The 65,659-nt window shown below is 40.2% G+C and overlaps 3 protein-coding genes across 3 annotated transcripts; all 3 read left to right on the top strand.

Annotated features, from left to right (window-relative positions):
- The first annotated feature begins 5,030 nt into the window (after positions 1-5,030).
- Positions 5,031-8,262, top strand: LOC147862987 (putative serine/threonine-protein kinase PBL23). The gene is made up of 8 exons (XM_087321664.1): positions 5,031-5,337; positions 5,652-5,914; positions 6,010-6,142; positions 6,560-6,821; positions 6,947-7,079; positions 7,431-7,520; positions 7,607-7,730; positions 7,921-8,262. The coding sequence occupies exons 1-8, from the start codon at positions 5,052-5,054 to the stop codon at positions 7,968-7,970; spliced, it is 1,341 nt and encodes a 446-aa protein (XP_087177790.1). The 5' UTR covers positions 5,031-5,051; the 3' UTR covers positions 7,971-8,262.
- Positions 8,263-39,661: 31,399 nt separating this feature from the next.
- LOC147862986 (5'-3' exonuclease family protein) lies at positions 39,662-45,445 on the top strand. The gene is given in 14 exon segments (XM_087321721.1): positions 39,662-40,047; positions 41,412-41,531; positions 41,613-41,736; positions 41,809-41,946; positions 42,078-42,287; positions 42,368-42,544; positions 42,668-42,754; positions 42,855-42,948; positions 43,088-43,347; positions 43,749-43,788; positions 43,866-44,167; positions 44,253-44,322; positions 44,780-45,002; positions 45,094-45,445. Coding segments are annotated over 14 exon segments (2,148 nt in total). The 5' UTR covers positions 39,662-39,886; the 3' UTR covers positions 45,236-45,445.
- A 4,329-nt stretch (positions 45,446-49,774) lies between these two features.
- On the top strand, positions 49,775-53,803 carry LOC147862985 (coiled-coil protein (DUF572)). The gene is made up of 8 exons (XM_087321535.1): positions 49,775-49,852; positions 51,507-51,580; positions 51,729-51,791; positions 51,891-51,970; positions 52,110-52,218; positions 52,393-52,552; positions 52,701-52,864; positions 53,229-53,803. Exons 2-8 carry the CDS (start codon positions 51,578-51,580, stop codon positions 53,601-53,603), a joined length of 954 nt encoding a protein of 317 aa, XP_087177661.1. The 5' UTR covers positions 49,775-49,852; positions 51,507-51,577; the 3' UTR covers positions 53,604-53,803.
- Positions 53,804-65,659: the final 11,856 nt, after the last annotated feature.

The following is a 65,659-nucleotide window of genomic DNA, read 5'->3' as shown; positions in this document are numbered from 1 at the left end:
ATTGGGCTCGATCGAAGAGATGTGGAAAGCATGGTCGAATATGATTAAAGGCAGATCATTGTAATAAAGTGTGATACTCAGACTCGTGAACTTGTTTAGGGCAAAGTGTGCATAGCCGACCACTCTCATCACTTGTACCCCATCGCCCTATTTCACATCGCAATGCATGTGAGTTAAGTCGCATGGAAGCAATGGTTCGAATGGCAGATAACGGTATGGGCTCTAACATGTATGGATGTGTACGATTTCCCCGTTCCGTAAAGAATATGGTTTTGTAGTTAGGTGCAACATGTGTAGTATAATGTGTGAAGCGTGGGCCTCGACATTTGTCCCATGTCATGATACATTAGCGTTGCAAAAATGCCTCATTTATAGAGGAATCTAATGATGCATCATGAAGCAAGTGTCTCGCATCCCATCTACCAAACAATTTTTCTATATCTTGCATCCAACCGAAACACAAAATTTTGCTTTTATGCATCTTTTGGATATTTTTTCTTGCTTCCCACGCAATTCTAGGAAGACGATGTGAGGGACTTTTTTGAACCTTAAGCATGTATTCAACAACCCTTTCCATGGCCATGATCTCAATGGGAAGTGATCCTGTCTCAAGGAGGAGGGTGTAGGGCGTTTGTTTCTTAACTTGTAGAAACTTGGTAAGAAAATGCTTTTGGACATTTTCAAACTCTTTCCACATATATTTAGGGATGCTACCGCCCCATACTTCCACCCCATAGAGAAGAACCGGTGTCACCAAAGTGTCGAAAAGATATTTCTTGAGGACCCAACACTTAATATCTCCAAGATTGCATGTGTTCTCAAATGCATAGTATGCTCGCTTGCCCGCCTCTGAGCGGCGTGTAGCACATTCATTCCATCTATCATTTGAAGGAACTTCAAGGCCAAGATATTTGAAGCTTTCCACACATTCAAGTGGCTCATTATTGTACATAATGCATAGTTTATCTCTTTTTTAGCTCTTCACAAGCATAATCTTTGTTTTAGAGCAAGATTGAGAGAGAGAGAGAGAGAAAGATTGAGAGACAGAGATTCCAATTCTGAGACAGATTGAGAGCGAGTTTTTCAACCCTTAACTTCAATTTTTGAGGGACAAGATATATCACCAAAAGGATAACTAGTTTTTTTTTTTCTTAATTCAGTATGTATAGCTTGTTTGATCAACTGATTGATTGATTCCTTCCTCTTTTCTTTTTCTATATTTGAGTGTACATTGCTAGTAAGAGTGCACACACTCCATATTCGAGCAGTATATCGACCCGCACTCCTTGCAAAGCCGAAAGGCAAACCCTAAAAGCATGCTCAAGAGAATTGCAGATGCCATTGCACGCATCAAGAAAACCTTGGAAGATGAAGATATAATTACCTCCGAAATTGTTACATGTGCATTTTCCTTGTGTCACAAATATATTTCCAAGTGAAAAATGATAAAGCTTAGCTTTGGGAATTTATTTTTTAGTTATGGTATATGAATTGAATGTTATTGGCTGTGATGTCGTATGAAATTGTCAATTGCTCACAACTTTGGTTGTAAACCATATATAAGTGGTCTGAAGAGTGAGAATAAAATCTTCATTGAAATAGTTAATCCCCACAATATTATTGGGTTTTGAGCTTCTTCTATTGGCACCATTCACTTGTCTATGCAATGTCATAAGAACATGATCATGGAAAAACAAAACATTCATGAACAATATTCAATGAATGTTTGATGTTACATTAGTAGAGAACATTATGTGTCACTCATCCTGAAATGACTACAACAAGGTTCTACCATAAGCACATGATTATCGAAGACAAAATTCTATGGATAAAAGATTCTTCAAATGTACAAGGGAAATAATATTATTTAACTATAAACATTTTCAAGCACTAATCCTAGAATGGCTCAAATGGGGGTCTTGACTCCTCACCGATAAAGACTTTAAAAGACATATGTAACATGCATATGGTCATGCATCACTTCCCTTATGGCATCAACATGCTATTGACTTTTCATTTACCATGTCAACATCCATCATTTATCAATAAAATGATCACGTTGATAAATTTCAAACATAACACGGGAGCTTGACATCCTTAAGTGAATTTCAAACTTCTATCAATTTTTGTAATTTACACATGTATTATATTACAAAAGGTTAAAAGGGCTTCAATGTATGCATAGCAATGGGCACGGTTTCAACTCGAACCAAACCAAACCGTTAAGCCATGGCTTAACGGTTTATTGGTTCAAAGATAAATAAACCGTTTGGTTTGGTTTCAAATATTATGATCCAGTTCGGTTTTGAATTTCATGGTTTAGCGGTTTAACGGCTTTTTGGTTTCGGCTTATGTGGTTGGGTTTAAAGGTTTAAAAGTTTTGAAGGTTTAAAGGTTTATCGGTTTATAGGTTTGTTTGGTTTTGATTTATGATAAACCGATTTGGTTTGGTTCTAAATTTTTCATAAACGGTTTGTTTAAATGGCTTCATAAAATTTAAACAATTTGGTTTAGTTCTTAATATAAATAAATGGTTTGGTTTGGTTTCAAGGTCAAGAAACCGAACCGAACCCATTGTTGTGTATGCACATGGATTTCTTCCCTTGTGACCTACGCATGGTAGCCTTACTTTTAGTAGACAAGCACTTTTGTTTTAAGTTGTGAATATTAGGGTTTTTTATTGCTAGTTTTGATTCCGTAATATTAGGAGCACCTCTTTTACATACAATTCTTACATTTCTAAAGGACACAAAAATGTCTTTTCAATCATGTTCAATGTACTCTTAGAAATGACAAAATAGAAGTAATTTATGGAGGTTAATCGTAAATCCTTAAGTTTGTACCGAGGTAAACATTTGAAATATTTGGTTTTAATCTCATGGTTTTGTCGGGTTCTAGTAATGCGCATCATTTCCATCAGACACAAACAATCCAAGAATATGCAATCTCACGCAAAGTTGTAGAGTGCAAACTATGAATACCTTTACCATTTGTAGAGATCTAAGAATGCCATTAAAATCATCGATTTTGGGAATGTTGGTCAGGTATATGATATATAGTTTTATTGCTCCAATTATACATGAATAAACTTTTATCCAAATTGATAAGCCATGGAGACAATGATGTTTGATATTTCTCTATAACCCTACAAACATTCGTTAGCATAAAGGTTTTCGACATAAAATTATTTTTTGCTAGCGCAAAGTTGATGGCACTTTGGTCAACAAATATTACCCCACAATGTCCGATCCCCTTAGCATTAGAATAACTCAATTTTGTTTACACAAGTGGGTTCTACTCTAAGGGCATCATCTTCTTTATGTTATTTCAGAGTATATGTAATCTAAATGTGAAGTGGTTTATCTAAGCTCATTGCATTAATGTGATACATCAATTAACCGAACAACAAATGATTAGGTTTCTTTGTTTTGAAATGAAATGATTTTTAAATGTTCAAGGTATTGCTTATTCTCCAACAATGTTTGTATCCATATGCATGTACAAGTAAATACACATATGTACATGTGTGCATACCCATATACACAATTGGTAATGGTATGCCATTGTTTGGATTGGAGCAACGGAAGTATATGTATCTACCATAAATCTGCACTTTCATTGGGGCAATGGAAGTATATTTATATGTCATAGATGCGCATTTCCATTGGGGCAATGAAAGTATATGATGTATCTATCATATATGTCATATATGTACCGAATACTACACATGGATGTATATTCATGTAGTTTTGGAATGTGCTAGATGTTAAATATTATCCAACTTGTTGGCTCAACTACTTATGATTCACTCACACATTGCTACATCATTACTGGGAACTGAATGAGACATGAAGGCTATGAGGATTACTTTCACCATCTTGTGGAATGGGGATTTTTGTGAGGAAAATAAATGTTTTCCGTTAATGCAATCAAGTTTGATATATTATTAATAACTTATGCGAATTAAGTTATAGTGTATCCCCTACATGATAGGGCATTGGCCTGGTGTCCACAATACCAAAATATATCTTTAACATAAGTGGTATATATATATATATGTTACAGGGTGTTGAATATCTGGTCCTTTGTCTATTCAACTCAAGGTCTTGTGTTCGGGGAGAAGGACGCCATTTCGAATCGTTCTGAACTCTGGACATTAAGGTATTTGTGTGTGAATCGAACAAGTGCGACTGTGCGACTATGGAGATGAACACGAGACGACTACAACCGACTGGTTACATAAACGTTTACAAGAATGTAAAACTCAACACAGATGAATCAAGGCACAATATACGAATCAACGTATCAAGGCAAACAACTTCTATTATAAAACACAATTGATATAGAGAAGTTCGATTAGCATTTACACGCTTCCCATGGCCCTTTTTACAGGGCTCATGGACGGTTACCAATTGAGTGTGAACCGTTACTATTTATTAAATATTTTACTATTTTCTACTCTCTACTTCTTTATTGCTCAGCCCTACCTACTATTAGTTTGACTCTTAACCGTTTTCCGCCCCTTCCACACTTGGTCATCCCGAACCGGCCAACAATATATATACGCCATACACAACCAATGGAAAGGCCATAAGAGATAGGAGAATGGACACCAAGTGTCCAAGAAGGAGGTCCCACTATAGATTGAAATATCTGGTGGTGGAGGTCATATCAATCACGACGTAGACATGTCCTTACAATCCACCCTAGTAAAAACATAAAATCATCCGAACGAGATCCTCTTTGCTTTTTGGCATATTGAATTGTGCTAATGTCACATGCAAGGATGAGGGAACCTACATAGCAGACAGTAAAAATACCTAGGACGGTGAGAAAGCGAGATTTTACAGAGTGGGACAAAACAATCGTCGGGGTACAAGAAGGAAAGCTAACATTGCACACCAACAAGCCCAAAGAAAACAAAAAGAAAGAACACAAGACAAACTAATGCTTGCAATGGATGTATCATGTAGTATTTGATCTATGCCTTTATAATTAAGACTCAAGAGTTGATTGATCTTCTTTAAGTCTATGAGTAAAAACTAAAAAACATGTTGCATTTCCTATGCCTTGCTACAATTCTGGCTATGGCTGATGCCCCTAGTCCTGCTCATCATCTTACTGTTGCTAAGGATTTGCCCATTGCACCTGTTGTTGAGGAGCCACATGGGAGAAATGGTATTATCCTCATTGTTGCCCTCATTGCTGCTGTGGCTATGTCCTCTGTTCTCATTGTGGCCACTTACTACCTTCACATGATTCACAAACACCAAGAAAAGCCCTTTGGTGATGACGATGATGATAAGGATGATGATGAAGAAAATGGTGTCTGTCAAGGTAAACATTTCATTTATAATCAAATTCTCAAGAGCTTGTAATTTGAAAAACACATTTATCAATGCCGAAAATGGTATTATTACTCAATGTAAAATCTTTGAGCAATTAAATAGGGTTTAGCAGGGTTCTCATTGAAACACATCGATGAATGTATGTATATGTATTGTATATATATACTGTATCTGTCTATGTATGTGTTTTATGTACACTATGTGTATCTGTACCAATTTACATGTTAAGGTACAATGCTGAATAACTCTTAGGAGGATTCTCAATGTATGTGTCTAGATGTAAATATGTATATGCACATGCAGGTTTCCAGAAGAGTGCCACACAACACATGCTCCCTGCCATGCATGTCTCCTCTAATGAAGCTCAGGTTTTCACATACAAGCAATTGCAATTTGCAACTAGCAACTTCAGCCCCACAAATCTACTAAGTTCACCCCGAAGATGGTGGCAATCAGGTGCCATTTATAGAGGTATTCTTCCTAATGGCAACATTTCGATCATCAAACAACTGCTTGAAAGAGAGGGAGAAGGATGCAAGCAAATAGACCGAGAGTTCCGAATGGAGGTTCGATCCTCCTCTCTCATTGCCTATATGTTATGATGAGGACACAATGTTTGTCTCTTGACAGCTGTGGTTTTCTTTTTCTGCATTGAATGCAGGTTGATTTGTTGAGCCGAGTGCACTCACCCCACCTTCTCGAATTGATAGGTTATTGTGCGGATAAAGGCCATAGACTGCTTGTGTATGAATACATGGCAAATGGTAGCCTAGAACAACACCTTTACTCTGATGGTAAGACACTATATTATACCTGCTTGTCTGGATTGTATCCTCAGGTGTTTACATGGGTACCTTTATATGGCCATTTGCATGTGGATGACTTTGTCTACAGATTCAGTAACTAGGCTAGAGCTAAGTCTCCATGCATATGGATGCTTTTTTCCATGGAGTAAATCACAAGGCTTAGAGATAGGTCCATTTGCACATGAATGAATGCCTTTGTCATTGCACACACTATAGATAGCTGTGGATTAGTTTGATGTATATGCATATATATATGTAAATATACATAATACCATGGATTTTGGTCAGTCTACCTGAGTGAACTTTAGGAAAGTTGCATCTTTCCACAGAAGAACAATCTTTTATAGATGAAATTGCATGCACCATTTATAAGGGTGTTGATTGATAAAATGATGATAAATTTAGCATGTACAAATCAAAATCGACCCACTCTGGATTGGGGTACTCGACTGCGCATCGCATTAGATGCTGCTCGAGGCTTGGAATACCTTCACGAGTTTATTTATCCTCCGATAATCCACTGTGACTTCAAGTCGAGCAATGTTCTTCTTACCGAGGACTTTAATGCCAAAATTGCTGATTTTGGTTTGGCAAAGCTCGGATCAGACAAGATGAATGGTCAAGTCTTCACACGAGTGCTTGGAACACAAGGATATGTTGCACCAGAGTAGGTCTTACAAATAAAGCATGTCACCAAAAGATCTTAGTATTACATTATTTCATTCTATGTTTTGTGAGAGAAACCTTGCATTAAAGTAACTGATTTTTGGCCATATCTTTCTTCTTCCTTAGGTATGCTTTAACAGGACAATTGACAACTAAGTCAGATGTGTATAGCTTTGGCATAGTTCTTCTTGAACTCTTAACAGGACGCACTCCCGTGGACATGGAAAGGCCATCTGGAGAGGGTGTACTTCTATCTTGGGTATGTATACCTCTTTGGTTATATGGTAGCATGGAAATCTCTTTGTGTTTTTGTTTTTCTCATCAAGGAAAGCATCTAGTGGAATGGAGAATCCATCCAAAAAAAAGTGATGTGAAAACAAATTATCCATTCGTGCGTGCTTCTGGTAATTTGCTAGTAGTATCACATTCTTATTTTTTGGCTCTGGAAACTTTGAGAGAACTAGTCCACTATTTTCCAGTGTTTTTTTGTTCATGTCCATAGTTGTATGCATTGCATCATGAAATGAATGGAAAACACTAAAAGTTAAAAAAGTTAAAAAGCTCAAATGGAAAAAATAAGGTTGCTAAATGCTTCCATATTATTGTCTAGGCATTGCCTCTACTAACTAACAGACATAGGATACATGAGGTGGTAGATCCTGTGTTGAATGGCCAGTATCCTATGAAAGATCTCATTCAGGTATCTCAATGTTACAATTGGTGTTTTAAGTCCCATGTAAGCATTAAAAGAAAAGTTATTGATGATGATGATGCTGATGGTATTAGGTTGCTGCCATAGCTAAAATGTGTGTGCAATCAGAAGCCGACTACCGTCCACTCATGACGGATGTTGTCCAATCATTGGTACCCCTAGTGAAGAAGCAATGGAGCCACTCAAAGGGACATAGTGGTAACTTTTTTTGCCTACATGATTTGATCTTTGGTTGCGAGAGTTTGTTTCTTTGTTTCGTTGTACCTACTCACCAACACCCAGTATGAATTTGGATTGAGGATTGATTTTTTGTTCCCCACTATAATAAGACATCAATCTTGTTTTTTTTTTCATTAGTTGATTTTTGTTTCTCTTGGGTCTCGTGTAGGTAACTTGATGAAGGAAGCACCTTTAGTGAGAGCATCTTCTTTGCGATGATTATACTAGCCCATCTACGTCAAGAACTATACACACACGAACAAGAAAATATTCTTTGCCGGGTTGCCATTTCTCGAAGAAGCAAACGTCAAGTTCTGTTGCCACCATAAAACCATGTGTATTTTTTTCTATAAGATATCTAGATATAGTGTTTCATGTGCACTTTATCAGGAAACAATAATGGAAAATCTTATCATGTGTAACAAAAAATGAGGATAATCGTTAATTCAACTTTATGGTTCTCATGCTCAACAATTCAACTTATAGAATGTAAGTCTCAATTTCATGTGTATATTCATCTTACCCCGCATAATGGTTTATCATTACAGAGTAATGTGTGCATTTGGAGCACGATCAATTGATTCACTTGTCCATTGGCTATTTTAGGTTCTTAAGATTTGAATGATCCATTCCCTTATATGATCAATTGATTCACTTGTCCATTGCCTATTTTAGGTTCTTACGATTTGAATGATCCATTCCCTTATATGCATTTACTTGAGTCATTTTAAATGTCACTTTAACCAACTCTTTACTTGATTACTGCCTCATGACTTGCTATAGTTTTGAAAAAAGGCATGCAAAGTTACTACTTTTAATAGACAAATTAAGTTAACTAAAAAGAATGCCTAAATAACATTGTATATAAAAATTAGAGCCTGAATCCTAAATGGACAAATGCGCATCAACGGTTACAAGGAAGTTTTAAACCATCCCTTGGCAAAAAACCTCATAACTAATAGTAATTTCAATAATGACATCACCTTTCCAAACTTTAGTGGCCAAATTAGTAATAACATTGGAGCAAAAGTGACATGTGTTATTTTGTACGACTTATGCCCCTCTTTATGGTCATAGTACTAGAAAGGCTCAAAGTGGAAGCTTGTTTGTACTTACCATGGATTTAGATAGCATGGTGTTATAAAGGATGATGATGATATTGATGCTTTAAGCTCGTCGATAAAGGACAACGGGTATGATAATCATATGCCTATTATGGATTGTCGAAATAATGTATTATGGGGTACACATTGTCATGAACTCACACTTCATGAGGTGAAATTGGTGGAAATTTGGCGCCAATAGCTAGGCTTAGAGACAAAGAGCTCATTAGATCAACAAATAACGTGTGAATCTAACATTTGGAGATTTAGCTATGGCCTCTAGAATATTTTGGACATATTTACAAATTCAATAAAGGATTGGTCTTAAAGTAAGAAAACCAATCCTTTCAGAATTTCATTCGAAAATTTGACGCTTTTACAGTGGGTTACAAGGGGTGTGCAAAAAACGTTATCATAGGAAAAGGAAAATACCCAAAAATGATGAATGAGTGGGTTTGTGCAAGTTATCTCGTGTGAACTTTTACTTTTATCGTTTTTGGAGTTTTGTTGAGTTTTTTTTCAATCCTTGTTATTAAGAGAATTTTTACACTATATTTTAAGCGGATAAGTGACGACCTAGTGAATATGGTTCTATGCAACATAATAGATTAAATGAATATATGTGTATGTTTGTCTTATGTCGTGAGTATGAAATAAGGGAGAGACACAACGAGAGTTTTTTTCTAGTGACTATTAATTTGTTGTGCCATGGCTCCATTTAGCATCTTCAATGGTTATCATCTTAGAGTAAACATTGAGTTACATAACTTTGATTATGGATGTGGGAGAGACATGGACTAGATTAACAACGTGAAATTGCTTCTTTTGCATTATACACATGGAAGATAATACTCATCATTCCACATAATGTTTGATTGCTTGTGAATTTGGGGTCACATTTCTCAAATTTGGCAAGTTTGTTGTGTGGATGTTTGCACAATTAACACAGTTCGATCTGATATTAGAGATGGAGACGATTTTCCTTTTTCTAAGACATTGGGAATTGCATCATAATTAGGGTATGCTCAATGTTTTTGTACTCGATGGTAGGCTTGGAGTCAAAGCATATTTACAAGAGTTGAAGGGAGTATTGGTGTGACGATTTTGTTTATTGCAACAAGTGGTGATTCTTTCATTGGTGGAGTGTTTGTCTTGCTTATTGGTGATTCAACGTCTTGCTAGCCAATTATAGTAAATTCACACGTGTTTATTAATATAGTTGCGTATTTTCATCCACATTTGACCATATATATTATTGTTATCTTCAGAGGTCAAATATGACCAATGAGACAACAAAATAACATTATCACGTAGTGCACTTGAAGGCAAGTAATGACCATGGATGTTCAAGAACATTATTAATGAATGCCTCAATGGCGAGTGCATGTTGCGACTATGAGAGAACTTCATGCAAGGATTGTGAATGGTTGAATATGTGCTTGGAAAGCATAATCAAATGTGATACAAGGTAAGGCCTTGTATCAGATCGTCATACTCATAGTCGTGAACTTATTTAGGGCAAAGCATGCATAGTCGACTACTCTCATTACCTATGCTCCAATGCCTTGTCTCACTCACATCCTTGTGAGTTTTTGAGCTAAGCCACATGGAAGTAAAGGTTCGAACCACAAGCAATGGGATGGGCTCTAACATGTATTTTTGTGTAGAGTTTTCCTATTTAGCAAATAATATGATTTTAATGTAGAGAGAGAAAGAGGAGTATGACTGAATGCAATAGATGTTTTATCGTCTATGATAGAGCCAAATTTGACCTTCCTAAGAAGGTGGGATTTTACTCTATAGTAAAAACTCTCTATGTGAAATCAATGCATGCATATACATTCTCACCCTGTTCTTGGTGGACATTTGGGTTTGACACATATTATCATGCTTGTCTAACAAATTACCTTATATAATGAACATACAATAAGTAAATGATATTAATCCTCCCGTAGTTTTTCAATTCATATATCCAGTTTTTGGGTGATGATGCCATGATGCTACCTCAAGAGTCAACATCTAACTTTGTGAACAAGTCCCAATAAGTGTTAAGGCTATCTAAGAGCTAAAGCTTGTGGGCGTAGTGACATGTGATTGGATATGTTTGGGTGTTTTTACCTTGAATTAGGGTCAAATTTGAGGGTTAATATTTGCAATCTAATATTCTAATTTTGAAATTTTAGCATATTGCAACTTCATTCTTAGTGCCTCTCGTGATCTATTCTCAATGATAACATACTTCATAGCGTCACCCAAGAGCTCCAACAGAGCTTTCTTAAACCATTTCATAATGTCAAGCACATGTCAGATGAAAAGATTTTGATCTTATTAGTTTTTTCGCACATTGCATCCTATGCTTCAATATTTTTGGGGCAATGTTTGTGGTTTACTTGTATGCTCTTTGCATGGCTAGTACCTCTATGGGCCGAACACCTATTTCTAAAATCATGATAGGATACGTTGTTGAGGATTTACCCCTAATTATTTATGTAAGGACACTTTGGATTTTCTCTATTTCACTGCATGCACCGAGTGACACTTTACACTTCCACTCCATAAAACAACACTTGGACCGCCATAACATGTAATAACATCAATCTTACTTCACAACCTCAAGAATCACTTTGATTGCATTGATTCTCAAGCATACGATAACTATTCAAACAGTGTGAAGTCTAGACTCATGGCATACATTCTACCTATTTGTTAATGGGACATTAATACCAAGATATTTGAAGCTTTACACCAATTGCACTAGTTTTCCCTTGCATGTAAGAGTGGGGTAGTGTCTTTGTTGTATCACCTTTATTGCCATCATTAATGTTTTATCCAATTTAACGATTAGCCTACTTATTTCACATATTGTGTCCAATACATCAAGTAATTGTTGCATATTATCCAAAGTATATGAGAGAGAAAGTACATCAAAAGTTAAGATATTGTTTTAACAAACATGGGAATATTATAATGATAATGTATTCAAATGCTAACAAAATCTCTATACAAAAGAGAGGGCCTCTTATACATAGAGTTTCTACAAAAGTACAAATTGAAGTTATAAAAAATCTAATAATGCTAGGAGAGTTACTGGAACATCACAAATTCAATACAAAGCAATCTCTTATCCACTTTCCACAAATTCAATGCAAAGCAATCTCTTATCCACTTTCAACAAATTCAATGGAAAGCAATCTCTTATCCACAAAGTCTATAGTGGTGTTCAAAACACACACACACACACACACACACATCGATATGGTGATGGCAAACGAGAGGAGTGGAGCGGATGAGCCACAACCAACTAAACTAGGCTTGGGAAAAGCTGAATGGAACGACGAATCGAAGACAATCGATTCAGATAATGTGGACGATTCAAACGAGCCGAATTAGGAGAACGCGAAACGAGTGAGAGGGCAGACGAAGACGATACCGAAGCGAGAGAGCCGACGGATTGAGGGGTGCTAGAGCCAAAGAGGCAGGACGAAGGTCAACGAGGGCCAAAGAAGTAGACAATCCAACCAGACAAGTCAAGGTGCACGGGCCAGGAGAAGAGTTGGCAGGAGCCGGAGCGAAGAACCACTAGAGCAGACAGAGCAAGCTCCCAAGTTGAGCTTGAGGGGGAGTGTTGAGTGACAAGCTCAACATGAAGCTGCATCGGCCGAAGAAGCCGAAAGCCAAATTGGCTTGTAGGATCGACTGAGAACCGAAAAAGGGCCATAGGGCCGGATCATATACTAGAGAGGTAGGAGAATAACAATATAGGAACATTTTGTTACTAGCCATAGCTAATGTCAAGATAACGAAAATTGTCTCTTTAAAAGTAACATGCTAAAGGAGAGAATACATTTGATGAAGAAATCATGGAAGTTTATTTCGTCAAATTTTAATCCGTAGTTCTTATTTTAGTGAGGTTCTTGCTTTCATAATGTTTAGATGGTGTGGTTGGCTCTCACATTTTTTCTTATTATAAAAAGATATATTGTCATTAGTATAAACAATTTACAATATTTTAAAAACTCTATGTGATCGGTGGGGGAAACAACCATTGCAGCGGCTGAAAATGCCAATAAGGAGTGCCGTAATTGGATGTCATGAATGGAGTAGTTGTCCACATAATAAGAAACTCACTCCGTTGAGCAATTTTAGCCTCAGAATCTCCAACTATACCATCCCATTGACCCTTGTGAAAGATTGCTTGCGGAAGCGTTAGAAAGAACAATGCACAGAGAGAGAGACAGAGAGTACGTGGGAGAGACAGAGAGTGAGAGAGCAGAACACACTATTTTTCAAGATTATATGAATACTCTGTGCTCTGTATCTACAATGCGCTAATCAGCGCTATTTATACAAGTCCACACGGGACTGTTAGAAGTACGGTGTACTTCAATGCTCACACGAGCATCTGACACTAACTACGAGACTATAACTGCCTAGTAGTCTAACCTATATTAGGCTTCCGGTTACGGATTGGATCCAGCATACCGGCTCCTCTTGCTTACCGGTCCTTACTGCTTACCGGCTCGGTTGCTCACCGGCATACCGATTCCTCTCGCTTACCGGCTCAGGCTTATTCAGCCGATCCGGCTCCGGCTGAGCTTGCAGCTCAACAACCCTTCAAAGTATGAACTATGTTTAACCAAATGTTTGAAACCACTTCACCCGGTGGTGTTTTAAGTTGATGGAAAATGAGAGAGCACTGAGCCTTCCAAATGTGATATACAATGGTACTACTCAGTATCTCCCATATTGGTTGAACTCCCTTCCTTACTCCTGAAAATTGTAATGACAACAGTGGTAATGTATGAACACTTCCATATTTAGTGTAAAACTCACGTTAATCTACCATACTAGCAATCTCCAGTTAAGTCCAAGTTTGCTGCTCAACACTCCCCCTCAAGCTCAACCTGAGGTAGGGTCGTAGTGTCAACCTCTGTGGCAGCCGGTTCTTCCAACCGACTTCTCCTAGCGTCGCTTCACCTTGCTCGTGCTCCTTGTCTGGTCCAGTTCCGTTTGCCGCGACCCCTTTGGTTCTGCGCGCCTCGACCTTCGGCATGTCTGCTCAATAGGCCCATCTCAGCTCCTTCACTGCTATGACTCCGGCGGTTGCCAATCCGTCGGTTCCACCGCGATGGCATTGACTTTCGCTGCGTCCGTGTCTCCTTGGCCTTTCATTGATCTGACTCATCCAGATCCGTCTGTTGATCCGAATCGGCTGTCTCCGACTCGCTCCAACTCTTGTCCGAATTGGTATCCTCCGATTCGATTTTCGGCTTCAGGCCTCTCACCACATCGGACCACGTCCGGGTCTTGGCCTTCTCCGTGCTTCCCTTGGCTTCTTCAGCCGGTTCACCGACTTGTTCGGATGTGTCGACTTCCTTCATCGACTCGGCTTCATTTTTCTTCTTGTCTCCACCTCTACCGGTTCTTCTCTTACCTATGGGTTCAACAGTTTTGTCTTTGCCCGTTTCGGTAGTGTCTTTGCCCTTGCGTCTCCCCCTCAAGTGTGGCACATCAAGATGTTGAACACCAAGCATTTCGGCAAAGTGCTGCAACTTGTCCAACCCGAGCGGCTTGATGAAGATGTCGGCAACTTGCCGATCCGTGTGAACATACCGTAGTTCAACTTCACTGCTCAGGACCCGCTCATGCACGAAGTGATAATGCACTTTTATGTGCTTTGTGCGAGCATGGAACACAGGGTTCTTGGCCAGCTGCATGTTGTTGAGGTTATCGCAGTAGATCAGGATCGGGGTCGGTACCTCGATCCGCAGGTCTTGCAGTAGTCGCTGAAGCCAAATGGCTTCGTAGGTGGCAATGGTCGCGCCTCGGTATTCAGCAGTGCTAGATAGAGCCACTGTTGGCTGCTTTTTGCTGCTCCACGCAACAACCGCGTTCCCAAGAGAAAACATAAAGCCGGAGGTTGAGCGACAATCTATTGCGTCGCCAGCCCAGTCGGCATCTGTGTAGCCGACAAGCTTGTCGGTTATACCTTGCTGGTATAAGAGCCCCTGGTCCTTAGTGTCGCTTACATACCTCAGTATTCGTTGCGCGCACTGAAGGTGCTCCACAGTCGGCTTCTGCATGAATTGGCTTACCACTCCGACCAGATAGCTAATGTCGGGTCGGGTGATGGTCAAGTAGATCAGGCTTCCAACTATTTGGCGGAACTGTTTCTCATCGCAGGCTGGTCCGGAGTTGGGACAAATCTTCTAATTCCGGTCTAGGGGTGTGGAGACAGGTCGACATTCCGTCATGCCGAACTTGTACAGCATATTCAACACATAATGGCGTTGAGAAAGCAATATGTCGTCGGGGGGTGCGGATCACCTCGATCCCCAAAAAATAATGAAGGTCCCCCAAGTCCTTCATATCAAATGCGTCCGACAACTGGGACTTGACGCGGTTGATTTCCGGAAGACCTATGCCGGTGATGACTAAATCATCAACATAGAGCAAGATACACACCGGACCGTTTGAGCCTTGACGGATGAACAGGGAAGAGTTCGACTTAGAGGCAACAAACCCCATCTTTCGCAACCGGTGCGTGATCTTAATATTCCAAGCATGGGGGGCTTGCTTCAAGCCGTACAATGACTTCCTCAACCGGCATACCGCCGACTTGTTCATCTCTAACTGAAATCTGGGGGGCTGAGTCATAAAGACTTCTTCTTCAAGATCTCCTTGAAGGAAGGCATTCTTCACATCCATCTGATGAAGATGCCACCCCCTTGCCGCAGCAACCGCCAGTACCACACGAATTGTCGTCATCTTCGCTACAGGGGCGAAGGTCTCGTCGTAGTCGATTTCGTTGGTCTGCGCATATCCCTTCGCCACTAATTGGGCCTTGTACCGGTTAACTGTACCGTCATCATTGTACTTTACCTTGTACACCCACTTGCATCCGATCGGTTTACAGTGACGGGGAGCGTCAACCAGGTCCCAAGTTCCGTTGGCATCAAGTGCCCGCATTTCATCCTCCATATCGGCACGCCAATTTGCGTCCTTTGCTAGTTCTGCGTAGCTCTCCGGCTCACGCACTTCCGCGACCTTGGTCATGTACGCATAATGATGCACCATGTACTCATTATACCCGTACCGTTTAACGGGATCCTTCTGGCGGGTGGACCGGCGTAACTCACCGTTATCCGGTATGAGACCCTTCTTGGCCGGTTCGGTCTTCGTTCCCGAAGATCTGCCTATGTCCTTGTCGAAGTCAGATACGCACCGATCCGACTCATCATTGCCGGTCTCGAATTCTGGCATCTTTTGCTTCCCTTTCTCTTTGCGTGTGAACCGTCTCCTCGGTTCCTTGCGTGGGGAGAGCACGACAGAGTCTCCACTACTCGCCATCTCATCATCCCACTGGTTGGACTGATCCAGTCTCTCATTCGGTCCGCTTAACCGAAACGATTCCGGACTCTCATCTTGAGTCCCGGCTTCATCTTTCTCTACCTGGGCCAGTTCGGGCTCACTAGCCCCATCCTCCGACATCGGGTCGGGATCGGAAGTCGGAGTCGGTAAGGAATACCACGATGCCGATTCATCAAACTCGACATCTCGGCTGACTGGGACTTGCTTCGTCCAGGGGTTATAACACTTATACCCCTTTTGCTCTTGAGCATAGCCAACTAGGATGCATTTTTCCGATTTTGCATCTAGCTTTCTCCGCTTCTCATCCAGCACATGTACATAGGCTATGCTGCCGAATATACGGAGGTGTCTCAAATTCAGCTTGTGAGCTGACACCTTGTCCCCGATCCGGTTCTGGATGTAAACGACCGTTTGGACCGCCTCCGCCCAGTAGAACTTGGGCATGCTCTTTTCCTCCAGCATTGCCCTAGCCGCGTCAATCAACGACCGATTCTTCCTTTCGGCCACACCGTTCTGTTGCGGTGTGTATTTGCAGCTGAATTCTCGCCGAATTCCTTCTTGTTGCAGATAGCTGTTGAATTGGCCGGAAAAGTACTCTTTTCCGCCATCCGACCGTAGGCATTTGATCTTCCTCTCCGATTCCCGTTCCACCATCTTCTGGAGGCTCCGGAAACAATCGAAGACTTCGCTCTTCCACTCAATGAGGTAGATCCACGTATGCCGCGTGTAGTCGTCGATGAAGGAGACGAAATATCGACTCCCGCCAATGCTAACATTTTGTGCCGGTCCCCACACATCCGAATGGATAAGATCGAGCTTGTTACGGCTTCGATTTCTTTCAGTGGGGAATGGAAGCCGGTGTTGCTTCCCGAGTTGGTAGGCTTCACAAATCTGGGCTCTCCGGCCGCTAAACTTTGGCAAACCGAAAACGACTTGTTCCGTTTGCAGGTCTTGAAGCCTCTGGTAGTTGACATGGTCGATGCGCTTGTGCCACAGGTCAATATCCGACTCGACCTTCTGTCCTTTGGCGAACAGTACGGTGCTGACATCATTGGTGTTGAGGATAAAGATCCTCCCATCTCTGCGCCCTTGCGCAATAACTTGCTCTCATCCTCAATGAAGCACCCGAGGTGCGTAAACTGCACCTGCATCCCCTGGTCGACGATTTGTCCAACCGACACCAGGTTCTTCGTGATCGTCGGAACATGTAATACATTCATAAGCTTCCCCCTCTGTCCGACGTGGCTCAAAGGGACTTCTCCGACGTGCACAATTGGGTGGGGAGTGTCGTCTCTGGTTTCGACAACTCCCGGTTGATCCGACTTCTCCAAAAAGGAGAACCACTCCCCGTAGCTCGTCATGTGGTTCGATGCGCCGGAGTCAACGTACCACACTTCCTCCGATTTGGAAGTGGTCTTCTTCATTGAGTTTGCCTTGTGCTTCATCACCAAGGATGGCCCCTTACCGTTCTTGGATCCTCCCGATCCGTTTGTGTAGTGCGAGCTTTGCCGGCCTTCCTTACCGGTCTTGCCGGATCCGGATTTGTCCGAATCGGCACGCTTTCTCCAGCACTCGCTTTCCCTGTGGCCCTTTTTGCCACAGTACCAGCATTCTGTAGCGGGTTTGTCTGTTGTCCAGAGGACAGAAATGTAAAATTAGGAAATTAGCATACGTTGAGTCCGAGTATCACGGGCCACCGACGGCTCGGTTGTGTATTAGGGGAAAAGTTATTTAAATGAGGACCAGTACCTCAGAGAGAGAGAGAGAAGAAAAATATAGGCGGAAGCACTAGATTAATCCCTCGTAACTACATAAACTTGTAAGGTCACCGGCCATAGGCCGTGTTCTGTAATCTTTTCTGTCATAGTAATATATCTGATTTGTGCCCATTTTGCTCCATGAGTCTGTGCTTTGATCCATACCTATGAGTTCAACTCCGCCCACGTCTATCAAGACCTCGCTAGTGTTTTCTCTCTGAGCCCTGTCTCTCTCTCGACGCCTCTGTTACGAGCCTTCACGTACCACGCCCTTGAAGACCGATAGCCGCAGATCTATCGAAGGTGTTCACCCAAAAGAACGGGTAACACAATTTGGCACGCCCGGTTACAGCTGTGAGTGCACAGAGAACTTCGTTGAAGGTAACCACCAGCCGCCGTTACGGCGTCCTCTCGCACCACGAGGTCTCGGCCACCCGCCCGATGCCCTGAGCCAGTCGAAGGAACTTCTGACTCGGCGGTCACTGACCAATCCTTTCCCGATCAATCAGAGGCTTGTCCAATGCAATCCTCGCCACCGGACACTCGATCGCGAGTTGATTCACCACCAAAACCCCCGTCGACCCCTCCGGAGGTCAATCAACCGGAACTAAACCCTTTTCCGGTGCTACCAGAAGACCCACAGTACGACATCATGCCGTACCCATACCCACGATACACTGACGGACCAGACACGGAGTCACACATCTGTGCCTTCATATCCACGTGGCAGGCTAACCACTCCATGCACTGCCTCACGCCGGCCGAAATCGATGCCTCAAAGATTGCCGAGTTCACACTCTCCCTCGATGGACCGGCCGCACGATGGTACTCTCGCCTCGAAATAGGAGAGGCCACCACTTTCCAAATCGTGTGCACAAAGTTCCTTGAACTTTTTCATCGCGAGGTGCCTAAACGGGAACTACTCCGACAATTCTTCTCTATATGCCAGGAACCGCACGAAACGGTCCCGCAGTTCACGATCCGGTTCCAGGATCTCTACAGACAAGTGGCCGATGATGTCTCGGCACAACATATACCGGACACTTTCCTATCCAGTTTACGAGAGCCTCTACGAACGACTCTCGCACTTACAAATTTCGCCAACCATACTATTGAACAAGTCATAGCGCGCGTTCTCGCCCTCAATCGGAACCAGCACGGCACGGCCTTCTCGATGACATCCTTGCAAAACGCTCTTCCCTAAGAGGACAATCGCTTTCGCCAAGCCCTCCAATGCACGGCGTGTTCAGGATCAGGGCACCTGGCCCTCGAATGTCCCCACCGACCACAGTGTTTGATTTGTCAGTCTCGAGCTCACACGGTCGAGCAGTTCGAATATAATATGCTGAACCGCACAACAGCGGCACCGGTCCGCCAGATCGAGCCACGAAATACATACTCTCGACAAGACGAGCGATATATCTACCAAGACCAAGATAACGACCGACTGCGATCCCCGGATCGACGGCGCAGAGACGACGACTACCGACGTGATGACCGCCGTGATCATTATCGGGATGACCGACACGACGATTATGCTCGATATGATGACGATCGCGATGACCGGTATGACCGACGGAACTCACGCATTGATCGGCGAAACGGCAACCGCAACACACGCAACAATAGAAGACCTAATGACAACCGCCGACGGGACGCTCCTCAAAATGACTAGCACAACTCCAACGCACCTCGGAACAACCCACCACCACACGAGACCGAGAATCAACAACAACAGCTTCCACACACAGACCGAGCGAACACCAGCAGCTCGGCCAACGTGACATGTTTTAAATGTAATCAACCAGGCCACTACGCCATGCAATGTCCGACAACCAACCGTGGCAAGGCACCCGCGGTGAACAGTATCATGGCCGATGTTCAAACGGTCACTACCCGGAGTAAAGCGCAGACTACTCAGTGGCAAATCCAGGATGAAGTACGTCAGGCAGCAAAAGAATGGATCGACACGGCCAATAAAAATAATGTCGTACGCATGCAAACTGACATGAGAGACGGGCCCAGTGAAGTACCACAAACCTCGGCACCATCCACGTCGGAGGAGGACGACCAGCTATGGGATGTTCTTACCAACTCCCGCATCTCGCTGCCCCTACATAAACTACTACCACTCATGCCGAGATTTCGGGACACCATGGCGGCACTCCAGGCCAATACTAAGCCCGTGACGCCACCGTTACACCTCACCGAAGCAAGAACCGGTCCACCACTCATGGATTCTGAGAACCCAGCCGTGCGAATCATCATTAAGGGACAAGACCTGCACGGATGCATCATCGACGGCGGATCCGGCGTAAACGTTATTAGCGAGTTAACGTGTCTCAACCTCGGCCTGAATCAATTGGAACCATGCCCCTTTTGGCTTCGGATGGCCGACACACGCTCCGTTCGCCCCATTGGTTTAATCCGCCATCTCGACTTCACACTCGGAGGCCACATGTTCACGATCTCGGCCGTCGTGCTGAGACTGGAGACACAAGGCGCCTACCCACTGTTACTAGGTCGACCATGGTTGCGTACAACGAATATCAAGCAACATTGGCAACACAACATGATCTCGTTCCGAAGAGGCAAGACAAAAGTCTGCATCATCACTGAAGAACGAGTCCCCGTCGCCCTCAACACTTCACTGTTATACGTGGAAGGGGTCCATATGCTTGACGGGTTGGCCGATGAGGAGGTCGATGACTTCCTAGATGATCATCCCATGATCATCCCTCTCTTCGAAATCAATGCCTTACCAACCATTGAGCCATCTAAAGACGAGGAAGTCACGGAGGAGTCACCACCCCAAGAGGAACCAGATGCAACCACAACTGCCGAGCTACGTCATGCTCGGGAGGCTTTCGAACGCGAACTCGCCATTTCACAACGAGTGAAAGCATCAACCCTGGAAACAATAAACCTCGGTTCAGACGAGAATCCTCGTACGTTACAAATTGCCAATAATCTACCAACCGGAGAACGGGCATGCCTCATAAAATTACTCATCGACTACCAGGATGTTTTCGCTTGGTCTTACACCGATATGAAGGGGCTGGATCCTCAATACTACCAACATCAAATTCACATTTTACCCGACACTCGGCTGGTTCAGCAGAGGCGCTATAGGATGAACCCCAACTACGTCGCTAAAGTCAAAGAGGAAATTGACAAACTACTCCAAGTGGGCTTCATTCGCCCTGTTAAACGGGCTACATGCTTGAGCCTGATCGTAGTGGTCCCAAAGAAGAACGGAAAAATCCGCGTCTGCGTCGACTATCGGAAGCTTAACCCGGCAACAGTCACCGACGGTTTCCTTCTCCCATTCACGGATAGCGTCCTCGACACGGTAGCCGGCCACGAATGCTACAGTTTCCTCGACAGGTTCAACGGCTATAACCAGATAAGAATGCACCCGGAGGATCAGGAGAAAACCGCTTTCGTCACAGAATGGGGTGTTTTTGTAGCAGAAGTTATGATGTTCGGTCTAAAAACGGCGCCGGCTACATTCCAGCGCATCATCACCGAAATCTTTCATGACTACATCCCGGCGTTCATGCAAGTCTTTCTCGACGATTTCGCCGTGTATGGCCATCGACGAAAACACATGACCCAGTTACGACTCTGCCTGGACCGATGTCGCCAAGCTCGATTGAGTTTAAACCCGGCGAAATGCGCGTTCCTAGTCACCAACGGCAACCTTCTCGGCCACATTGTCAGTCAAGAAGGCATCGCTATGGACCCGGATAAAGTAAAGGCAATCCTGAATGCCACCGCACCGTCGAACGCTAAGGCACTAAGCCGTTTTTTGGGACAGATTTGGTGGCACAGCCGAATGATACGACACCTGGCCGATTTCGCGACACCTTTACACACGGCAGTCCATCGCCTTCCTTTCCAATGGACGTCAATCGAGGACATGGCCTATCAGACCCTAAAACGAATGTTGTCACATGCCCCGGTGGTCCAGTCCCCGGTTTGGTCCAAACCGTTTCCTGTCTTCGTAGATGCTTCGAACATCGCCATCGGAAGTGCCCTGATGCAATGCACACCCCCGAATTGGTATAGGCCCGTGTACTATGCCAGCCGACGGCTCTCGACCGCGGAAAAGAATTACTCCACCACCGAGCGGGAGGCCCTCGGTATGATTTATAGCATCAATAAATTTCGGCATTACCTCTTGGGCCGAAAATTTACCTTTCACGTGGATCACTCGGCCCTTCTTTACTTGGTCAATAAACAAGCCCTCACCGGACGGTTGGCTCAGTGGATGCTCCTACTACAAGAGTTTGATTTCCACATTCAGCATCGACCCGGGGTACAACATGCCGTCGCCGACTACTTGAGCCGTCTTGAGTCAGGAGAACCGGCGAAAACAACGTACGACGAGCTACCGGACGCCAGCCTATTTAACCTGACCACGATACCAGACGATAACGGAGATAACCCATTTTCTCACTACCGGTGTACCTCCCGAGCACATGACCCTTGACGCGAGAAAACGCCTAGCAGTGCGTAGCCGGAATTTTTGCCTCGTCTCGGACATTCTCTACCACAAAGGCTCGGACGGCATATAGCATCGAGCGATTCGGCAATTCGAGAAGAACGCCGTTCTTCAGGAAGCCCACCATGGAGTAGCTGGGGGGCACTACGTCGGGGATTCCACGGCAAGGAAAGTTTGGCAAAGTGGATTGTGGTGGCCGACAACGAAGAAAGACGCTCACGAGTTTTGCCGGCAGTGCGATTTGTGCGAACGACTGGGGCAACCAATGGAACAGTCACGGATGCCACACCAGCCGATTCTTCCGTTGGACCCATTTCAAAAATGGGGTTTGGATTTTGTAGGCCCTTTCAAACCACCCGCGGCCCGAACAGGGAATAGGTATATTATCGTTGCCATAGATTACTGCACCAAATGGATTGAGGCTAAGGCACTCCGAGATAACACGGCGGCATCCACGGCTAAATTCGTGTACGAGCATCTCTAGTGCCGTTACGGATGCCCAATCGAGCTCGTTAGTGATCAAGGTGGGCACTTCATCAATCATATAATACGTGAGCTTACACACCACTATGCGGTGGTGCACAAGAAAAGCACACCATACTACCCGCAGGCGAACGGCTTGGCGGAATCGACCAATAAAATCCTCCAAACCATACTGAAGAAGATCGTCAATGAAAACAGGAGCGATTGGGATGACAAACTCCACAGCGCGCTATGGGCGTATCGTACGACTTTCAAAACAAGCATCCAATCAACCCCCTTTCGAATGGCGTTCGGGTTAGAAGCCGTAATGCCTGTCGAGTTCCAAGTCCCGAGCCTCCGAGTTCAAGTCAAAGCACGGCTCCCCGAGGCCCAATCCGAGCAATACCGGCTGGAACAACTCCTCGAACTCGGCGAAGAGAGGATAAAGAGTATGGCCTAGCTCGAACAACGGCAACGGCAATGCAAGGCTTTCGTGGATCGACATCGACACGGGCTGGAGAAGGAGCTCACCATCGGCAAACCAGTTCTTCTTTTTCAAACACGACTCGGGTCAATGCCAGGAAAATTAAGATTTCGGTGGACCGGTCCATTCTGGATTATCGACGAGTTCAACGGGACGTTCCAGCTTGGCACACTCGCCGGCGACACTGTCAAAAGCTGGGCCAATGGTTTCCGACTTCGACCATATCGAGGGACTACACCAACCAACCTGTTTACCGAGCCACACGACACAAACGAGTTTCAGGAGGCCACCACGGAGGAGGCCACATGTCCCCCTGAATAAGGACTCACCCACCTTCTTGAGATTAATAAAAATAGTAGTAGGTAGGATTAACCATAGTTTAGCCACCGATTAGCTACACCTACACCACCCACCTAGGCACCCACAATTTTAGGAGCACCCCTCGCCACCACTCATTTAGTCCCTATTTAAGCACATGCAAAGCACTAGAGGCACCCCACTCACCTTCGGGACACGTGGCGCTAGTCACTTATTATGGCACCCACGACTCAGAATCTTCAGGATTCGCTTCAGGCACAAAACCCTAGGAGTAAGTTACTAAAACCGTTTCCAAAACGCAGCACAAACACAGAAGTTCATTATCACTCCCCATCTCCATCACTCTCAAGCTCAGAAACCCCGTCTCGCCCTCATCGCGCTAAACGCTCTTGCTCTCAAGCCCTCTTTCGCTCTCATAACCCCTCTGCTGGACTTCCCCTTCCTGTTGTTCCTCTTGTGTCTCGCCCTCGCCTCATCACTCTTCGTCACGCTTCCACACAGTCGAACCTCGTCTCCATCTCCACCATGCCTCTTACCGCTTCAACAGAAACCCGCGCATGGCTCCAGGAACGAGGACTGGGCGGTTACCTGAAGATCATCGATGCCCCTGCGCACCTAGATGCCCAAGGTGTGGCTAAACGTATAACTCCCAAAGCCATCACCAACAACGTGCTTCGGGTTGTTTTGGACTTGCAACGGGGAGGGAACCATGAGGTCGACATACCCCCGGCATCAAAGATGAAGGCGTACTTCGGTGAGTACTCAGCCTCAGGGAAGGCATATCGCACGTATGGCGGTCCCAACAAAGCTTTCGGGGAGATTGCTCGTATATTAATGGAGTATGCGTTCGTGCATACGAACCCAACGAGCATGCCGGAGAACAAGGCAGCCATCATCATCAGCGCGTATGAAGGAAACAGAATCGATTGGGGAATCATCACAGGCGAGGGACTCCGCGCCGCCTTAGCTTCATTTCAGTCCGGTAAGAAGATGTTGTCTGTTCTTACCCACTTTTTGATGGTTCTATACCCACCCTCTTCTCTTCCTTCCCCTCGCACACTCACGTCCCCACCACCACCACGAAGGCAGAGAGAGAAATTCGTTGCCATCAGCCACGAAGCATGGGAGGAGCCCACATCGCCTTCACCTCCTGTCGCCGACCAAAACCCCGCATCTACACCACCACCCACCCAACCCCAACAAAAAAGGGCAGTTTCCGAGATCTGCCAAGAATGGGAGGAGGAGGTAGCCGCGGAAGACAACACGGCCGATAATGTCACCATTCGACAGCCAACGTCGCGCCCCTCGGTAACTTCCCTAGGGCCTAGCCCATGCCCCAACACACAACAGGTTGTACCACCACGACCCCAGAAAAGGAAGCAGGTGGAGGAAACGACACTACCGGCCCTGGAACCCCAAACACAGCCAAGCAAGAGAAGACGACTCAACCGCGAGTCCTCGGAAGAACAAAAAGAGCCACAACAGGAGCAAGCCTTAGTTGTCAGATAGAGCAACCTGGCCATCATCCCTGAGGAGGCATCGCTGAACCAGGGAAAGATCGAGCATGGGCAGACAACGCAGATCTCGGACGATGAAGTCCTCGGGTATAAGGACCTCCCCGCGGAGGCTTACGAATTTAGTGCACTCCTACGCCTCGGTACGACATTCGAGTTGGTCGACTTCCTCGCCAGAGCCCAAGTCGTGGCAGCCGCTCGAATGGCGGAGGAGCACGCCGAAACAAAAATGATTCAACGCGTGCTAATAGGTGAAATTGAGCCCCAGGAGGACAGGGCTTTACAAAAAATCGGGAGAAAGAAGCAGGCAAAACAGGCCGCTCTCCTCATGGAGGTCCCCGAGTTGAACACGGCCCTTATCGAGGCATATCGGGACCTGGATCGCACTACGCGGGCAGCCAAAGACATGGCCCGAAAGATAAAAATAGCCTAAAAACAGGCTAAGATGGCTACAAAATTATGGCACGCTGCGAACCAGAAGCTGGCAGTCTGGGAGCAAAACCGGCCGGAACAACAACTCTTGAGCCTTCCGGTCACGACCACCGAGGCCCTCCCAGCGCCTCCACGCATAACAATGATGGATGAAAGCACCATCACCAACTCAATCCTAACGGTGCAGGCCAGTACACAAACGGACTCGTTACAAATGGTTGATGTCTGCACAACCGAGGCGGCCACGCCCATGGAAAAGACCGAGATACCACCCCCTCGTGCACCCAAGGAGGTGGCAACCCAGATAGAACCCCCGCTCCGGGATTACCGCGCGGAGCTTAAAGAAGAACAACGACGAACCGAGAGACACGAACAACGGCATCAAGAGGCGATGGCTCGCCTAAAAGAAGAAGCTTCCAAGCAGATGGCCGAGATTAGAGCCCAGGCCGACCAAAGGATACACGAGCAGAAGGAAGCACTGGGCCGGGTACAAGCGCAAGCCGCGGGCAAAGAAGCCGAACTCAAAAGCAAGCTGGAGGAATATGCAACCACAGTGGTGAAGAAAGAGAAGGAGGTTCTAGACCTACAGGCCGCGCTCGACAATGCGAAAGACTGGAACCATCGGCAGGAGGAAAGAAATCGCCAACGGGAGGAGAGGATGATCGCGGAGAATGCCGAGCTGCAGAGTCAGCGTACGACCCTTAAAGAAATGGCTGACGAGTTTTTCATCAAATGCAAGCTACTTTCGGAGCAAAAAGACGAATTATCGGATTCCTACTTCGCCCTACAAGAAGAGAGAATCGTCGAACGGGAACAAATCCGGGCCACGTGTCAAAAAGAACGGGAGCAAGCCACCGAAGAACTCGCCAAGCGTTACGAGCAGGCTCTCCAGCTCGTAACCGCGGATGCAAAGAACACTCAAGCCATCTATGAGCTAAGAGCACAGAAGATTCAGGCCGAGGTTGACGGCTTAAAACAGGAATTAGCAGCCATCCAAGCACAGCCCGGCATGGATGAGACACGCATCAGAATACTGATCAAGAAACAGCGCCAGCACCTTACCACAAAGGTCGAGGAAACATTAAGTCGCGCAGGAGATGAATGGGCAGCCCAAGCTGCCGAATTGCATATTTTACGCGCCGACGCCGAGAACCAACGGAAGGAGGGCCGCGGCTTCTACAAAATGGACGAAGCCAGCATACAAAACCTCCGTGCAGATTTAACCGAGGATTACCAGTCCTTGGCAAAATCTCACACCGCGGCAATCGAGCAAATAATGGAGGACTTCAATGACGGTCAGATGTTGTTTCGCCTGGAAGCAGAAGCCTTCGAACGAGAACGACTCGCTGCCATCCCCACCAGCCCTCCAACGACCATAGAGCAGAAGGAAGAACCTTCCAGCAAGGAGATCACGGACATGGCACAGGAGGAATTTGCCCCAGCCAACAGACATCCCATGGACGCCCACACGGTACCAGATCCTGTCGAAGTAGAGGTCAGCGCCCACGAACCCACACCCCCACCAGAAGAATCGGTCGCACCTGAGGCGGACGTCCGAGAAGATATGACACCCCCGGACCAAACTCAACCCCCGCACCGACAGTCCAACCAGACCACCCTGCCACCACCCCGGACCCCGAAAACATCCTCGACATCTTAAAAGAGGAATGAAACGAGGATCACGCCTAAAAGGCAATTTTTGTAATATTGTTAGTATTTTGTAAGTCGTGGGTCCAACGGACAAGGTCCTGTCCCACGGGCGTGCCAGGTGTTGTCCAGAGGAAAGAAATGTAAAATTAGGAAATTAGCAAACGCTGAGTCCGAGTATCACGGGCCACCGACGGCTCGGCTGTGTATTAGGGGAAAAGTTATTTAAACGAGGACCAGTACCTCAGAGAGAGAGAGAGAAGAAAAATATAGGCGGAAGCACTAGCTTAGTCCCTCGTAACTACATAAACTTGTAAGGTCACCGGCCATAGGCCGTGTTCTGTAATCTTTTCTGTCATAGTAATATATCTGATTTGTGCCCATTTTGCTCCATGAGTCTGTGCTTTGATCCATACCTATGAGTTCAACTCCACCCACGTCTATCAAGACCTCGCTAGTGTTTTCTCTCTGAGCCCTATCTCTCTCTCGACGCCTCTGTTACGAGCCTTCATGTACCACGCCCTTGAAGACCGATAGCCGCAGATCTATCGAAGGTGTTCACCCAAAGGAACGGGTAACATTGTATTGCCGGCCTCCGGCACCACCTTGACTCCCCCTACTTGTGGAAGTCTCGGAACTGTTGTCGACACGCTCACTATGCCTTCGTTCCTGCTCTTGCCGGCCTCCTCCATTGCGTGTCGACCTGCCTCTTCCACCACGCCCGCAGGACCGATCCACTCCCGTGTACAACATCCGGCGGTCTGGGGATGCACTGGTAGATGCACCGGCGTGGTTCTCCTCTACAAGGAGCATCGACTGTAAGTCGAAAAATGTGGGCGTATTCTGCCTTATACAAACCGCAGTCCGGAAAGCTCCGAACATGGATGCCAGGTCTCCAAGACAGACCTGCACCATCTCGTCTTCCTCTACAGTGACGTTAATAGAGGCAAGCGAGTCACAGATCCCTTTGATCCGGTCTGTGTAATCTGCCACCAACATGTTCTTCTGTCGAACATTGCTCAACTCCTGTCTGAGTTGCAGCTTCTGGGCGGTGGTGCTTGCGGCAAAGACCTTTTTCAAGTTTCCCCAAGCATCCTTCGGTGTCTTGCGTCACGGATATGGCTAAGCAGTTGGTCACCGACATTGGACGTGAAGCAGTACATCACCCTGCTTGCCGCCTGTTCCCACACTGGGAAGTCCTTGTGTGTTGTCTTCGGTGCTGAGTCGTTCACTCCGTCGACATAACTCCGGTAACCATGCCCAAGTAGGTACTGGTGCATCTTGTATGACCAAGATGCGTAGTTGGTTCTGTCGAGCTTCTCCACCGGGAGCGACGTAGCCATACCTCTGTCCATTTCTCCTTTTGTGTCTGTTTTCCGATCTGTTAGGGTTTCCTTCACAAGCGTAGATGTCTGCAGCAGAGGTTCTCAACCCACGCGCTCTGATACCATGTGAAAGATTGCTTGCGGAAGTGTTAGAAAGAACAATACACAGAGAGAGAGAGAGAGAGAGAGAGTACGCGGGAGAGACAGAGAGTGAGAGAGCAAAACACACTATTTTTCAAGATTATATGAATACTCTGTGCTCTGTATCTACAACGCGCTCATCAGCGCTATTTATACAAGTCCACACGGAACTGTTAGAAGTACGGTGTACTTCAATGCTCACACGAGCATCTGACGCTAACTACGAGACTATAATTGCCTAGTAGTCTAACCTATATTAGGCTTTCAGTTACAGATTGGATCCAGCATACCGGCTCCTCTTGCTTACCGGTCCTTACTACTTACCGGCTCGGTTGCTCACCGGCATACCGATTCCTCTCGCTTACCGGCTCAGGCTTATTCAGCCGATCCGGCTCCGGTTGAGTTTGCTGCTCAACAACCCTTCAAAGTATGAACTATGTTTAACCAAATGTTTGAAACCACTTCACCCGATGGTGTTTTAAGTTGATGGAAAATGAGAGAGCACTGAGCCTTCCAAATGTGATATACAATGGTACTACTCAATATCTCCCATATTGGTTGAACTCCCTTCCTTACTCCTGAAAACTGTAATGACAACAGTGGTAATGTATGAACACTTCCATATTTAGTGTAAAACTCACGTTAATCTACCATACTAGCAATCTCCAGTTAAGTCCAAGTTTGGACATAAGGAAGTCCATTATTATGTACATTTATTGAAATTAAACCCCCTCTTGGTCATTAACATTTGTGCCACAAAAACAAGTGTACTTGATATGGTAATTAGATGAATCATCGATGTGGTGATGGCAAAGTATGTTTATAGTGAAAGGGGGAGGATAACAATATAAGAACATTTTGTTTGTAATTAATGCCAACATGAATATAAGGGTTCAAATCGTCTTGTCAACATAGAACATGTTAAAGGAGTGAATATTGATCATGAAGAACTCCTTGGAAGTTTATATATTCTAATCCCATGTCCTAGTTCATATTTTATTAACTTTGCTACTTTAATCATGTCCGGATGGTGTATTGGTTATTTCTCTAGTCTAACACACTAGAGGTCGTCAATTCCACTTAGCGTTTAGACATATATAAGTAGACTTGCTAAAATTTAGCTGCGTCCTTCGAAGTTGAGATCAACATTTTTGCAGCAAAAAAAGTGTACTCAATATGGTATTTCAATGGATCATCGATATGGTGATGGCAAAGCATGTATCCAATCAAGGGAGGATAATAATAATATAGGAAAATTTTGTTAATTGCCCTAAGTGGCAATATGAAGATAAGAGAACTTTTCTCCTGAAAAGGAACATGTAAACTAAGAGAGCTTATCTGATGAAGAATTCATGGAAACTTATTCTTCAAACCTCATTTCATAGTTCCTAGTTTTTAAATTTTCATCATATCCACTTTAGTCTCACAGAGTAGAAGTCTTTGGTTAAGTACACGTTTGAACTACGTAAGTAAACTTACAAAAAATTATGCCCCGTTTAGAACACTTATGTTATTTAATTAATGGAAGTGTATCTCTTCAAATCTCATTTCCAAGTTCCCGTTTTATTGACATTCCTCGTTTCATCATGTCCCGATAGTGTAGTTGGTTATCACACTAGTCTGACACACAAGGTCTCTTATTCGAGTCGGGTTTGGATATACATTAGTACAATTACTAAATTTTAGCCACCTCCTTGTCATGAACATTTTGTAGTTTCAATATTATAAATTATCCTTTCATCATGTCCATGTGGTGTAGTAGATTACAAACATTCTGTGAATTTTAATAATATTTTTTAATACCTAGATACACGAGTATTCTAAATATTCTTCAAAATCCAAGTTGGGAGCTAACAGTTGTAGGATCATGACAAACCATTGCTTTTCTTCTTGTTTGTTCCGTGGGATGAACCTTCGTTGGACACCAAACCTTCTGAAACAACAATCACTCCCTAGATTTTATACATGCATGTCAATGAACTAGTAGGGTTCAAATATTGAAATAATACCAAAGTTAACGATCCATCAATTGGTAAAGTTGCTCCTATGCTTAACCAAACAACAACCGCAATACCGATCGGCGATAACAAAAACTATTGTAGCTACTAGACATCGAAATGGATTTTGAAATTTATTAACATTCTCAACGAAGAGGACTATTAACAAACACGCATGTCCGATTGCCGTCAAAAGTACACCTAATAATGTATTTGAAAGTATAAGGAGTATTTGGAACACATGGAAAAAATACCACTTGTGTGATATTTCTGAGAGGAGTTGCAAAAGGGTTTGCCAGTTCACCAATCATCGAGGGTTCTAGAATTGGTAAACCCACGGTACAAGAAATTGCTCCTAGGTCCTTAAAGCATGCCATGTTGAATCCCTAATTATCCAGATGCTTACATCTGACAGAATCCCTCAAGTGTTTTGGTCCTTAATGTTCTTGTACTCCTTTTTATCACGTGGAGATGGTGTAGTTGGTTATCACACTAGTTTGACGCACTAGAGGCCTTTGGTTAGTCTGGGTTTGGACAAACGTAAGTACAATTGAAATTTAACATTGTCCTTGGGGAATAATATTTGGCGGAATCATCAATATGGTGACGGGAAAGCATATATACAAATTACAATAGATGGGGAAGGATAACAATACAATGTTAGGCAATCTGAATATATGGGAAATCGTCTCTTCAAAATGAACAAGTTGAAGGAGACAACACATATGACCAAGAATTGATTGGATTTTATCTTTGCACTATTTATTTCCTAAATCCTATTTTGTTGGGGTTCCGCATTTCATCATGTCTAGATCATGTCGTTGGTTATCACGATGGTCTTACACACTAGAGGTCTTCGGGTTCGAGTATGGGTTTGGACATATGTAAACAAACTTATTGTAATTTAGCCCTGTCGTTGATATCAACATTTGTGCAGTAGAAACAAGTGGACTTGATATGGTATTGCATTGAATCATCGAAACAGTGATGGAAAAGCATATATGCTACTGAGGACAGAGGATAACAATATAGGAACATTTTGTTAGTAGTCATAAGCAGTGTTGGGCAAAGTCCCAGGAACAGTGTTAGCGTTCCGGTTGGGTTGGGACTTTTGCCGGCCAAGGTGGGGGACAGCCGGAGTTGATTCCGGCCAAGTTTTCCTACCAACCGGAATCTAGCCGGTTCATATTTTTTGAACCGGCTATTTATATAGTTTATGTAAAAAATAAAGGTAAAAAAAAAAATTATATATATTTTTCATGTTTTTCCCCTTTTTTTGTTTTACTTTCCCCCCTCTTTTTGTTTTTCTCCCTCTCTGTCGTCGTCTGATTTCCTGCTACTCCCTCCTCGTTGCTCACTGCTCCCTCCTCATTGCTCGTTGTCGTTCCTCCTTCCTACTTCCTAGTTGTTCGTTAACAACTGCTTGTTATTCATTGTTCATTCACTGCTCACTGCTCACTGCCCACAGCTCGTTGCTTCTACCTCGTTGATTGTCGGCGGCCTCTCATCACTCAAAAATTGCCGCTCGTCACTCAGAAATTGCCGCTCGTCACTCGCTGATTGCCGCTCGTCACTCGTCGGCGATCACCCATCATTCGTCACTCAACTCTCACCACTCGACGATTCATTGATTTTAGATGTCTCCACCAACACATTGATTGAATGGATGAGAAGGAATTGAGCCAATACATAAGTGTTGTCTTTATGCGCCAAGTAAGAGACTTTAAATCTCCCACCAATTCATTCTAATTGTTGCTTATTTAAACATTGAAATTGATCCAATGTATAAACATGGTGATGTCGTGATAAACCACTTGCTTTTCAATGGATACCAAGCCAAGCCTTGTGCAATGAGTTTCATGTTTGGTTCATTATATATTCAAAGATTTTAGATCATGTAAATTTACAACTACTCCTAAAGCATTGTTGTATAAAAGCGATCCATGTTAACCTTTAACAAAAAATTGGAGTCGCATAATTTAGGGATTTTGGTGGTAAAGTAAGGGATCATGCATTATTTTGGCATTTGCATCCCGCTTCACCTTATTGATGTGGTTATAAGGTTGGACGATGTCATATTGCAATTTGTATGTGTTTTATGTTTCCATTGACATGTCTTGTAGTAGTTTTGGCAAACTAAAATGAAATAGGAGAAATTTTGATAAGAGGTATATTACAATATCAACGAAAGTAGAACCTATCATAAATATGACCTTGTGCATAATTTCTATTTCACTATTACTTGATTATACTATATCTTTTGAAATATTTTTCTCGAAAGAAGATCAACCGAAGACTTTGTATAGAGGAAAAGAAACATACATTTACATCTATTGCGCATTTGTGGCACCATAATGAAATAAAACACATTTCTGAAATGTTAAGCTCCCTCATTATACAAAAACCTCGTTGGTTTGGTATCTTCGTTTGAATGAATTGTAAGAATAGTGATGATGATATACTAAACATCCATTAGAGACCATCAATTGTTACAAAATGTCTCTTGAACATTGTAAGGCAAAGATGTGGGATCATTGCAAAGTATGTGCATTGGAGAAGAAGATTACATCTTCATGCTTCTTTTTAGTGGGTGAACATGAACTTGTGAAGATGTACATACATTTACATCTATTGCGCATTTGTGGCAACATAATGAAATAAAACACATTTCTGAAATGTTAAGCTCCCTCATTATACAAAAACCTCGTTGGTTTGGTATCTTCGTTTGAATGAATTGTAAGAATAGTGATGATGATATACTAAACATCCATTAGAGACCATCAATTGTTACAAAATGTCTCTTAAACATTGTAAGGCAAAGATGTGGGATCATAGCAAAGTATGTGCATTGGAGAAGAGGATTACATCTTCATGCTTCTTTTTAGTGGGTGAACATGAACTTGTGAAGATGTACATACATTTACATCTATTGCGCATTTGTGGCAACATAATGAAATAAAACACATTTCTGAAATGTTAAGCTCCCTCATTATACAAAAACCTCGTTGGTTTGGTATCTTCGTTTGAATGAATTGTAAGAATAGTGATGATGATATACTAAACATCCATTAGAGACCATCAATTGTTACAAAATGTCTCTTAAACATTGTAAGGCAAAGATGTGGGATCATAGCAAAGTATGTGCATTGGAGAAGAGGATTACATCTTCATGCTTCTTTTTAGTGGGTGAACATGAACTTGTGAAGATGTAATGGAACTAGGTGTGGAAAGAGATTTGCTCTTCTTCATCATCATCATCATCAAGGGGCTACTATGATAAACAAATTAACGAATCTGAAATACTATTTACTTATTACAATATAACTAGATGAACCAACAAATTTGAGATGAGAATCATCATGTAATTCAAACACATGTAGTGGACGATAGTTGAAAATTGGGAGGGAATTATGTACAACAAATTATCTTAGCACAAGAAAAGCATAGAAAGATGATGGGAATAAACAAGAATAAATCACGAGGCATGTATATTCTATTACTACCTCGCATTCGTATTGTCATCTTGTTTGTGATCTCTAAAGTGTATCTCAAAATCTTTCCTACTAGATGCATTTTGTGGGAAAACGAATTTCTTGACATATTTGAAATGATTTTAGCTATGATTTCCTTCTTTTTGACATATTTCTTGTTTGGAAATTTACATTAGTAGCATGTGATTCTATGTGTTGAATATGATGTCTTTCTTGGCCGTTGCAAATCAATTTTTGTCCATTACTCCCATTTGTAAATCAATTCTAATTTATATCTTAAGTTTTTGTGATCTCTAAAGTGTATCTCAAAATCTCAGTGTTCTAAACTAGAGCTTATTTAATGTGGGTAAGCTAATGTGAGCCATCCTCTTTCTTCTTTATTTTCTGATAGATTGGAAGGTTCATAGTGGAAAATTGATCCTTTATTGCCTCGGAAACTTCAAATATCCCAGGTATCTTAATTTGTTTTTTCTTTTTGGAAACATGGATTGTGTATGTAGGTTTCGCCTTCTTGTAAATAGAAACCATATATTATGTTAGTCAAACATTCTCTGCATTATTGTTACAGACTTACAGTATGTCCCAAAACAAGAATATGAAAGGCAAAGGAAAGCAAATTAGCCTCTTTACAATGCCCGGCTTTAGGAAAAACTTGCCATCTAAAGAAGATGTGTCTCTAGAAGAGCCTATAAAGGACCATCAACACTCCGAAGAATTACTTCATGAGATGAATTGAATTAGTAAGGCCAGACTAAAATTTCAAGAAGATTGGCTTACTAAATTTAAGTGGCTTCAAGAGGATTTAGAAACTGGTCTTTTATGGTGTAGTTATTGTACGAGTGATCCTCATAGTAAGTCTTCATTTGGCAAAACAAGTGCCAAAAACTTTAAGACTTCCGCATTAGAAGAACATGCAAGAAGTGTGGCCCATCGAGAGGCCATTTTGTTACAAGAACGTGACAAGAATGGTCTTGAAAAATGTGCATAAAAAAAAAAGCAAGTGTGGATGTAGCAATTGAAAAATTGTTTAAATGTGCATATTTTATAGCTAAAGAGGATTTAGCATTTAGAAAATTGGAAAGCCTCTTACGATTGTTAAGAGAATGTGGTGTGGAAGGCCTTCCACGAATGTATAATGATAATAAGGCTTGTGCAAGCTTTATCTTGCACATTAGCAAGGCTCTTGAAGTTGAGATCTATGATAGGTTGAGGAAAAGTCCTTGGTTTGGGCTTATGGTAGATGAAGCTACCGATGTAAGCGTAACCAAGAACTTGATTCTTTATGCTACATTTGTGGAAGGAAGGCAAGTAAGAACCTCTTATTTGGGGTTACTTGAAGTAGAGGATGGTACATCAAACACAATAACAGAAAGCATTTTAGCATTATTAAAAAAGTGGAACTTAGATGTTAGAAAAATGATGGGATTCGGAAGTGATGGAGCATCTGTTATGGTAGGTATGTCTACAGGTGTTGCTACAAGATTGAAGTCATATAACTCATTTATGACTTCCTTACATTGTTGTGCACATCAAACAAACTTGTGTGTGCAAGAGGCTTCAAAGAACATTGAAGTCAAAGAAACATGTAAGTAGTTAGATGCCCTTGTGAATCGGGTGGCTGCACATTTCTCGAGGAGTTCACTACGCCAAGGTGAATTAACTAAGATGCAAGATGCACTAGAATACACACATTTGCATATTCTTGGGATTGTGAAAACACGATGGCTTAGTCGGCATGGTGCTATCATGAGGGTATGTGATGTGTATGAACCCTTGATGAAGACTTTACAATCGCAAAGTGATGCATACAATGTATTCGTAAGTTTAAGAAACTTCAAAGTAGTGTATATGCTTCACTTTCTTGCAGATGTACTTAAGATCATGTCAACGTTAAGTTTGGAATTCCAAAAGGAATATGTGGATGTGACATGCATTGGAGGTTTGGCTATGATAGCCATTGGGGAGATCAAAGAACAATTTCTCCATCATGTTATGATGGATCTAAATGGTTTTGAGAAGGATAGCTATAGTTATCCAATTATTCCAGAATATGGTAGAGAAAAAGGAATGCTTTCAGTTTTAAGAGATGCTATTAAAGGTAATATGTATAAAAGTATCCTCATGGATAGATGTATTGATGGTGAGGACTTGATTGAAGCCATACAATTCCAAACTTTGTTTTCTAAGGCATTAATAGAGACAATAAAAAAGAGGCTTCAAGATCTGGTAACTCTTTGCGCATTGAAAATGTTATCACCAATGAACATGTCTGCCGGATCTACAAGCATTTTAGCATGAAAAACTATGGGTCTTAATGAGTTGAAAACACTTGGAAATTTTTATGGCATTCAAAAAATGGTAGATGGGAGAGCGTTTTCTCCCATAATTGATAATGATAAATTGTATGATGAATATGCAATTTTCAAAAGGCAAGCTACCACGGAATGGCTTGGAAGAGATTTCTTAGATGTTTGGGGTATGATAAATTGTAATGATGTGTGGAAAGAAAAGCTACCCGAACTTCTAAAGATTGCATTGATAGGTTTAATCCAATGTTCTTCTACAGCAGCGTGTGAGAGAGGCTTTAGTCGCCTAAATCTAATAAAAAATAAGTTTAGAAATAGGTTGAAAAACAATGTGATTGATGCATTGATACGAATCTCTATTGAAGGACCTGAACTAGAAGAACATGACTTCAATGCTAGCATTTTGTTGTGGCGAGAAAGCAAGGCATATCGTCATATTTTTACAAGAACTTCTCATGAGCATGATGATGAGATCGAGGACTTCATAGAAGATATAGATTAAAACTTTATAAATGTGATCGATTTTGTTTTGGAACTTTCTATATATTACATCTAATTTGATCTAATATGTTGTTAATGCTACTTTACAAAGGTTTGAAAAGTGAAATATGTTTATAAAGTTAGAATTTTTTTTGGAAAATATATATCTTTAGTTTTTGGGTTCCAAAATTTTGTAATTGATTTGATTTGGTATTGCATTAGATTTTTTTTGGTTATGCGGCCAAAAAAAATTTCAACATGTTCCGGTTGACATTGTTGTTGGTAGGAACGTGGCCGGCCAAAATTTTAAAATTCCGGTTAGGTTCATGAGAAGCAGGAAAATTTCCGGTAGGGGCTACAAACTTTGCCCAACACTGGTCGTAAGTGACATTGTGAAGATAAGGGAAATTGTCTCCCTAAAAGGAACATATTAAAGAAGAGAACACCTTTGATGAAGAACTCATGGATGTTTATCTCACTAATTTGATTCCATGTTCCAATCTTATTGATGTTCCTCCTTTCATTGTGTCCAGATGGTGTATTTCATCATCACACTAGTCTTACACACTATATATCTCTAGCATGAGTCTAAATTTGGACATACGTAAGTACATTTATTAAATTTTAGCCCCTCCTTGTCATGAACATTTGTGCGACACAAACAAGTGTACTCCATACGATATTTCAATGAACCATCGATATAGTTATGGCAAAGCATATATGCAATGAAGCCAAGAAGATAACAATTTATTAAAATTTAGCCCCTCCTTGTCATGAACATTTGTGCGACACAAACAAGTGTACTCCATATGATATTTCAATGAACCATCGATATGGTGATGGCAAAGCATATATGCAATGAAGGCAAGATGATAACAATTTAAGAACAAAATTACAATTAAGGGGGGAGGAAATTGTCTTGTCAAAAGAGAACAAAAATAAGTGGACTTGGTATGATATTTCGTTTGAATCAGTGATATGGTGATTGGAAAGCACATTGGCTAAAGAGCAAGGTGGATACACAATATACGAATATTTTGTTAGTAGCCTTATGTGGCAATGTGAAGACAATGGAAATTGTCTCCACAAAAGGGACATGTTGAAGGACAGAACACGTATGATATTTAATTCATGGAACTATATCTCTTCAAATCTCATTTCCTAATATGAATATTATAGATGTTCCTTGTTTCATCATGTCACGTGGTCTAGCTGGTTATCACTCTAGTCTTACACTACAAGTCTCTGGTTTGAGTCTTAAATTGGACATATGTAAACTTACTAAAATTTAGCCCCATCCTTGAGATCAACATTTGTGCAATACCATTCATTGAATCATTGAAATTGTGATGGAAAAACATATATATACTAATGAGGAAGGAGGATAACAATATAGGAACAATTTGTTAGTAGCCATAAGTGGCAATGTGAAGATAAGAGAAATCTTCTCCTCAAAAAGAACATGTTAAAGGAGAGAACACATTTGATGAAGAATTCATGGATGTTTACCTATTCAAATTTCATTTCCAAGTTCCTTTTTTATTGAAGACCCTCTTTTCATCACATCAAGATAGTGTAATTGGTTATCACACTAGTCTCACACAGTAGATGTACACGATTGGTTATCCCACTAGTCTCACACATTAGAGTTTTGCAGTTCTAGTCCGCAAGGAGCTTGTGTTTATACACAATGTGGTGTTAAGCTTGTTACATGGACATAAGTAATACCCAATGCATTTGCATGGCATACAAAGTGTTACAATTTGAATGGACAATCATCCTTCTACAATTGGTCATCAATTATTTTCAAATAACAAAGTCGAGTCGGAAGCAATCTCGAAGTGACCCCTAGTCATTATGTATTCATATGCCTTAGTAGGATCCACACCTTAATGAGCAGATGATGCTTGCTGATTCGAACAATCGAAGAAAGGGGGTGTGGTTAGTCTCAAGTGGAGTGTAGGTAGAACCCTTGAGCTATCTATCGAAGAAAGGGGGTAACAATTGGCGACGGTTTGGTTCGGTTTGACAAGGTTAAAACCGAACCGTTTATTTTTTTTGAAACCTGAATCGAACCGAACTACGAAACCGTTAAACTTTTTCAAACTGTTAAACCATTAAACCATCAAAACCATCAAAACCACAATTTTGTGGTTTGGTTTCGGTTTTCAACTTAGGTCAATTAAATTATTATTTTTAATTATAATATTTCATTATTTTTAAATTTTAAAGATGTTCCTAAAATGTGAGAATAAGGTCTAAAAATGAAAAGATTGTTTAAAAACAAAATTTAAAACTTTTTTAAAATATAAAAATAAATAAACCGATTTAACTGCGGTTTCTGACTGTTGAAACCGAACCGAACCGTTTTTAAAAACCTGAACCTGAACCGAATCGAACCGATTGTTTGGGCGGGGGGGGGGGGGGGGGGGGTTTAACAAAACCTTGAGGTGGGAAGGCGTTCAAAAGCCATTTTGTCCGGACAAAAAGTGTGAAACCAGTTGAACCAGATGAAGATGCGAATGAAAAGCTTCTTCTCAAAGAGCGGGAAATGGCGACGACGTGCGCAGCAGAGGAGGAGGAGAAGAAGAAGAAGAAGAAGAAGAAGAAGACGAGCAAATCGCAGAATGAAGCAGTGAAATAATACATACCCTAATAACAATGGTTTCCCTATAGAAATTCCATCAGAGACATCAGAAACAACCCTGTTCAGTTCTCTTCTTCTTCTTCTTCACTGAACAACCAAAAAGCTCTATCTGATGGATTGAACGACGCAAACCCTGGGGGCAGAGCTAGAGTTATGGGCATTCAAGGCCTTCTTCCTCTGCTTAAATCAACCACTACGCCTGTTCACATAAAAGAATATTCAGGGATGGTGGCTGCCGTGGATACGTATAGTTGGCTTCACAAAGGCGCCATTTCATGTAGTAAGGAGCTCTGCCATGGTCTCCCAACATCAAGGTATTATGTCGGACAGACATATTTTTCTTCTTTGTGTATAAAATGTGGGCTAAGGATTAGTGGCAACACCATGCCCGGCCAGACATCCATCCTTAGATGGCATGTTTGCATTGGTCGCATGAAAAAGTGAGGTCGATAGGTTCTTGTTTTTCTATGTATATGATATGGGTTTCTCATTGTTTCCATGCTGATGCAACGGGTTCTCATGAATTTTAATTGATTGCAAGTAATGTGGGTTGGATAGTTTCTTGGTTTTCTTTGCATATAATGGTATATGACATCCATGCTGATGCGCTGGGCTCTCATTTGCTGCAACCTGCGAGAGAAAGAGAATGGGTAGGGATGATATGGTGGATTCTCTCATTGGTTGCTATGGGTTAGGCACATATGTAGTTTGCAATTTAGGAAAAGTCATTGTTTGGATTCAATTTTCTGGTGAGCAATCATACCAATGTGGTGTCCTCATTGTTGCTAGAACTGGATCATATAGGTTGTATGTAATATTTGCTAAGGCATAATTTGGATTCAATACGGGATGAACAGTTGTGTAGATGTGGTGCGTTCTCATTGGTAGCGAGAAAAGTGAGATGGATATGGCTGATGTGGCAGGCTCTCCTTGATTGGAAGAATAGTGGGGCAGATGCATTGTATAAAATGCAAGTTATGGCTTGGTTTGGCTTGTCTAATATGCATGATGACATGGTGGGGTCAAATGGTTCGAAGAAAACCTGGCTGAATAGTTCTTGGTTTTCTTTGAATACAACTTGTTTCCTGTCCATGCTGCCGTGGGGACAGTTAGGGGCGATGTAGCAGGTTACTATTGGTTGCAAGAAAAGTGGAATGGATAGGTTATTGTTTTTCTTTGTAAGTAATGTAGGCTAACACCTAACACCTGATATAGTGGTTTCTCATTTGTTGCAAGAAAAGTGGGATGGACAGCTTCTTGTTTTTTAAATTATAAAATGTAGGCTATGTGCATGGTTTACATTTAATATCGGACTGATGTGCATCTGATTTGGCGAGTTCTCATTGGTTGCAAGGAAAATGGGATGCATAGGTTCTTATTGATCCTCAAAAAATGTCCAATAGATTATTTTGCTCTGCACACCATATATATTTTTGGTTTATCACCACATTTATGAACCTATTATCATAAGAAAGATATCCAGTGGTGGTTATTTTTTGTTTGGACACTATCAAAATCTTTGCGAATGTGTGGATTCCTCATGTGCGGAGAGAGTATAATATAGGCTAGTAGTTTTGTGCATCTATTAGATTCATTTTCCCAAACTTTCCTCACGACCAAGATAGATACTTTGGAAGTCAACTTTGAAAAAAATCTCTCTTATGGCTCCATTTTGCAGGTTTATTGATTACTGTATGCGGAGAGTCGATCTTCTGCGCCAGCATGGTGTGAAACCCCTGCTTGTTTTTGATGGAGGCCATTTGCCTATGAAGGAGAATCAAGAAAATAAGCGTGCCAGGTAAGTTTTTTGACACTAGTGCATCATGACAACTTGCATGCGAATATCTTATTTTACATAGAAAATCGATGTAAATTCCAGATATCGGAAACTTAACCTGGAAAAAGCTTTAGAGCATGAACGATCTGGAAATAATGCAGCTGCATATGATTGCTATCAAAAAGCTGTTGACATTACTCCACAAATAGCCTTTGAGCTTGTGAAGGTAGCTAAGCAGCATCTCTTGTGTGATTTTCAGCTGGAAATCTTTTGTATGATGTTACATCGGCATGTGTAGGTTTTGCAACGAGAGCAGGTGCCATATATTGTAGCACCATATGAAGCAGATGCGCAGTTGGCCTTTTTATCTATTCAAGGTCATGCCGATGTTGTTATTACTGAGGATTCTGACACGATTCCATTTGGATGCAGGAAGGTGAGAGAATAAACCATATTTAGGTGGCCATACATGCATGCATGGTTGAATAGATATTTACTCAATGGATTCAAATATCAAACATGATTTCGGTGTTCATAAAATGGCTGAACTGATTTGCTGAAATACAGGTTTTGTTTAAAATGGACAAGTTTGGACAAGGTGTGGAGTTTCAATATGATGATCTTGTGAATAACAGAGACTTGAACTTTACGAACTTTACAAAGCAGATGGTAATGGAGATGTGCATTCTGAGTGGTTGTGATTATTTGCCATCATTACCAGGAATGGGAGTGAAAAGAGCTCATGGCTTGATAAGGAGGTTTGGAAATTACCATAAGGTATCAATCATTCTATTCACCAATTCTTGCTAGTTGTAAACACATCACTTTCTTTATTAACTCATGTTTACCTTCTTTAGGTTATCAAACACATCCAGTACAATGGGGTAACTGTTCCCCCTTCATACGAGGAAATGTTTACGAGAGCAATCCTAACTTTTCAACATCACTGGGTATATGATCCAATCCTGGAGGATATTGTACATTTGACGCCACTTCCATCAGGCTCTATATTGAATATCGATTTTCTTGGCCCATATCCTTGTGGTCTTTGAAATTCATGTTCTTGTTGAATATTAAAATTTTACATTTGGCTGATGTCAAACATGAGACTGCATCAAGGAAGTTTGGAATTTTCTTTAACTAGCTGATGTGTCACAACTATATCTCGAGAACATGGGCAAGCCATTGCTAGAGGTGAAGTTGATCCTATCACTGGAGCACCTTTTGAGGTGCAATAATTTCGAGTTTATCATGGTCTTGATGTCTTTTTATTTCTGTTCCTTCCCTGAAAGGATTCTTATAAGTTTGAGATTTGGTAATGCTTGTGAAAATCGACGTGAACAGAGTTCAGTGCCTGCAACAGCTACTTATTCAACCACAGGTAGAAAGAGACAATTAGATCTACCTATCCAAAAAAATTTGTTGACAAACTACTTCTGTATCCTCAATTCATGAATGGTGAAGATCGATATCATCTATTTGCATATGTTAAAAGCTCCATGCTTTATGTAGTGAAAATGTTGGATCAATTCGGTGTTTTTTACTTTTCTTACAAAATTTCCTTGACTTACTATAAGTGTCACCATCTACGGAAGCAAAACGCCAGTTTAAATTGCCAAGAAATGTTGCGAATGTCATCGAGAGTGGGATTAACATGATGAGTGGTGAAGTAAAAGATGTGGGATTAGGCAACATGATTATAACCCAACCTCGTTTGGACTTTCCACTGCTGGAAACTCCAGCTAATGCTGCTGCTTCTCAAAATCGCAGATCTTTTGATTTCTCAATATCAGTAGAGGAAGAGGATCAAGTGCTAAATTTCCTCAATTCTAAGTTGGTAAGAAAAGGAAACATTTCTTTAACTTTATATATTTTTATTGATAAGGGAATTGTTATTTCAGCTCAGGTCTTAGATTTATTTAATATTGTGAAAAAAGCACCAAAATAACCCCTAACTTGCTGGTTACTTGCCAAAATACTCCTAATTACAGAAGGATATTTGTAGTCAATTTCGGAAACTTCGGGGCTTTTTGGTGTGTTGTGCTATTATATTTACACTCTTAAATAATTTGTCGTTGTCACAATTTCAGAGTAGAGGCAGTGTTTGTAGAAATTTTTGACTAAATATAATATGGTACAATCTCAACAAATGCTTACATTTGAACAATGTTAATTATTTATTGAATTTAGCATAAAGGCTGACATGTATGTAAATCACTCAATGGAATTTTATTGCAGGCTTGCAGAGCTTCACCAATCTCAGATCCAGAGGAAAGAGGTATTCTCCTCTTTATGTATTTTCTGTACAATGTGCTACTCGATGCAAACTTCTGAGTTCTAACATATCTGTGATAGTTTTGACACCCCAAAGCATTACGGAATCACTGGGAAAGGACCTTGTAGATGCAAGAAAGAAGCGTTCCTTCGACAATAGTTATCCAGGAAAGTGTATGGTTCGGAGTATGTACTTTTCAAAGAAAAAAGTATATGAAAATCCTACAAAGGAGCTGGATGCTGAACAACTCATGAGTACAAGTGGAACCTATACCTCAATTGAAAGTTCAAAATTAGTTGGAAACACCAATCTCGATGCCAATGTTGAGTTACTTGAAGATCTGGGGAAACATTCTACTCCCGGAATTGATGCAGCCTTGGATGTATGCTTATATCATAAGGAAAACACTTATTCAAAGCTACATGTACTATGGACTTACAAACATAAGTTTGATGTTTGTTTTATAGGTGAGAAACTGTGGGAAATCAGTTAAGCAAAAGACTGGAAAATCAATAGATCATATTTCTGCTGGGGAAAGTAAGTGGACAATTCACTTCTTCTCTTTGTTATTACCATTGTCAAAAGCAAGGAAATGCTACCTATCGTTTGCAAACCTTAGGTTGCGGAAGTAAATTGATGGCCTTGAGTTTGCATGCCCAACTGTGAATGACACATGCAAGTATATGATACATATCCCAATCAACAGTTCACTTATTAGGTTTGAACCCATGTCCTCAATGCTATAAACAATGTGGTCCTACTTATACTGAAACAATTAGTTAAAAAGAAATAATAGACTGTATTCTGCCACCACCAAGTTATTTTTATCTATAATATGTGTCTGCATATCCACAAGTGCTACGTGCATGTATACACTGTATCTATGTCTACACTAAAAGTGTATTGGAGCAATATATTTTGCCAGGCAATATTTCCTTATTGTGCTGAAAATGATGGTTTCCTAATGTATTCTTTTGTTTACTCATATGAACAGGGAAGCATGTTCCTATATTTAGCAGTAAGCTTTTAGGAGAGGGTGTTCTGATGGGCAAATTTGCATCAGACACCTCTCACATTGAACAATATGCTGCTATAGCCAGAAAGTCTATGGAAAAATTTGTGTCCACCATTGCTCCTTTCCGGTGTTCAGCAGCTGGAGCTCGTGCCAGTGGTCTAAGGAGGCCAATTAAACCGTGTATAAGAGAAAAAGTCAATAGGTAAATTATTTGGATATAGATGCATGTGTAGGCATGCATGTTATGCCTAAGATACATCACTTTTGTGGTCTGAATGGGAATTTAGGTGCAGGGCTTCTTCGGAACTTAAAGGTGCTGATGAACTAAGTAAATTTGCTTATGTACCCTCAAATTGTAGATCATCTCTACATCAGCGTGAGGCCGTGCCTGGAGTGAAGGATGACACAAGACTGAATGACTCTGTTTTGCCCTGAGTAAAATTGAATTCATTCAGGTCCATTTGTTTTCTTCTATATATACAAGGTCTGAACTCTCTTCTTTTATTATCAAAGACATCAAGTAAAAACGCCTTGGAATTCTAGACATACCAGATGTTATGTTTCATCCATCCATTTATTCATTCATTCAAACTTTGATGATGTGTACCATACCCACTAGATAATGGAAGCTCATATTTTGGTCCTCATTTGGTCTCTTGTGAAAATGGTAAAGAATCCAAAAAATGAAAAGCGACTGGTTGATATGATGCTAATTTGTAAATGTATCTGGGTTTCAACACCCGCGTTCTCTGTGATTATGCCTTGTAATGAATCACAAATCAAGTGTCGTTTTCTTTTTGGCAGTCAGTGTCTTGCGTCTAAAGACTTGTGCAACTTATACAAAACAATGTGAATGAATAGAAAGCATTGAAGTATAAAAACATAACTGTGCACAATTAACTCTCCAATTATCACCAAACAAGCAATTCAATAATATCTCGCATGTGATGTGAGCATAACTGTTGATAAGAAGCTGTGATAAAACAAATATGAACTGCCATACATGGTAATTATCATAATACATGATAGTTCACAAGCTTTCATTTTTCCCACTGTCATATCTACCTTATATGTGAGCTGTGTGAAAACAAAAAGCTTCTTGAACGTCAAGATACAAACTTGTCAGTTATTTTGGATCACCAGCAAATTTTAGATGATTTTTAAGAAGTAGGTTGAAAGTGTGATATTCTTTAGTCCATTTTTTGTCCTTAAGTTTTCTTTTGAGTTGTTACGTGTTAGGTTATGTGGTTTATGTTTTGTTTGAACTTAAGGTGAAAGTGCTTTGCTAATTTGACTCTCTTAGAAAAAGTAACTAGTTTTCAATTAGATTTGCTATATTTTAGAACTATGTAGTTTGAAATGGTTTTTTTTTCCCCCAAAAAAGAAGCTACTTTCCTATTAGTTAGGAGAGGTTATTATAGAAAGACTATACAAGGTGGCTTATACATAAATCGAGAAATCACCCTTCGATCAAGTTCAAGAATATGAGACTATGTACATATCCTGTTTCAAATGGTATTATTCCCCGTGCTCCTTGTGTATGTATGACGAATATTATTTCTAATATCTCAAAGACAATGTCGAAACTTGTTTAGGATAGAATTGACGTAGATTATTTTATGAAATGTGGTATTGCTTGTGCTTGTGCCTCAAGGAATGGCTCAATCACAAAGTCTCTAGTAGTAATATGGCTCATCACTATGGTAGTTATAATTTTATGGAATGTGGTATCGATTGTGCTTTTGTTTCAATGAATGGCTCAATCACAAACTCTCTGGTAATAATTAAGCTCACCACTTTGGTAGCTAGTAATAATATATCCTACAAGTTACCATAATGGTGGCAATTCAAATGAACATTGTTTGAGTTCTTTACAATTGAAATGATTACTACTTGTATGACATGATCATTGATTAGATGAGGGAAGACACACGAATGAACGAAAGGCTTGAATGGTTGGGTTGGATGAATATGGGGTGTGATCTTTGTTCCAATATATAGCCACTATTTGTTGACATAATTGCACCAATCTTCCTCCTAGGGAATCCAAGGGTTTGGAGCTACATGTCTCTTTGAGCCACTTATCAACAATATAATTGAGATGATGATGCTAATTGTTTCAATTACAAATTCCAAACTAGATGAATATTTACCTTATTATACATTAGTGCCAATCCAATAATTTTGTTGTACGTATTTTTATCATATTCCAAAATCAAAATAGTTTTATCTATCAAAATTTTAGTTGCATCATCTAGTTGATGTTATTTTCGTCAAATTGATAAAATCTAGACAAAAACCATGATACTGGATAAAAAATAATTTTGTGAAATTGTATAACTTAAGCATCCATTGGGCATCTCACCAATGATGCTACAATCCTATGACACATTGAAGGCTCCTTCTATGAGTAGGGAGATAACTAGATAGATGGATAGATCTTATTGTCATCTTTAGAGGTAAAAAAAATACCATAATTATTTGTGCTATGAGCATATACATAAAATGTCATAATCATCGTAAAGATTTTAACACATATACATAAAATGCCATAATCATCGTAAAGATTCTTATAAAATCCCATAACCTCTAGGATATATGATATTATACCTAATAATTGTAATGTTTAATAGAGCATGAATGCCACATAACGATCATGCATGGTTGTGAGGTGGTGAGTATGCATGTGTCCAACCATGCTATATAAGAAAGTGCTATAATCCTCGGTGGATCATTCATAATCTTTGTCTTTTGGTAATATATCTACATATTTCTCTTATTTCCCATTTGGAACTTTCAAGTGATCCTCACAAATATGTAGTTATTGAGGAGAGGTTAACGAAACCACTAAAGAAGAAGAGGGAAAATGGTAAAAGGACAAAATTAGAATATTACATTGTAAATGTTGGGTTGAATATAAGACAAGGTCTATTGATCATACACAACCTTATCTTATAACTAACATGAGTATTAACGCTCATGCAGCCTTGTCACTCCTTCACACTCGATCACACGATCTAGGTATTGAAGTTGCATTATAGCATCACAATCCATCAAATATAAATGCATGTAATGTATGTGATGAAGGGTTGGTAAAGGGTGATTATCATTTGCTTTTTACATGCTCCACATATAGTGCCGTTTGTGAAGCTATGATGACATATTAAGAGGGGGTGATGAGTTGTCATTAAATAGAACATCTAAAAGGTGTATCCCTTATCCACACATTGAGACCTTGTGCTTTGAAGTATGAATATTCCTTCGTATGAAAAAGACAAACATTAAGAAAATGTGTGTACTTAGGCCCATTGGTATTTTACATTTTCAATGACCCATGGGACCTAAGTACACACATTTTCAATGTGTGTACTTATATCTAATGTAATACAATCTTCTTTTCTTTTCCTCCCCTTCCATTCAATCTTGTTAATTGCTACAACCCCGATGGTTTGACCCAAAACAACTCTTCTCTTCATTATTATTATATATTGCAAGGAAGTTTTCACCGTCTCTTCTCATAACCATGGTAACTTGAGTAAACTAGAATATAGGTGCGTTTTCATGGATCTAGAATTCCAAACAAAGAAGTTCATATCCGTGGAAGTTGGAACAAGGGAATTAAATGGTTAGTGGGGATTTACAACTATGTAATGGATGTTGAGAAATCTCAAGAACATAAGGGATTAATTCATAGAGTTTGACAACTTTAATTAGCATTTATAGCAATAAGCTTTAAGAGCACAAACTTCCCCAAAAGAACCCAAGATAAGTATCATTGCCACTTTTTGTATCAAAGCTTTGAATACCAAATTCTCAATGCATTGTTCTTGGATTGATAAATAATCTTATTAACTATAATTTATTCCCAAACACACAACGAAAGAGAGGAGAAAAAACATTGGTACTACTTTGATATTATAGATTGAACTAATGATGAGCAATGTAATAAGAGATTAGGGAAAAGATGTGAAAGACTTGAAGAAAACCCCCACCAATGTCATAAACCTTGGTAGTTTAGCCTCATCAATAGTTTCGACAACATGTCACGATGTTGTAATGAAGGGGATACCTAGTCCACTTTATATGATCCAACACCAAAGGCTCCTAAACCACCATGTGTTCCCATGTGTCATAGGTCCTAATAGCTTTATCCTCGTTCTCTTAGGATAACTCATTTCCTATCTATCTTACCCTTAAAATTAGCTTTAAAATTCCTCGTTAACGTTATGCTTAACTTGCTAACGAATTTGCACAACACATAGCATATGCTCAAATTAACTTCTCATAGCTATGACACAAGCGATTGATTTCCTCACTTTGCAATATTTGGGAGACAGAAGCCCTTATCCTCTGAGTTAAATATAGGGGAAAAGATTTGTCGTACCCACATTTGTCTTTGTTTCTTTCCCGAAAAACCCTTGTGTTTTCAATATTCGCTCAAATTCCCTTGGTGAGCCCTTTTTGTAGAGCTACCATTAAATGGTCAGATACAATATCCCCGTTTTCATTCTCAATTTAATGCGATACATGAGCAATAATTACGTGTCGATCAGGCAATCGGTCAACCAAACATGTTTTCTCTGCAAATGCAAGAATGGTAAGAAGGACAATCAATCAATCAATCGTGGGGAGATAAGGAGAGGATCGATCGATCGGTCGCATGTGTTGTTTGTCTCATCATTCATGTGTGAATACATGAGGAATTGTGAGGAAATACATACATATGTATATGTATGTAGTAGTGTATGTATGGAGGGGTTAAGTTTGTAAATTCCCCAAAATAAGAAGGAAACTATATACATAATGATATATGATGCATATACACATACATACATACATACATACATACATTATATACATACATACATACATACATACATACATACATACATACATACATACATACATACATACATTATATACATACATACATACATACATTATATACATATATCATAATTTAGAGACAGATTTGAGCGTCTGTCTGTCTGTCGTCTACTTTCTAGGGTTTCCCCAAGAAGGTGCAGAGCAGATTGCCTTCTCACACTCCTGGTATGTTCTAATTCTTCCCCTACTTTCTTTCCTGTTTCTGTGTGTTCCTCTGGGTTTCCTTAGATCGGATTTCATTAGTTCGCATCACCTCTGGTTAAGTACGAATATGGAACAAGAAGAATACGGGAAGGAAGAGAGGATGCAGAAGAACAGAAAAAGAAGGGAGAAAATGAATACAGAAAGAATAACATCAACCAAGAACAAGAGAAGAAGAATGAATGGATGACAGGGGAAAAAAAAGTCAGAAAGAACATTACGAGAAAGAAGACAGGAGAGAAGACCAAGAAAAAGAAGAAGCAGAAGAGATGTAGAAGGCGAAGAAAGAACGAAAACAAGAAATAAAAGAAGAGTGTATGAAGAAAGCAACATATTTTGTATATGCTGATATCTGCGACAAAGCAAGAGGAAAAAAGAACACCACCATCACCTCCATAAAATGCAAACCTTTTTACGAAAATCCCATGAATAGAGATTGAGAAACAACAGAGAGAAGAAAGGATTCAATGTTGATCTTGCCTATTTTTTCATTTCCCTTTAACTAAAACATTCCATTTATGTCATCGATGCTCAACTTCTTGAGCTAGAAGCTATGTGAAATATACAGTAGGATAGCCATCCAAAATCCAATCAACAAAAAGAGGAGAGAGGGGAAGATCACTTATCATACTTACTTAATGGATGCTAACTACTTCCCTAAAAACAACTTCTAATTTCACAGAAAATCATGAGAGAAGGATAACATGCCTTGTGCTAGTGCAATTCCTTCGGAAAGGACCGAGTTTTGATGGGTAGATTTACTTATGATATCAGTAAAGTTAAGCGGGTTAGGTTCACATAAGGCTTAGAGTTACCAGCACATTAACAAAGAAAGCAACAACAGTCAGTGTGGTTGTAAGAGGGGGCTTAGAGTTGAAGCAGGGATTCAACAGAGTCCAGTAGTGTAGGCGTCCACCCTAAACCCTAAACCTAAACTATCCCCCTTAGCCTAAGTTTCATACCCCTGCCTGCATTAATCCCCAGTTCAACTTTTCCCCTGCTCTTACAACAAGCCTAATTATAATTGAATCTCTTTGTTAGTGTGCAAGTCTCTCAGAAACATTGCCAATGGGTGCATGATCATTGTGCTGGGAGTACATGCAACAATTCTTATATTTTCTGATCTCTGAATGTTCTCTGAACGAGAATTACTCGTGTCATGATCTACAACCATGGCCACTCTATTGGCACAATGTATGTTAGCCATTTATTATTATTTTCTAATGGGCTTATGTGCCTTTTAACGAATTGATTTAGCTTCTCTCAAATAATCATAGAAGCAAAATAGCATATACATAATAGAAAGTGTCTTGAGCTATTGTTTTTGTGAAATATGTGGCATATAAAGACCCTACTATTCTGAAGGCTGAGGGTATACTTAGAATGGAATACAAAAGATTGCGTGCAGTGGATGATATGCAGGTTGGTTGGTATTGATAGAAAGAAGGAGAAGAAGCAAAAGAAGATGAAAAACTGAAGAGAGAAAAAAGGCTCAACAATGACTAAAATCAATATCTGTGGCTTAACTCAGAATTTAAGAGTATAATGTGGTGAACTAGTTGTGTAGGCTATATAACTGATATGTAAGTTTTATTATTTTGTGTTGTCATGTCTACAGAATAGGGTTTTCACGCATTTTAATACAATCAGACTGCAAAGGATACCGGCTGTCCGTGGAAGAGGATAAATATGGTAAAGCTTGAACCTTTTGTGTTGTTTTTTAGAGGTATCTGAAAGAGAAGAAGAAATGGTTTAATATTTTTATAGGTGGTCTACGAATGTTCTGTTTTGCAATATGCTCAACCAAATCAGATTTTGATCAATATTCCTATTGTTTTAGTCATCTCTCGCTGCTGCTCGAGCGGACAACTTTTATTATCCTCCAGAATGGACTCCAAAAAAGGTACGTTGAAATCACATATGGTACATTCAAATCCTTCTAGGTTTGTCTTGCGTAAGTTTTAAATATCATAAATTTGTGTTATTTCCATGATGTTATTAGGGTTCGTTGAACAAATTTCAAGGCCAGCATCCTCTAAGAGAGAGAGCCAGGAAGCTGGATCAAGGCATCCTGATAATAAGGTTTTTATTTTGGAAAATGCTTTTCCACCTTTTTACTTTAATTTGTGGACAAATATTGATATTTACAAATCCTTTTCCTATTATAGAGCAAAATGTGTCTCTTTATGTGGTCAAATACAGACTAATTTGGATTTTTTAGGTTCGAAATGCCTTACAATATTTGGTGCGGGGGCTGCCATTCTATGATTGCTAAAGGAGTACGTTTCAATGCAGAGAAAAAACAAGTTGGGAATTATTACTCTACAAAGGTAGTATTCCAAGGCCTGTTTATGTCGTAGAGTTGCTTATTTGGGAAACCCCAAAACTTTTCTTATTTACCTATATGCTTCCAAGTTTTTTTATTTCATCAAATGTCCTCCGTTCCCTCTATATTTTGTCTCATTCTATCTCTTCATATTCTTTAATGTTTTAATTGCCATCAGATTTGGAGCTTTTCAATGAAGGCAGCATGTTGCAGGCAAGAGATAGTGATACAAACAGATCCACAAAACTGCCAATATATCATCATCAGTGGTGCAGAACAAAAGACTGAAGTTTATGATGCTGAAGATGCTGAAACTCTTCTTCTTCCTTCTGTAGAGGGTATGCATTTTAACATTTGATTCATAGAGGTGTATCTCTTGGTAATATTTAAAATTGTAGGGATATTCTGGTGAATATCCTAAAACTTGAAGGACTATTATGGTGGTTCTCCTCATGCCAACTGGCTTACAGGTTTCTCATTTTTCAGACAAGGGAAAGCTGTCAGATCCATTTTATCGTCTTGAACATTTGGGGGAGGATCAACAAAAGGCTAAAGAAGCAGAGCCTTTATTGGTGCGCATGCAACGAGTATCAAATATCAAGCACCAGAATGATTATGCTTTGAACAGATCTCTCAGATCTCAATTACGGGTAAGTAGCAATTGCAGTTTTTTAAAGCAAAACGCCAAAATATTCCTAAGTTGTGGGAAGTGGGATCTTTTTTTCTGCTTAGAGATTGACCGGTAATGTTGTCTGAAAATCTAGGGATTTTGTGGTAAATGCCAAGTTCTGGGTATTTTGGAAATTTCCCATTTTTATTATATGCTCATCGTTAGTGTATGGACTCTTCTTTCCTAGGTGGCAGATTGCATCCACCTTCTGTAAAAAGTAATCTATTTGCATACATTTGATGCATATGTTCTTTGTTATACTAGATCAAGAGTTGGTTGTCCGTGAAGATGAAAATGCTTTTTTTGTTTATTCTAAGGAAATCTCTGATTAATGTGTTTCCAAGGCACAAAAAGAACGTGTAAATGCCGAGACAGCACATTCCAAGAAGTTGGGCTTGGGCATTAGGCTTCTTCCCCCATCCAAGGAAGATGAAGAGGAGGCTTCAAGGACCAAATTTGCTCATAAATTTGAATTCAACCGGAAACTGAAGAGAGCAGCAATTAATGCATCATCAATCTTTCCTCAAGGCTCAGGTCAAAGGCAAATTTCTTGTGGGGATCCTGATAAGAAACTACAGCTTGTTGCAAAGAAAAGGAGGATTAATGGGGAGGATTTGCGGAGTTCAGTCATGGGCAATATCAAACCTTTATCAGGATCTGCTATTTCATCTGGCCGATATGTGTCTTCAATGAATATATACGTCCCTAAAGCAATGTAAATATTATCAACAAATTCTTACCTTCAATCATAAGCTGCGCATAGTGGTTTAGTAGCACCAAATTTTATAACCTGAAAGATATCCATGTTAAGTCAGATTGATTAGCATTGTGTTTAGATGATCCTGTAAATATCTCAGTAAACGTTTTGCTAAACAGGGGATTTCTTCAACTATTACGAGGTAACAGCAGTGTTTTCGTATTTTCTTTTTTTCAATTGTGCAGATATTTGTATTCAAAGATGAAGCACAAAAGTTATAAATAAAAACAAGTCTTTGTAGGTAAAATTCTTTAGATCTTTGAAATATGAACGATATCATAGTAAAAAGAAGAGATGTGAATTACGGTGTAATGGTCACTGGTATATTAGATTGAACACGAGCTGTAGGAATGCCAAGAGTGTGTATGTGTTGGGAATCAATTTATAAACAAAATCAAGTATGTGTAGCTAAAATTATCTAGATGTTTGAAACATGAACAATATCATAGTATAAAGAAGAGATGTGAATTATGATGTAATGGTCACCTTGTACATTAGATTGAACACCAGCTGTAGGAATGCCAATGAAAGCTAATGTGGTGGGAATCAATTTATAAACAAAATCAAGTATGTGTAGAAAAAATTATTTAGATCTTTCAAATATGAATGATATCATAATAAAACGAAGAGATGTGAATAACAATGTAATGGTCGCCTTGTATATTAGATTAAACACTTGTAGGAATGGCAATGAACGGTAATGTGTTGGGAATTAATTTAGGCTGTTAGTGAGTGCCAATGTTGGTTCAAATGAGCGAGGGAATGATTTTTTTGAAGTAATAATGAATGATCATGAAATACATGTAATGGTTTTTATTTGTTGGTCTACACAAGCATGTGCAAGGCATCTTTTGCACAAGTATAGTGGCTTGTTTGAGCTTTCATTGCCATGACAATAGTATCTATCTTAGCTTGAGATATTCAGAAAGTAGTAAGGTTAAATGTGGTGATTATACAAATTGTTGAGAGGATGTTAGATACAATAATCCACCTATGAAATAATAACTATTGCATGCATGTTTGCAATACATGCGATCTATATTCGTTATTTACCATTCATCTTTATAGTATGTACATTTTTAACTGCCATTTAGTTAAGGTTGTATCAATACAGTTTCCTCCACTTGAGTTGGGCTCATCAAACTTGTTTAGATTGAGAAAATGCTAAATCATGAACATTTATGTATAGAGTTTTAAAAAATAGGCAACATTCTAGTTGTAGTGCATACAAGACATGCCATTTTGTTAGCCCAATGCCTTTTAGTTAATATTTGATCTTATCACCATCCATACAACTGGCATCAAGTTTTTTTTGATAAATTGGATAAAAAGGCAATATTGTGCAAAGTAGACGTTGTACTCAATTTGTAAATCTTGTATGCAAGCTAACATGGAAATCTTGTAAGTAGGTTAACATTGAAAGACACATAAATGATCATATTGAGTAGCTATGTTTGACTAACATTCATCTATGTTTATTTTAAGAGGTAGAAATGTACTGTTTACAGTCCAACTTTAAGTGGAAATATAAGAGGGAGGCTTGCACAACATATTGATCTTTGGACAAGATGAGATGTACTTGGTTTTAAGTTAAAAATGGTAGGTCTTCGTCCTCTTTACCCTTTATTGATTTATTTTTTAAATCTCATCTACATATAATGAATTCTATCCTTTGTTAATTTTTATCTTCCTTTGGGTAATTCTTTGAAGTCAAGACATGCACGTGAAATTTTGTACTTTTATACTACATATCCAAAGAGTGTAATAACGTGATACCAGCCTTGACAGAATATCAAAGTTCGAAACCATCATTTGAATTGTTAACTTCTTGTTCATCGGGATTGAAGACATTGTTTGAAAAGTAAACTTCCTGTTCAAAAGAATTGAGAACCTTGTCCCATGATAATTTTCTATAATTTTGTATATGCAGTACAAAATTTTCTAAGGTAAATGCTTCTAAGTTTCCGAAGGCCTATGAAAAAGGAGAATATGCATAAAATCCATAATAAATGCTTACATCCCTACAAATCAAAAGATGATCACATATACTATTATTAAAAAAAAATCTAAAGATGATCATGTGCTTATTTTCATACTTAGAAGAAGAAGATGCTATGAATCGCACCCTTCAGAAACATTTGGATGTTAGTCGGTGTTAATAATTTTGACAAGAAGACATTTTTAGGCCGTAGTTATGTTAATGTTTTCTTGCAACATATAGCGTGCATTATACGATATCGAATAGTTGGGATGTGTGTATATACAAAAGAGATTGTTATTGACCATGGCAGCCTACAAGCTAGAAACATTACCTATATGATCTTGATAAAAAAAACCTTATATAATAATAGAAGTTGGATGAGAGGGGGTTGTGGTATACAAGTGATAGATAGTCTATATAGGGAAATCTTGTTTGCATTGTGTCACAATAAGGGGAACCATGTTGTTACGTTGAAGTATGTGGTGCATTGAATGCAAAATTTTCCTCACCCTCAATCTCATGGCCTTCACATGTTTTGCTTGTATAATCCTATTTGGCAAGCCCTTGTCACATCTTCTCAATGGGAGTAAATGTTCTTAACAGGGTGATGCGTGCATTATGAGAGAATGTGGAGATGGTATGGTAAGGTTGGGTTGTTCGGTGGATGCCGATAAGTGTCTAAAGACATATTATGAGGGTTTGGTAGTGTTGTAGCTTCTTTCTCTTTTCTCCTACTTGCATTTTGTAGGGAGTTTTAAATAGGTTGTCAATGTGTATGATGATACCCATATTTTTTGTTGGGAATTGAAATAGGCAGTCCTTGTCCCATTTATTAAACAATTTGCATATGTTGTGCCTAGATATTTTGGATTATGATTCTCAACTTGACTTCCACATGCAATAGTGGACGATTGAATGGCATTTACTTCAGCATGATTACATATCTATAAACCGTCATGATGTCACCAACATTGATTCCTCATCCATTTCTCTATGAGCATAACCAGATATCGAGTTTGATGTTTTTGATACCCGAGATGTCATTTTAGAAAGAAACGTCTTCTCAGTAGAAATTTCCTTTTTTATTTTTACATTTCTGGCTTAATTTTGTTGTCAAAATTGTAGGTTAACATATAGGAAAAATGGCCATCAATATGAACCATGTCTTTATAGCAGTATGTTAATATGTTGAGCCACATGCCTTTTATGTATGAATGAGCCATAACTTAGAAGTGCCCAAATTTTTATTCCCCCCTCCCCCTCAACCCCCCAAAAAACAAAGACACATTTTGAAAAGTAAGAAGACAATAGAAATGGGAAGAATTAGAGTGTGTAGAGTTGAGTTCAGAAGAGCATGCTCAACCCATTTTTATTGTTCCATTACGCCCTCTTTGTGCACCAACCAAATGTTGATGCCTTGAGCATCATTACCTTTTTCATTCCGTGTGTGCAATGAATCTTTGGTGCTCTTGTTTTGTTGGGTATAATGATTAGATTTCTTTTACTCTTGTTTCATTTGACACTCTAGTTTATCTAGATTAAAACATTTTTGCACCTTTTATTTTATCGACAACGAATAGATTTTAGGACTTTATCTTGTGTGGTTTTATCCCTCCTTGAGAGTTTTCCATGTTAAAATTTCTGATGTATTGTGCATCCTATTTTGTTATGTTTTTGTTGTTTTATCATTAGTAATTGGTATTTGATTAGCTATGCTTCCTAATCAAGTGACATGACGCTTGTACCATTTCTAACAAGTGGGGTCAGAGCAAATTTTAGCATTTACTTGATTGCTAAATAGAAGCCAACTTCTCCAAGATGGTCTATTTGAACAACACAAACTATCACCAATGGGAAGGTAAAATGAAATTTTTTACTATGTGTGAAAAATCTACATTACTTGTGTTCTTAGCAAATCACCTTAAACATAAAACTATCGAGGAGTGGTTTTTTTGAGAGCCATTAGGTATGTATCTTTATTCTCTACGAGTACGAGATAAATCATATTGTAAATAAAACAAATGCTTAAACTTCGTGGAATAAACTTGAAACCACATATTCCTCTAAAACAAGGTACAATGAATTATCTTTGCTTAAGCAAGGTTTGCATGGGGGGAGGGAGTGGATAATCTAAGTATTTAAAAAGATATTTGCAAATAGATTACAAAAGTATTTTTTGAAATTGATATATCTAGCCATATAAGATTTCAATGTGGTTAGGAATATATTGCATCATCATCCAACGGGAGTGAAAAGAAAAGTTAGGTTGGACCATGTATGTCTCACCTTAAATTTTAATTAGAGCAAGATGTCATATCCCAATAATGGTTAGTGGTGGAGTTATGCCAATTATTTCCCTCATGGGATCTACTCATAAAGGATGCCCTATTAGCCCGTTATTATTTGCTTCAAGTACTCATCTCTTGTTGATGAGGTAATCAAAGCTTTTGATTAATGGCGATATTGTTGGTCCACCGTTCAATCCGCATATTGACTTGTAGTGCAAGCTTCAACCGATAATTCTTTCATGTTTCCACAAGCCTCATTTGAGAATGTTGATAAAGGGATGCATGTATGAGAGCAATTTGCCTTGATGTTTGGAGTACATATTAATTTGAATAAAATCTTTGCTCATCTTGTGTGCTGAGAGGGATTTTGAATGGCTAGGATAATTGATCGGAAAAGTTTCTATATTTTGACACTTCGGTTGTTCATTGGGAGTGAATGTTCTAAACACCAAACTAATTGAATGTTCTGATTAGCGAGTTGAGGCATACGTTCATGTATTAGGAGTCACAATCTTAGACATTTCATCTAGGCCTTAAATTTGTACAATGTTTTATGGAACCTATGATATTATATTTCATTAGGAAGGAACGTTTAACACATGGGAGGACAATGATCAAAACATCTTGATGACATATACTTGATGGAGAGATATAGAAAAAGATAGAGAAGAGGTGAGGGAGAGAAAGGAATACTTTAATATACTATTAGGAAAACAATACCATCTTCTTAGACTCTAAAAGTAACAACCCCAAATAACTACTTTAATCTCAATGACACTAGTTCATAATAGTCTTTCCTTCTTCTCTATTTCTTCTACTAAGACTCCTCTCATTTCTTCTAGCATTCTTATTCTTTCTTCTTCCTAATTGCTAAGAATACACTCATATTTATAGGTTTTTAGTTGCGTTATTCTTGCTTTTTTCTTTTATTTTTCTTTTACATATCCTCGAGTTTATGTGAGACATTTTTTTATATCATTATTTCTACTTGTCATCCCAAATTTGTCATATAAGAAAGCTCTCTTACGAATCTTTTCTTTTGAAAATTTGATATTAGATGAAGAAGTTATAAGCTTTTTACTCTGCTTTGTTGCGTCTTTTTTTCTTTTTCTTTTTTCCTGCTTTTTCTAGTTTTGAAAAACGCCTCTAACTTTATATCCCTTCAAGTTCCTTCCTCCATTAATACTTTGTCCTTTCATATTGTTCTTTATTATTAGACCTCTTAACATCCAACATGTTTGCAATAGTATTTTCTTACAAACAAAGATTGACTTCACAGTACTAATGGAAGTATTCCATTTAAACGTTCCTTGTTCTTCATGTGCTAAATACTTGGTTGTCTCATGGCATGAAGCACTCTTTATTTTTATGGGAACCATAATCTAAAGTGAGCATTGTAATTCCTTGTAAAAGGACTTATTTGGGTTTCTTGATTATTATGTTGGCATTAAAATGAGAGATTGTGCACTCCATTTTCAATCGTTTGTTTATTTAAGGTTCAAAGAGGTGGGGGATGTAGTTGAGGATTGATCTCAAATATGTATCAATTTGTTGAAGCACGATGATTATTATGTATCTTGACCAATTGTGGCTTTATTTAGCAACAACTATAGAGTATAACCTTAATGTAGGGTCCTTTACCTATACAAACCGAAGAACAATTATGGGTTGATAAGTGCTACATGGCCAAACTCATTTTTTACAAGTGCCTACTAGTTTATTATAACATTTCTCCATTAAGTTTCTTCAATGACTACCGTGTAGGGACGAACAAGAATGGATGGTACACTAGTACTCTTATTATGGCTGGTGCAAGATCTTGAAACATAGTTGGCGTTCCAAATTACCACTTCCAACAAAGGTCTACATTTGGAAAATGTTGATTGGTGTTGAGTTACATTTGGGATTAACTCTAAAGAGACTTGGACTACCAACAAATAATTGCTTCTTTTGCATTGTATATGTCATAAAGACAACATTTTGGCTTATCAAGAATCGAACCCATGACTTCTAGCTCTATGTGTTGAACCCTTAACCATTGTAATAACATATATGTTGTGTGATTATAATAATTATATTTTTAGTTATTACAAGATATTAGAATATTCTAGAACATTCTAGATTATTCTAGAACTTCCTTTAATATTTCATGATTATATTTCTTATCATAAAAATCTAAAATATTCTAGAACATTCTAGAATACTCCATAAGGATCTATAAATAAGTGTCCATACATTCATTTCAACTCATTCGGTTCAACACCAGTCTTTAGCCCTTAGCCTACTCATTGTAATCTTGTTTCATCATAATATAATCTCATTTTTATTTCAAGACTTATCTCTCTCACTCTCTCTTACTCTCTCTCTCACGCGCGCGCACACACACACACACACACACACACACACACACACACACACACACACACACACACACACACACACACACACCCTCTCTCTTTCGCTATCGCTCTCGCTCTCACTCTATCACCTACCCACGAGTCTCGACAGTTTGAACCGAATATTTCTGTTTCCTTTTCCAATAACCCTAACAAGCTTTCTTCTTTTCCCTTCTTTCTTTTCCCCCCTCAGTTATGGAATCCGTCAGCAAGCAAGAGTATATGCGTGTCCTTTCTGAGCTCAACATGCTCACGACTAAGTTTGTGGCATTAGAGCAAGAAAATCATAGGCTACTCGGGGATTTACAACAAGTGAGTACCGAGAAAGCTCATCAATATGAGGAGTTATCACAACGGGTTCATCAACTCGAGGCTACTATATTAACATTACGAGAACAAGCGGCGGGGGTTCAAAACTCCCCAAGGGAATCAAAGATTAGCCTCCTTGCCAAGTTTGATTGTACCCGATCTTTGTTTCGAGGTTTCCTGAATCAAGTCCGTTTGGTGATTCAGTTACATCCCAATCGGTACCCAACTAATGCTACTCATGTGGGATTAATAGGAACCTTGCTAAGCGATACAACATTAGCATGGTTTGCACCACTTCTAGAGAAGAAATCACCATTGTTAGAGGATTTCGAGGCATTCGTTAAAGAGTTTCAAGCTAGTTTTGGAGACACTGATAACACTAGAACATCAATAAACAAGATTCGAAGACTCTGACAAGGAGATCGTCCCCCTTCAGCCTACGCAACAGATTTCCGTCTCTTGGCATGTGACATCCCTTGGGATGAGGCAGCCTTAATGGATCAATTCCGTCAGGGTTTGCGTAACGATGTCATTTAAGATCTTCTTCTTACTTTCCACAAAGATCCAAAGTCTCTTATAGAGGCCATTAGTCGAGCTGTGCGATGTGATAATCACCTATTTGAGCAACGTTTTGAACGTCAACAAATGCTACGCCGCCAAGTTTACCAAGTAAGTGCACATGACAACCCTACCTCAAGTTCTACTATCACTTCTAATAACTTAATTACTAAGCCTAATAACCCATGCCATGAGAATAGATTTGATGTCTTGAGCCAATTAGAGGATGTGTTAAACGAATAAGTCTGGCCAAAATAGGAGCCATTTGGTTGGACCATCCTAGATATGTAGAGTCAGTACCTAGTTGTGGTTTCATTTCATCAAATCAAGTTAGTAGAGTTTTTTCTGCACAAGTTGAGCTTAGCACATCTACAGGTCATCAAGTCCTAGCCTTTGCCCTCCTAGATTCTGGAGCCAATTCTTGTTTCATGGATCGCGAGTTTGCATTGACCCAAAACATCGAACAAGCTCCCGAACCCAGTAGCTGTAGGAGTCATCGATGGTCGCCCTATAACATCAGGTGATATAGTCGAAGAGTCTGAACCAATTCATGTAGTCCTAGGTAATTTGGCTAGTATCATCTCATTCAACATCATTAGTAGTCCAGAGCACTCTCTAGTTCTTGGTCTTCCTTGGTTTGAATTACATAACCCAGCTATTGCTTGGAGAAAAAGAACTATTGAAGAGGTCACAGTACAGTTCGAGTCTCTTGAAACTCCAACAAAGGATCTAGGATCCCACAAGATTTCAACAATCTCTATACCTTAGTTACGAGAGGATGGAAGGAAGGAAGATATGATGGTGTTTGCGGTTTTAGCAACTCCCTCATCTAGCTCACAAGAATTGGGGGTCCAATTACCAAAGAAGTACATAGAATTCTCCGATGTGTTCGATAAGGTGAAGGCTAATAGATTACCAGAGCATCGACCATATGATTGCTCGATTGATTTGCAACCAGGAAAAGCGCCTCCATGGGGGCCAATTTATAACCTTTCGCCCACGGAGTTAGACTCAGGTTCTTCGAGAATATATCGATGAGAACCTGGCAAATGGTTTTATCCAACATTCAAGATCTCCTGCTGGTGCACCCATCTTTTTTGTTAAGAAGAAAGATGGTACGCTTTGTATGGTCGTGGATTATCGGGGTTTGAATAAAGTGACTATTAGAAACCAATATGCTCTACCATTGATCTCGAGCCTTCTAGAACGCCTCAATGGAGCAAAGTATTTCACGAAGTTAGATCTTCGAGGTGCCTACAACCTTGTTCGAATTCGTCCTGGGGATGAATGGAAGATCGCATTCCGCACTCGCTATGGTCATTTTGAGTATATAGTGATGCCATTTGGTCTCACGAATGCACCAACAGTTTTCCAACATATGGCGAATGACATTTTTCGAGACTTCCTCGATATCTTCATCATAGTTTACCTGGATGATATCTTGATCTACTAAAAAATTCAAGAGGAGCATGAGATACATGTTCACCAAGTTTTGCAATGGTTGCGAGAGTATGGTCTCTATGCAAAATTGGAGAAGTGTAGTTTCGCAGTGTCAAGTGGAATTTTTGGGGTACATAGTCTCTTCAAATGGCATCTCTATGGATCCATCAAAGGTTCAAACAATTTTGGATTGGCAAACACCACAGTCTGTGAGAGATGTACAATGTTTTTTGGGGTTCGCAAACTTTTATTGCAAGTTCATCAAAGATTATTCAAAGATTGTATTGCCCCTCACTCAACTAACGCGCAAGAATCAACCATTTGTATGGGGGTATAGATGCGAACTCTGCATTTGAGGGTTTAAAGCAAGCGTTTACATCTGCACCAATTTTAATGCATGTCGATCCAATGAGGCGCTTTATACTTGAAGTTGTTGCATCTGATTTTGCACTCGAAAGCGTACTATCCCAGATTGATGAAGATGGCGAACTGCACCATGTGGCTTTTTACTCACGGAAATTTGAAGCCACAGAAATCAACTATGAGATTCACGACAAAGAGCTTCTTGCCATTGTGGATTCTTTTCAACAATGGCGTCATTTTTTGGAGGGTTCTTCTCAACAGATTATTGTCTACAATGATCACAAAAATCTAACATACTTCCAAAGTGCTCGAGTCTTGAATCGTCAACAAGCTCGTTGGGCGCAGTTCTTAACTTGTTTTGATTTTGTAATTCTATATCACCTTGGGATGCAACAAGGAAAAGCAGATGCTTTATCTCGACGTTCGTATATGGAACTTCAACCCGGAGAGGCTGCATTTGAAAGTCAAAAGCAAATCCTCTTAGGTCCCGATTGTCTACGAGTAATGGCAATGCATACTATCAACACACCGGGAGATTCAAGGCTTCTTGATTCCATTCGGGAGCAGATTGCGACCGATGCATTCTCCCAAGAGGTTTTGAGTCATATTATCCTAGATCGTGCTTCCAACTCCCAATCTCAAAATCCTCGTCTAGACTACCCCTAGTTTAGTTATAGCCAATGCCTATTCTGGAGAGCCCATAGAAATCTATTTCCTTGGACTTTATTACGGATCTTCCACCTTCCAAGGGATTTGATTCTATTCTCACAGTAGTCGATCGTTTTATGAAGATGGCGCATTTCCTTCCATGCACGAAGACCATTACTAGTCAAGAGACAACCGATTTACTCATGCGGGAGGTGTTTCGCCATCATGGTCTTCCAAATGATATTATCAGTGATCGGGGTCCCCAATTCATCTCGAAATTTTGGCGGCACATGTTCAAACTCTTACATACTTCTTGTAAACTCTCTTCCGGCTACCATCCAGAGACTAATGGGCAGAGTGAGCGCACCAACCAAACAATCAAACAATATCTACGTTGTTTTGTCAACTATCAACAAGATGATTGGGTGGATTTATTACATTTGGCGTAATTTGCTTACAACAACTCCGAACATTCTCCTACTGGATATTCCCAATTTTTTGCTAACATTGGGTACCATCCTTGTTGGATGATGCTTGAACATCCCGAACTCCTGAAAAACCTGGCTGCTGAAGATCGGCTCACTCGACTCCAAGAAGTTCAGGATATACTTTTGCATCATTTATGTGATGCCCAAAACACTCAAAAGAAGATTGTTGATCGTCATTGACGTGATTCATCGACCACGTTTCAAGTAGGAGATCGTGTATGGCTCTTACAAGGTAGCATTAAAACCACCCGGCCTTGCTACAAATTGGATTATCAACGTTTCGGCCCATATGTGATCTTTGGTAAGATCAATGATGTGACATTTCGTCTTGATCTCCCTCCTCATGTGCGTTTTCACCCGGTTTTCCATGTTTCACTTTTGGATCCCTACACAACAAGCTCTATTCCGAGTCTTCTTACACCTCCCCCACCTCCAATTGAAGTTTCCAATGGCTCTGAATATGAGGTTGCTGCCATTCTCGACTCCAAGATCATCCACAACAAACTATATTATTTGGTTGATTGGTTAAGTTATACACCTAATGATCAAACATGGGAGCCTGCCGAGCATCTTGCTAATGCCTCCGACATGGTTGTTGCATTTCTCGACAAATATCCCCATAAACCAAGTCCGAACTCTTGTCTTCCGACTCATGGAACTCGTCATCGAAAGGGGGGATAATGTCATGAAGACGACATTTTGGCTTATCAAGAATCGAACCCACAACTTCTTGGTCTATGTGTTGAACCCTTAACCATTGTAATAACATACATGTTGTGTGATTATAATACTTATATTTTTAGTTATTACGAGATATTAGAATATTCTAGAACATTCTAGATTATTCTAGAACTTCCTTTAATATTTCATGATTATATTTCTTATCATAAAAATCTAAAATATTCTAGAACATTCTAGAATACTCCATAAGGATCTATAAATAAGTGTCCATACATTCATTTCAACTCATTCGGTTCAACACCAGTCTTTAGCCCTTAGCCTACTCATTGTAATCTTGTTTCATCATAATATAATCTCATTTCTATTTCAAGACTTATCTCTCTCACTCACTCTCTCTCACGCACACACACACACACCCTCTCTCTTTCGCTCTCGCTCTCGCTCTCACTCTCACTCTATCTCCTACCCACGAGTCTCGCCAGTTTGAACCGAAAATAGTACTAATTGTTTTGATACCCTGTCTAATTGCTCATTGCATTTGGCAACATCCTCACATTCTTATTTGATTCCATAATAATGGGTGTTTGCACAATTAACACATCTCGACCCAAGATGGACTCTGAGATTGTTTTCCTCTTTCTGAGATATTGGGGGTTAAATTATAATTGGGGTTTACCCAATGTTTTTGTATTTGATGGTGGACATGGATTTAGAACATATCTACAAAAGCTAAGTGAACTATTCTATTTTATCATTATATTTATTGGAGTAATTTTAAATTCTTTCCTCAATGGAGTGTTTGTCTTGCCTATAAGTGATTCAACATGTCCCATTACCCATGTAGCAATGATAACACTTAGTTGTGG

The sequence above is a fragment of the Azolla caroliniana genome, unplaced genomic scaffold, assembly GCF_043228905.1.
Source record: "Azolla caroliniana isolate FFs.n. ecotype wild unplaced genomic scaffold, voAzoCaro1.0.p SCAF_6, whole genome shotgun sequence".
Classification (NCBI taxonomy): Eukaryota; Viridiplantae; Streptophyta; class Polypodiopsida; order Salviniales; family Salviniaceae; genus Azolla; species Azolla caroliniana.
This window is presented reverse-complemented; position numbering and strand designations above follow the sequence as displayed.

What these genes read in the sequence shown, in the direction of transcription:
- LOC147862987 (XM_087321664.1), top strand. Translation starts at nt 5,052, where the DNA reads ATGTTGCATTTCCTATGCCTTGCTACAATTCTGGCTATGGCTGATGCC. An exon ending in ACCGAGAGTTCCGAATGGAG is followed by an intron (nt 5,915 to 6,009) that starts GTTCGATCCTCC and finishes CATTGAATGCAG; the next exon opens with GTTGATTTGTTGAGCCGAGT. An exon ending in ACAACACCTTTACTCTGATG is followed by an intron (nt 6,143 to 6,559) that starts GTAAGACACTAT and finishes TGATAAATTTAG; the next exon opens with CATGTACAAATCAAAATCGA.
- LOC147862985 (XM_087321535.1), top strand. An exon ending in TCTTCTTCCTTCTGTAGAGG is followed by an intron (nt 52,553 to 52,700) that starts GTATGCATTTTA and finishes CTCATTTTTCAG; the next exon opens with ACAAGGGAAAGCTGTCAGAT. An exon ending in CTCTCAGATCTCAATTACGG is followed by an intron (nt 52,865 to 53,228) that starts GTAAGTAGCAAT and finishes TGTGTTTCCAAG; the next exon opens with GCACAAAAAGAACGTGTAAA.